The sequence below is a fragment of the Triplophysa rosa genome, linkage group LG2 (genome assembly GCF_024868665.1).
Source record: "Triplophysa rosa linkage group LG2, Trosa_1v2, whole genome shotgun sequence".
Taxonomy (NCBI): domain Eukaryota; kingdom Metazoa; phylum Chordata; class Actinopteri; order Cypriniformes; family Nemacheilidae; genus Triplophysa; species Triplophysa rosa.
In genome coordinates, this window is record NC_079891.1 from 7,883,188 (window position 1) to 7,943,460 (window position 60,273).

The following is a 60,273-nucleotide window of genomic DNA, read 5'->3' on the forward strand; positions in this document are numbered from 1 at the left end:
TCCATGAAGATATTTTATATTTTATTTTTGTGAGTGGATGGCCTGCTACAGTGCCTCAGATTAACAACTTCAAAGGCGATTTTCTCAATGTTTAGATTTTTTTGCAACCTCAGATTCCAGCTTTGTAAATAGTTGTTGTTCCGCCAGATAGTGTCCTATCCTAACAAACCATATATCAATAGAAAGCTTATTTCTTCAGCTTTCAGATGATGTAAAAATCTCAATTTCGAAAAATTGACCCTTAAGACTGGTTTTGTTGTCCAGGGTCACATTTTAATAAACCACGAAAAGCATTTTAAAACTGTTCATAAGCAGAAATGGTCTTGCATAACTTGTCAATCGTCAAAATGACAAGATGCAGAAAGCCCGATGGGTTTGAAATCGAATCGAATATGTACCTACCAAACCCACATCTCTGGTGCTCTCAAATGTGACGAATACAATGACAGCAACACATGCATACATTTTGAATTGAAACTCTCAATTGACAATAGATTGACAATCGTGACCTATTTATTTTGATACTACAGCATTTGGTTGACCATGCACGTCTCAAGCAAGTCACGCTGAAGCATGCGAGTATGTGAAAGGAAACCACAGTCAAGAGTGGTGTCAAATGTGCTGTTCTCCGGAAAAAGGAAAGACTGTAGAGCCACGTTCTTTCATTTCAAATGAGCAGAACTTTAATGTGCTTTGATGTACACTATGGAAGTTTAAACAAACTTTCCCATTCTTTATAATTACTGTTGTCCACCTCATACAATAAATAGTAAAGTCATAAAGATTTTATATATTAGAATTTGACGTTAAACCCACCATTTGCACACTCTTGAGAATACTCTCAAAAACATTCATCTGCTTTATAAATGCATGGTGGTCATAATTATGTTGCCAGCTTTTCTTTTACTGCATGCTCCAATTCATCCATTTTAAACATTAAACTTTTTCAATTTTCAATTTGTCTTTAAAAATAATTTCAAGTTTTTAAGAAAACATCATTATATAAAACTGTTTAAACTTTTGACTTGCATATTTGCATATTTGTCACCATGGTGCTTGGATTGCAAAACAGCCCTGGAATGACATGCTGCACTAAAGATATTTAGATCTCATTTTAACAATCATGTAACATGTATGCAGTGACTGTTAGAATTCAGTAACAGTCTGTCACTACAACAGGTCTTGTGTGATTTATCGTTCGAGTTTGTTATGCAGAATTAAACCAAACGTTAGAAAGTAACTTGATGATGCAACAGGACAGAGTCATTATCTTAGACCTTTGCACTATGTGTTTTACCATAGACTAAATGGATTCTACATGGTGTTACAGACGATAACATGCCACATTTCTGATTAATGTTACTAACCTACAGAAAGTGATGTGTAAAGAGATTTCTAAAACAAGGAACTTATTAAATGGTTTTTAAGTATATACTGTATATGAAAGTATATATCTGATGAGAGGTGTTGTCACTATTAAAGTAAAGGTAATTCAATTCGTTGACCTTTTTATCATCATTTACTCAACCTCTTGTCCTTTCAAGATATTTTGAAGAAAGTTGATAACCGAACCGCACTGGCCCCCATTCACTTCTATTGTATGGACACAAAACCAATGCAAGTGAATGGGGGCCAGTTAACCACATTCTTCAAAATATCTTCTTTTGTGTTCTGGGGAAGAAAGAAAGTAATAAAGGTTTGAAATGACAAGAGGGTGAGTAAAAGATGACATCATTTTCATTTTTGGCTGAACTATCACGTTAATACTATTTAATCTGTTACTAATGATAGTTTGATCTGGAATAAATACTGAAAGAAAATGTCTTAATGACTTCTGTTAATGTCAGCGCAATGAGCTGCAACCTCTCACTGTTAAATATTCATTGAGACTGCTATTTCTAGTAGCTCTCGGCCTACTTTCAGCAGACAAACACTCTAGCTCAGTGGTTCTCAAACTTTTTCATTGTAAGGCCGTACATCCTGTGTGTAGGGTGTATCGCTTTGTGCCCCCAAATAATGACTTGTGATCCAAAAAACACTAATAATTATAGAATGCTGGAACAGCAATTCTTTTGGTTGGTAATTCTTCAAACATTTGATTGCCCAAAATTATCATAAATTTCTATAATTCATAAACTGCCTCAAAACCGTGGCCCCTCTGGGTCCATCTTGGGTCCCCCTAGGGGTCCACGGCCCCCAGTTTGAGAACCACTGCTCTAGCTGCTTATAACTTGAAAAGACTTTATTAGTCCATGGCATATAAAACTTTGTTTAAAAAAATGTCTTGTCTGTTTAATTCAGTAGAACACTTTTACATGAAGTCAACATGACATCAGAACTTGCCTGAATATGTCTCTGATTCTACTTTTCATTTCAGCTGGCGTCACGACATCCTTAAACCATTTAAACCAGCAAAGATTAGTGGTCCACATTCACATTCAGGTCAGGGGGTGAAGGTTTAACTGATTAACCCCTACTGGCAGCTGCTGCAACTACACTCAAAGCGTATTTCTCTACTTTAACAGCCATTAAAAATGAGCAAAATAATTTTATTGCAGCGTAATAGAATATATAAAGAACATTTTATCAAAACATAATTTTACTGCATGCTATCAACCAGTATCAGTCAGCATCCAGTATGTGAAACATACCGTTATGGTTGACATATGGCATTTTGCAATTAGAGAATCGTTGATACACCTGTTGGCCCAGATAAATTACCAATAATCCACATTCCAGTATACTTGCCACCTGTTCACAAGTAATAAACACTTAATATTGTACTGTGTCAAATTAGGCTACATTTAATTTTCAAATAGCAATTTATATTGTTTATACAGTTTACACTTGTATAAACATTCCCCCAATATACTTTTTAAAAGACTTTTGATTACTTCAAATGTAATAAATGTCAGGTCAATGATAGTTTTATTTAAATGTCAAAGACATAGTTATCATTATCATCTGTTTTATAGATTTTAATATTGACTATAACTGGAAACTGGATGGATTAGGTGCTTTTGACTCAGCTGATGGTCTCTAGGTTCCAATGTGTGGTTTGAAGTTAAGATAAGATAGTGGTTCAAAGTGCACATCAGCAAGAGTGCAGACTATTGGTTTACTCTTATGCAATGTGCTGTTAATGGTTTGTCAGAACTATCTGGATGTGTCCTCAGCTATGGGCTCTTTTAGCTCCGTGGAACTTTCTTAAAACTCAACTTAATGAAATAAAAAATGTGAATGTTTATTTTTTATGTGACGTTGCAGTGTTTATTATAAATTATTTATATCTTTTCTAGATACAATTTATTCACAGTGAAGAACACAAGACATATTTTTCTTACTGTATTTTCTGTTTTACTCGGTAATGCTCAGAATCCTGAAATAAAGACAATCATGACTTCCAGTTCACAGAGTTTTGTCTTGCTAATGCTAATTTATAGCTAGCATTTATAAATCAAACATACAAATAATAACATTTTTGCATAAATGTGCACAAATTGAAACAGAGGTTGAGTGAAAGTAATACTATAAAATATTGTTCACAGTGAATGTTGACATTGATTTTTGTCACAGACAAAGCTGTCACCTTGTTAAACACAATTTTTGAAGAAATTATCAAGGCTTGAAAATTGACAAAACGTGGTGGAAATGACAACTTATATATTTGGAAACTATCGAAATGTAGTGTATTTTGTTTCTTTTACCATGTGTTATGTGTTTTATTATGGATTTTTGTATTTTAAGATTTAGTCCCGGTTTCACAGACACGGCTTAGCTTAAGCCAGGACTATGCCTTAGTTGAATTAAGATATTCATGTCACTTTTATGTCTTAGAAGAATACATTACTGGTGTGCATCTCAAGACAAAACAATGGCACTGATATATTTGAAGATATTTCTGGGCAAGTTATAGGGTTAAGACAGGTCACACATTCATTTTAGTCTTGGACTAGCCTTAAGCCTTGTCTGTGAAACCGGGCCTTAGAGTTTGCATCTACAGTATAGCTGTAAAAAACACTTACAATTTATTCTTGAGTTGAGCCAAAAACTCAATGTCATGTTGTCTTTTCAACTTCACACATCATAAAAATCATCTTATTCTGTTTCTAACAGATTGACAGTTCTGTGGAGACGTATAAATCGAAGTGAAATGTTTCTGACTGCACATATAATAAGCAGTGGTCATAATCCCTGCTTTATGGATTGCATTATCAATGCTACTGCTGAAGTTAGCTTCCAGGAAAACGTTTTAGCTTGCTACCGTCCTTCTGTTGGAAGAAGACACTAATCTTGCTTAGTCAGTGAGGTTAAACGCTTCCAAGTTTAATACAGGTGATGACTGCTTAAAAAAGAGAGTTCAAAGAGAATTCCATTTCGTTTTTCTTTTTCTATCAGCCTTGCTCTTTTAGTAACCCTACTGTTATCTGACATGGTAATTCCCTTTAAGATTAATGATTCATTTTAGCAAGGTGACTCAGCTTTGTGTAATATAATAATAACACTCAAACATCATTCAGCGACAGCAGTAATAGCCTACACATTAACAGTGTGACACAATTTTGATTTAATAAATAAGAAAATTGTAATGATTTGAGGTGCTTGTTTTACCGTTTAAAAAACAATGATGATAATAATAACATCAATAATGATACTCAAAATGTAATGATTTATGAGTTCCAATGTTGACAACATGCTTCTGAACAATATGTGACAATTTACTTACATCCAATGTTCCTACAAAATTTGCATTAAGAAGCATTTACAGCTTAAAGACTCTCACTTCTGCCAATACAAATCCACAATTTCTAAAGGGGGAGGAGTGACTTCATATGTTCCACACAATTGTGTCAACACATCGAACAAGCTGCACATTTATTTCAAAGCACTTCATTTGGTCTTTGACTTTTCTGTAAATGGTCCTGAGGTCTAGAATTGTCACGTTAATTGAAGGTGAATTACTGTATGTAGTAATCAAAACCATTTTTTCATTTAAATTTCAAAACCCAACTTTTCATTAAACCTTTTGATTCTTTTAATACAGGACATTGCTGTTGCCATTGTTTTATAAAAGCCACTTAAGGCTTACATGCAGTGATTTTACCACTGATCAATTCTGCTCCTGGAGGGCCACTGTCAAAGACATTGGGCCAGTTTTTTTTCCAAAGGCATTGACTAGATAAATCAAGTCATAATTATTATTTTTTCAGCGTAATCTATGATAATTACATAAGCAAGCAGGCTCAGGAAATGTAAATCAAGTTTATGTTCTCCAGAGATAAGGAGACATAGAGATGAGGTTAATGCATTTAAAGGGATAGTCAAGTCAAATCAACTTTATTTATATAGCGCTTTTTACAACTTTCATTGTTACAAAACAGCTGTACATGAAATATATTGACTATAAGTAAAACATTAAAGTTATACAAGTTAAAACTAAAAAAAGTGAACAAACACAGAATGCAGACACGCACACAGGTTCATACATAAAACACAACTCCACACGCACAGAGCACAATATACACACGCACTGACACACGCAAACACACGCACGCAAACACACACACGCACACACACACGCGAACACGCACGTACACACACACACACGCACGCACGCACGCACACACACACACACACACACACACACACAGATCTCAGAGAAGCACACATTTAAGATAAAAGAGAAAAACACGGGTCAAATATTATATGGACTATAAATTCCTATATGTAATAATAAATAAAGTAAGCAGAATGTTACATTTTAAAGTTATATTAATAAATACGAATTGCCCCCAGTCAGGCAAACAGTATGCAAACGGTGGCGAGGAGTTTTATTTATGTATTTTAATACATTTGTATTAAGTAAATTAAAGGGATAGTCCACCAAAAATGAAAATTCTGTCATGAATTACTGTCCGAGTTGTTCCAAACCTGTATAAACGTATTTGTTCTGTTAAATACGGAAGTCGCTAGGTGTCACCGCGCTGCAACGGAAGAAAACACATGCAAACCGAAAAAACACCAGCAAATTCAGAAAGCATCTTCATTAGTTTGGCAACACATGCCCTGAAAATTCTTGCAACACAAACAAATACAGAAACGCGCTGCAAATTCTCGCAACACAAACAAATACAGAAACGCGCTGCAGGTACCACAAACGACAACGGAAGTGTTTCCGGGGACTCAGAAAACTGATGCACCATGGTTGGGACGCGTGTTATTTCTGTGAGATTCCAATCCGAAGTGAAAAAACATGTTCAGTTCAAGGGCACTATGAACGGCATAAATTCGATTCAGATTGCTGTGTAAATGCAATGTAACTGCCAGATGAACTTTCACAGGCCATGTCTAATAGCTTATTTTTAGTTACCCCCTTCACTGCATCAAACATCTGAAACATTTAAGTAGTAGGAACATGCTGTTCTTAAGACTTCCATACATCATGCCTTTCACAGTAGACCAAAAACAGCTAATCTTTTCATGAGATAGAATGTCAAATCTATGTTTAGCAGAAGAGTATCGTTCCCAGATGGAGATTTGAGAATACAAGCTGTCACATGTAGCAGCAGGCTTTTGAGGTCCTTGGCCATCAAGAGTATAAGGGATTAATTGTGCTATAATCCTTTTTTATCCAATTCCAGTCCCAAAATAAACTCGCAATGCAATGAGTTTTAATCTAAGTACCAGGCTACTTGGACAAGCCCACTGAATGATGTCACAGGGATCTTATGTCATTTGAGCGTGTAAAGAAATTTCGAGTTTTACAGTTTTGAGTAAATTATGAAAGAATTTTCATTTTTGTGTAAACTGTCCCTTTAATGGCCCAATTCAAAACCACCGCACAAGTCTGTTTTAACATGCCCCTTAGTGTATATTTATACGATTTTTATAATTTGCCAAACATGATTTCTCAGAAATGCTATTCAACCTCTCCACAACAACTATTTGATCATTCTGTAGAACCTGAAAACAAACACACTGCCATTAAAGGCATGCCTGACTCTCATGTAATGAACTGCAGCTCATTAGCCTTGGATTATAATTTTTTATCTGGTTCACCAAACAAAGAGTTCATGCCTGAAACCACAAGCGTTGTATCCGCATTGGCATTAAAAGCATGGATGAGCGAAACCTAATTGCAAGAGCATCTGCGCTCCAGTTGCCTTTGTGCAACATGACTTTAAATGTCATGAAGGTTTTTAGTGTGGGAAACAATACCAGTGGAATCCATTAACTCAACCAGAGCTATTAAGTAAATGATCAGTGCTATAACTCTCCACTGACTCTATGAAAGCCATTAAGGGGGATCATTTACAATGGTTAATGACACCACAACATGGAGAAAGCATGCGCAAGACCGTTCATATGTTATCTGCCATCATGAAAAGCAACATTTCATCTAATTATCTTCTGTAGAAGCTTTATGTCCCTTTGATGTCATTTAAATAACATTTAATCAAGTAATTGCAAGTGTTTTGTGTGACTTGTTTTACTATTTATAACCGAAGGTCATAATCTGCTGCACATCTTCTATTTAGAATTCAATAATACTTTATTACCAAACAAATGGATATTACGTATCGTCACTGTCAGACTTAAACCTCGTATCTCAATTTTTCAAGATTTTATTCATAAATCATGCCACCCTTCATGTTTGCTTTGGGTTTTGCAAATATTTAACCAATAAAATTGAAAAGAGCTTTTGGTGTTTAATTATTTTCTTTTACTGTAAAGTGGCACTTTTGGAGATACAAGCTTTTAGTCCAACAATGGCAATATGTTAAATTCAGCAATGTAAAATTTGATTTGTTGTTTCAACTTAACAATTTAAGTTACCTGGCTGCCTCTAAAACAACATAAAAATATTAGTTATTACATGAATTTGATGCAAAATTGTTATGTTAACTAATATTTTTAAGTTGACTGAACTAAAAATTATAAGGCAGCCGGGTAACTTCATTTTTTAGGTAAAACAACAGATTATTTTTACAGTGAGGTAATTGCTAATAACTTTCATAATATTCGTTCGATTTTTATTTGTATTCATTTATTTAAAAACCAATTCATCTGGAGAATTTGCCATTTCTCAACCGCTCAAACGGAGAACCCATCATAATTTGTAACTATTTTACGAGATGGCTGATTGAATCTGTATGTCAATATGTTTCGGTACGATTTGCTGTTATGCTAGTGACAGTCGAGATTAGGACTCTGAAGTCTGAGTCACTGTCAATGTTCTGTGTATTTACAAGATTGTTCTGCCAATCCAATGAAAGTATGGCATTATCAATGATCAGTATATAACCTTTGAACATGTGTACATTTGTGTGGTGAAAGAGTTTGATCCATTCCTCATTACACCACCCTCCGTCTGGAAATGTAGCAATAGATATAAGGTCATACATTAGGTGTTCCTATTGCATCAGCGGAAAACCTTGAAACATTAAAACTCTTTTCACCGTTTCATTTGTTATTGCTCTCTATTTCCCATCTGTCAGTGACAACGTGATTGTTAAGCAAACAATTCCCAGTTTTCAAGGTAAATTATGGATCTGAGATGCCTTAGAGCACAGCTGTTTGTGCTGACCGAGGCAGTGTTAACTTTATGGGAGGACAAATTGTTGAAAGTGGATGAAACTCAGTGAGCAAATAATGACATAACACTTGACTGCAAACATTGGCAGCTGCAACGTGGTGTGATGGTTTAAAGAATCATCAGGCTTATCGCCATCATTTGTGTTGATTGCTAAGGGAATCGTCTATATTTGTTTTATAGAGTTAAGGTATTTTGTAAAGCCCTATTTCTAATAAATTTCAACACACATATCTCCTCAATATATCCAGCAGTTTTATGTCCTCTGTTTCTCTCTTGTGAAATGTAACTTCCAAGAAGACATTGATCATAACTTCTCACTGAGAGGACCAGGGCTGGACTGGGAAGAAAAATCGGCCCTGGCATTTTTTCGCCCACATCGGCCCATTAACATTTCTGTTGACGAAGGGGTGGTGCATGGTTAAATCTGTCAACGGGGGGTGGTGGGGTGGTGGAATGCATAAGTGTCTTTTGCATTCGCGTTGCATGCATTCGCATTTATAGTACGTCCGTCTGAGCGGCCAAAGCGTCCCTTCAGGCCCAAAACGATAGCGGCCCACCAGGAAAACGCCCGGAACGCCGGATGGCCAGGCCGACCCTGGAGAGGACTACAATTAGAATTCCATATCTCCATGTCTATCCTGTATACTGTACATAACCAAATTATTCTTATAAGTTATCAGGTCGTTTTTAGCATGCCTTGCCTAGCTGGAAAACAACCGGCTACTTGTACATTATCCCGCTTGTTACACGGCCACTTGCCACATGAGGAAAAACTGGACATGAAATGTGAATTTTAAATATTTTATTAGCTAATTTTTACGGAATGCAGGAGGAAAATAAGTTTACTTTCAGTTTTAAGGTAAGAAACGACGTTCAGGTGTCAACGAACAGGCAAATTGGTTTAATCATTTGTAAATATAATGTCACATATGTTATTTGAACATTGTTTCTTACTTTAAACCGAAACTAAACGGCTTTTCCTCGCGGAAGGTCTGCATTCTGTAAAAATGAGCTAATAAAATATTTCAAATTCACATTTTATGTCCAGATTTTTTCTCATGTGGCAAGTAACTGTGTAATAAGCGGGATAATGTACAAGCAGCCGGCTGTTATCGGTGAAATAAGCCCCTTCAGTTCAACCCGGTCTCATGAATTGTGTATAAATAACACGCTGTTGCATTATCGTGAAATACGTACGCTAAAGTTTGATTTTGCATGCATATGATACGCCAATGTTTGCGTGCACCTCGTTGGAGAGCAGCCATTTTGAAACGTGCATGAACAGGAAACACTGAAATAATTAAAATAATACTGTTAGGTTTAGGGTTTGGGTTAGGGTAGAGGCTATAATATGCACGCACGCTAACATTAGGTTTATTGTTTGGAGACAGGTTAATAAGACAAATTGCCGGTTAATATGCACGTGTGCTAAATTGGTGTATCATATGCACGCAAAAATAGGCATATTTATGCACGCAAAATCAGTGTCAATAGGTAAAAAAAACACTGCCGCTGCATTGGCCGTTTTTAGAAGAAAAAAAACTTAAAATAACATTTTTGTAAAGTCAAATTGCATTTTTTGCATGTCTTGCCACATTACCGCAAAGGTATGTGAAAATTCAGTCAAATAAAACTGTAAAATTGGTCAAATTACAGTTTTTTACAACACATGCTTAATAATAATTAAACCCTGCAACTATGGGATAGTGTATATATATATTTATATGTATGTGTTCTATATATGTATGTGATCAACCTTGTTTATAATTAAAGGGATAGTTCACCCAGAAATGAAAATTTGGTCTTCATTTACTCACCCTCAAGTTGTTCCAAACGTGTGGAAATGTCTTTGTTTGGTTGAACACAAAGAAATATATTTGGAAGAATGTTAGATTTCTGGGGCACCATTGACTACCATTTAAATGGTTGTAAAAGGTGCCCCAGAACTGTTTGTTTTACTAAATTCTTCAAAACATTTTCTTTTGTGTTCAACAGAACAAAAAAAAATACAACAATTCTAGGTAGTCAAGGGTGCTCTAGAAATCTCAATTCAATTAAATTAAATTCAATTTTATTTATATAGCGCTTTTCACAATGTGCATTGTTCCAAAGCGCAGCTTTACAGGAGCAAATAAGAAAAACACAGAAAGGTAAAACACAGCACAGTGCATGGTGTTTATAGACCAAGCAAGATCATTATAATAAATAATATCTAATAAATAAATGAATAAATAAATAAATAAATGCAGTCTCCCGGTGAGCAAGCCAACACTGCACTGCTCTGCTGGCGAGGAACCCAAACTCCAATGATGAATAATGGAGAAAAAAAAACCTCGGGAGAAACCAGGCTCAGCCGGAAGGGCCAGATCTCCTCTGACGTGTCATAGCTGCACTCAGTGACCCCGACCAAAGCCACCGAGCAACGTCCACGAAGAACAGGGAGAGCCCACGAGCCGCGACCCAGGAAGCCCCACCCGCCGAAACCGTGCAGGTCCAACCCGGTCCCATTCCGCGATCAACAACAGACAACAGAGGAACAACCAGGGAAAAGTAGTAATGGCATAATTAACTTTATTCCTCTGTTGTCCGACATCGACCACAAAACAAGACCAACCAGACCAGACCCACACAGTCCCAACAAATGAAACGCCCCGAACCACAACCAACAAGCCCCCCCACTCCCTACAAACACCCACCCAGCTACCTCCAATCAAAGTCACTGAGTGCAGCCATAACTTCAAACTGCTGTCATGTGATGTAAGTTTAGCATTAAATACCAAGTATTGTAAATTTAGCATTTATGTGACAGGTAGTCCGTCTTTGCTCTCGGTTGGGGATGGAATTGTCTGAGCTGGGCCGGCCAGATGGTCGCCTTTTTCTTGGGTGGTGATGGAATTGCCTTGGATGGAGCTGAGATGGTCAGTCAGTCCACAGGCTCTCACAGGAGGATGGTACGGGATTTTCCGATGTAGCTGGCGTAATCTCTAGTTGTGGATGGGCATATGACGTTCATCTGGGCCTGGCGGAATCTCTCCCTACCTCGGGATGGGCATCCCGAGGCGAGGGCAGAAAGAGAATAATTAGCGTAGCTGCTGTTCATTAGCTATGTGTTAGTGAATGCTTTGGCTGAAAAGATGTGTCTTTAATCTAGATTTAAATTGGGAGAGTGTGTCTGACCCTCGAATAGTATCGGGGAGGCTATTCCAGAGTTTAGGTGCTACGTATGAGAAAGCTCTACCCCCTTTGGTGGATTTAGTTATTATCAAAAGTCCAGAGTTTTGAGATCTTAGAGAGCGTGATGGCTTGTAATGTGGTAGAAGCTCTGTTATGTAGGTAGGGGCTAAACCGTTTAAGGCTTTATAAGTAATTAAAAGAACTTTAAAGTCAATACGATACTTAATGGGTAACCAGTGAAGGGTTGATAACATTGGGGTTATGTGATCGTATTTTCTGGACCTGGTTAGAACTCTGGCAGCTGCATTCTGAACTAACTGTAGTTTGTTTATTGATGCTGCAGGACAACCACTAAGCAGTGCATTACAGTAGTCAAGTCTTGGAAAATCTCAGTTGCTAACATTCTTCCAAATAAATGTATACAGATTTGGAACAACTTGATGTTGAGTAATTCATGACAGAATTTTCAATTTTGGGTGAACTATGCCTTTAAGTAACTATTTTTAAAAGTTTTAACTAACATAACAGACTTATAACTTATTATTAACTTATTATATAGCCACATTGCAATGAATTATCAAGCTAGTATATGTGTCATTAACTACATTGCACAATATTATCATATCTCTTTTACATTATACATATTATTTTGTGTTTTCTGTATCTCTTTGACCCTCAATGCAAATAGAAGTGCTCTTTATATTTAAAGCTTAACCCTTGTGTGGCGTTTAGGTCTGTGAGGCCTGACTAAAAAAAGATGCCATTGCTTTTTAGCCTCAGAAATAGGCCTACACGTTTATTAAAGATAAACATGTTTTTTCACCCATAATAGATTTTTAGTATATTAAGTTTAAGTTTTTTCATAAATGTGATTTAACATAACAACAGTTATTACCCATATGCTCCTTGTACATTGGATTAAGCAAACACCAGTGTCCAAATGGTTTCAGACATAACAAGTACAATGCGTTCCTCTCTTTATCACGTGTTCTTACAGCTCTGCATTGCACTTATCTTTAAATCTTTGAGTAAGCAAAGACATTTGTTTTCATTTTCACCTTGGAATCTAGAACAAATATGTGTCCTCTATGCACGGTATTATGATATGTTTCCCAGCTGGTTATGAGTCCCTAAACCCCATTCATGGATGCAAAAACTGTTTGAAGATTCTTTTTTTTCCAGTTGAAGAAAAGGTTCGAAAGAACATGAGGTTCAGTAAATAAATAAAGTAACATCTCTTAAAACGAAACAAACCAATGAACTTCATTATGTCACCTTAACTTTGACACATCAATCCTTACAATAATATAACTTTCTACTTAAAGAAAATTCATCTGACTTAACTTAATCACCTGATATTTTTAATTTTTTTCTTGTTCACACGGTTGCTAGGACATTAGTATGTGGTTGCCAATATGTTCTGGGTATTTGTTATAGCTTGGCTAAATTCAAAAGACCCCAATTATTTATCGTATTCTGGTCCCTAGACATACCTTGGGCCCCTTTTGCAGTGTAGGTCCATGATTTCTTGCCTGTTTTATCATCTATCAGGCTAAAACCGTAATGCCTTTAACACAGTAGTTTTCAAACTGGGGGGCGTGGCCCCTGGGGGAGCCCCGAGATGGATCCAGGGGGCCCCAGATTTTGTGGCATTTTATGAAATATAGAAATTGATCATAGATTTTATGCAATCAAACATCAGAAAAATAAGACCACCAGACAAAAGAATTGATGTTTCTGCATTGTATAACCGAATATGTTTTTGTTTAAATAAAAATGTTAAATTTAAGATTATAAGTCTTTATTTGGGGGGCCGCAAAGCGATGCACTCTACACAAAGGGGACCTTTCAACGAAAAAGTTTGAGAACCACTACTTTAACAAGCACCACAAATGGGCCACTTCTCTTTTGAACTGAAACCAGTCTGTTTTTTCAACAAGTTATCTGGTTTGATCTCCGCGAGACTGGTACACTGAAAAATGTTTGCCTAGCCAGAGAAAGCAAACATCACCGACTGTCATGTGTTGTGTGTTGTTCTAAGCAGGAGAAACGTTTTGATACAGTTGCTCTCTCTTGCAGACTCCAGCCTTCAAAGACCTTCCCCGTTCTTTGAACAGTTTGTTCTAACTGGCCAAAAGTCAATCATGAAACTTCAGAGCAGTGGGAAAAAGAAAGTCACGGAGGAAGAAACCCCATACTCTATATTCCACCCTTGCCTGCTTTTTCCCCTCCTTTCCATTTCCATCTTGGCTCTGAAATCGGCAACGTTTGCCAAATGCTGCTAATGTGTGTGAAGCATGAATGGTCACACTCTGTGCCGAGTCCTGCCGCGCACTTAATATAGATGTTCTACCCAAAAGCGACTCATTTGCCATTACAAAGTCTAGCGTGTTTCGCCTTTCTGTTCCTTCTGCATGCATGCTGAACGCTGGGTGACTCGGTGATGTCATATTGCTGCTCCACCCTGTGTCCTTTTGCTTGCATTTCTGGCAGGAGAAACCGGTTATACTGCAATCTTATATAATTCTGTGGTCACATCATTCAGCTTTGCACGGGACCATAGGCATGAACTAATGATGGCGTTCGACGCCCCGAGGATTTTGTTGGACCTTTCAGTCTGAAGAATGGAAACTAAGGCATTTGACAAAAAATGAAGCTCTTTTTGAGCTGTAAGCTCTTGTTGCAATCTCTTTACTTAAAGAAGAGTTCATATGTGATGATAGAAGAATACGCATACATATTTGTCTTCTATTGCAATGTAATGTTTTGGTCTCATTTAACAGTTGTTTATACATTGACACGTGGCTCTGTAGAGTGTGCTGTGTGCTGCAGAAAGATAATAAGCTTTATACTGCCATCTAGTGGTTTGATCTGTTTATTCATTGCATTGTGTTTGTGATAAAAAAAATCTGACAATTTATATAAAAATATCAAGATTGAAAAATAAAATTAATTATTTTAATAAATTATTATAGCACATTTTTACATGCTCCTTAAAGTAATACAGTTGCGATATCATTTTCATAAAATCTTTTTTTTATGTTTTAAATGGCATTCTTGGGTAAAAAAGAACTTTGCATTAAGTGTTAATCTTATTTGTGATTGAAAAACTTTACAATGTTCGACTGCTTCCTGCAATTGCCCCATAGCTGCATAATAATGCATGATTATAATGCATTACTGTTCAACTCATAGCTACAAAACAAGAATGACATCGTGAATTAGATACATTTAGTGTACAGTCTATTCGCTTGACCTTTTCTGCATTGCACATTATAAGGATATATGAGCAGGACAACAGTAATATGAAGGCCAGGACACTGTACACGCCATCTCTTGACGTCATGGCTTCCATCTGTGGCCTGCACTAAACCAATAACACACATGATTCACCCCGCAGGATTAGACATAAACACCTTTAAAGGTCATTTTATTCACTATAGCTGATGTGCCAGTGAGGCCTTGGGCAGAAGCTGACAATTTTATGCACCTTTTAGTCACTTCATGAATCTGTCAGCTAGTGCCTGCTTAACCATCTGCCACAGTTTCAGCAAAGGTGAAAACGCTACACTGTTAATTCATCTGTATGATTAGAAATTAGAAATGATTAGGGTTGTTGTGACGGTGGCCGTGACAACCGCTGCGGTGGTAAAGTGCCATGACGGTGGCGAACTGCCACCGGCGGTAGTGCACGTCACTCTGACAAATATAGGTGTAATAAATATGAGAGTTGCGATAACGTTTGCTATTTGTAGCCTTTCAGTTGTTGTTGGTTTTATTTAAAAGATTTTATATTAACAGAAATTATTGGCATACGTTTCCGTTGGTGCGTTCGAGCGCGGGCCTGCACGGCAAAACCCAGGTTATTCTGCGGGTTTTGCAATGGATCTTGTTGTGAAATGAACAGATACGTAAAATCAAAACTATATGACCCGCTTGCTTAGTGTCGGAGCGCGCGCAGGTTTTGCCGCGGTTGCGGAGAGACATCTCTTCATTTGCGCTCCTGTGCACATCTTCTGAACGCGCATTTAGTGCAGCTGTACACATTTTAATCTGGACAATGTCAACAAGTAAGTTTCACATCAACGAGTAGGAAAAAGTAAAGTTTTTATGGCAATCTGAATAGGAAAGCCAATGTAGGTTTAAACAGTTTGTTTCAAATGGAATTGTTAAGGACTGTAAGGGTTAATACGCCACTGACTGAAGTTACTGCAACAAGAGCTTTTTTATTTAGTATTTAGCTGTCTTATATCATTTAAGTTTTCATTATTTACTGAAAACTTACTTAACTTACTGAAAATTGTTTATTTAAATGTTATATATGCTGTAGTGTGCCGTTTCACCGATGGATTTGCGCGTTAAACATTGACGGATGTTTCATCCTCATTTATTTCAGATATCATATTTCAATTTCAAGTATTTAACAATTTCAAGTATTTAAATAAGGTCTATATTTCTCTTCCACTCGTCATGTGGTTGCTACACGCAAATATAATAATATAAATATTATTTATATAAATAATATATATTTCTCAACCACCGCACCACCGCGGTCGATTTGTCTATTACCACCGCGGTGGTAAAAAACTGCCACCGTCACAGCCCTAGAAATGATTTTTCCTTTTGAAACGATTTACAGATAGACTGTAGATAGACTGAAAAATATTCCAGGCTGAATAATCTGCCAGTGTTTAATAAAATTTATATTTACTAATCGTAACTAATATTTACTAATTTATGAATAACTAATATACTAATATTTACTAATAACTGACTGTTTGACCAAGTAATACAAGTGTGGAATATTAAACTGGGTCAATGGATATAAGATTTTTTTTTCCATGTGTAGAGAACTTTAAATAAATATTAAACAAACTATATGAATTAGGTTTGATATAAATATTATATTATATTATATTAATTATTATTTAAAAGTATAAATAAAATAGGCTAATATAAATTAAGTAAAATTCAATCATTAATCTTATAGTCATTTTACTTTCAAACATGAACATGAAAATCTTGAAGTCAAAATTTATTGTAATTTAATTCTGGAAATAAAAAATGGAATAAATAAAGCCAAACAATATCATGCCAATGATGTTAACACGTAAGCTGCATCAATTAATGACATGCTGTCATTAAACCAAAGTGACAAAACCAAACGCAGAAAAGTCACTGATATTGATTATAGTAGTATTAATAAATTTTATATATTATTATAAATTCTATATATGTATATATTGTGTTTTTAATAGCTACATTTGTAAGATACCATTTTTTATTGCTATTTTATTTTAGTATGAATTTTCCTAAATACATTTTGAGCTATGTGACTTTTATTTTGAAAGTCAGCCCAGACGTCTGCCATATATGCAAGGAAGTGTTCACGTCACTTCTCAGTCCATAATGTTGCTATTAGCTAACAGTAAAATTTGATTTTACACAATATGTATTTCAAAAACCAACGATTACTATTTCAGGGCTCAACGTTGTGGTTGGTAAACAGTACATGAGCCATTTCCGCACCGAAGGGGCCTGGAATCTGCGCTTAGATTCGTTGTCAGCCTTCTGAACAGGTAAACACAGTAAGCCACATCAGAGCTTCTTTAGTTTCTCAATTAAGAGTTCAAAGACAGATTAACGATTTTACACACAGCAGCAGAATGGATGAGAAATACAGCAGTAATGTCATCTCTGGTGGAAAACTGGGGCGAGTTGAGGCTCCAAATGCCAGGTAAGAAAATATAAAAGCCTATATGCCAATAAAATACCTTTATAAACGGCACCGTAGTACTAAATGTTAACCTTTATTTTCAAAGAATCCCTTGAGAACCATAGTAATACTGTGGGACTATGTTAAAAATGTGCTAATGATATTATGTTTACTGTAAGTTTTAGCCTAATCATCAGTCTTTCCAATAGATCATCCTCTGTTATCACTTGGTCTATGTGATTTTGCCAAGATGTGTTCTTGGATCAACATCGTTTGTTGGTCCAGAAACAACATTTCTGTCAACAATAAAAAATAATACTTTCCTGAACCCCACCCATAAAACAACCCCAAGCCAAAACCAAATCAGACAAAAATAACAAACCACCAGCCCAGTCCTAAGCCACCTAACCCTAACATAACAGGGTGGTTTCCGGGACAAGATATAAATTAAGCCAGGACTAGGCCCTAGTTAAATGAGGACATTTAGGTAGTTTTCACAAACACCCCTTTCAAAAAACGTTACTTGTGTGCATTCTGAGACAAAACATTGGCACTGATGATGATTGTAAGATGAGTCAGTTTAGACAGCGCTAACATTTATTTTAGTCTAGGACTAATCTTAAAGTGATAGTTCACCCGAAAACGAAAATTCTGTCATCATTTACTCAACCTTTTGTCATTTCAAACCTGTATAACTTTCTTTCCTTTCGCAGAACACAAAAGAAGATATTTTGAAGAATGTTGTTAACTAGCACCCATTCACTTGTGAAAGGGTGCCGGAGCGGTTCGGTTACCAACTTTCTTCAAAATATATTCTATTGTGTTCTGCAGAAGAAGTAAGTCATACAGGTTTGAAATGACAAGCATCTGAGTATTTTTGGGTGAACTATCCTTTTAAGCCCTGTACAGGAAACCACCCCTAAGTGTAAAACAAAATCTGCAATCTGATTGGTTGATAGAAGAAAGCTTGTGTTCGGGATGAACAAAATTTATCATAAACATGTCACGTTGATTACCCACAAAACTGATTACCTTATTCATATACCATGGCTCAAAGTCTTTAAAGAATACAATAATACAATCAATAATATGAAAATATAACTGATTCATTAATAATATAATATAATAATATAATATAATGTTATTGATTAAAACATGGTGTTACCATGCTTCTCTGTGGTACATATGAATAATAGTCACATTATACCCTGTCTTTAAGAGATGATGCGAGCCTCGACCGTTTCTTTACTTTAAAGAAGTGTTTTTCCCCTCAGGCTGACCCGGTACATAGTGCTACTCTACTTTACCAAGCTGCTAAAGGCCTTTGGGATATTTGAGTCCTATGATCTTCTTAAAGTTGTGCACATTGTGCAGTTTCTCTTTATACTGAAATTGGGGTAAGGATGAAATAACATCATATTACAGATACATTAATTGTGTGATGAGTGTTTAATTGTTGGTTCATCTTTTCTACTTAGGTGTGCGGTGATATTGGTTTTCTTTCAGAAGCCATTCTCATCAGGAAAAATGATACCTAAAAGACAGGTGCAGTATGAATAAATGCTAAAAATCTATTTAAAATGTATGCTTAAAAGTTAAATTCCCATTCTTTCCCATTTAAATCTGTTAACAGCTTAAAGTCAACCTGAAAACAATTGAAGCTCTTTATACTTACTTGACATACATTTCTGGCCATATTGTGAAAGTTTTATCAGTCCAAAGATAAAAAAATGCTTTTGTAATCTTTTATAAAAATCTAATAACCACCACTGCCGTTGAAACCATTTTCCACTTTTGGATGATGCAACGTTGGTTTGTTAACCCACAGCCATGAACTATTTTAATCTTCTGTTAAAAGTAATGTAGCTTTTCCAAAATCTCACCAATCTAACCACTTTCTATTGGTTTCCATTGGTCAAGGTGCTTGTTCAAGAACATGTTGAAAGTAAAATGAGCTGCAAATGCTCTAAATGCTTTAAATCATTAAATAAATCTCACCTCATGTTTGAACACAGCAGCCCACTCATCCGTTTTCTAATTTCAGTGGATAAAAATCCTCAAACACTCGGTCATGAGCTGCGTCATTTCCCTGTTGGGTTTCTTCGGGTTGACGCTCTGCGGGCCACTCAGGTATGTGTTCAGACTGAATCTTAATAATATAACTTCCATTATCCTTGCAAGAATGTTGTTAAGCTAAACTGACATTCTTTCTTTCAGGACACTATTGCTGTTCGAGCACAGTGACTTGGTGGTGATCTCGCTCCTCAGCGTTCTTTTCACTAGCTCTGGAGGGGGACCTTCTAAGGTCAGAACTTCACAGAAATGATAACCAGCATCATAGATTGAGCTAAATATATCATCTGACCCATTCTCCTTTTGCTTTTCTCTACAGACGAGGGGTGCTGCTTTCTTCATTATAGCTGTCATCTGCCTATTGCTGTTTGATAATGACGATCTCATGGCAAAGATGGCAGAGCACCGTATCCTTCTAGTAATTTATTTAGTGTTATTGTATTATTTCTTACCCGACAGTTACCTAAATACTCTGTCTTCTTGTTTCATTTTTTACAATGATATAGTCCTGCCCCAAACTTTAATCACTGGTTGAGTCAAAAGTTGACATGTTGGGACACTTAAACGCAAAGCAATGTTTGAAAGTGTGCCAGAGTGTTTACACTCTTTAAAGGAGTAGTTCAGCTACAAAATCGAAATTCTGCCATCATTAACACGCCCTCTTGTCATTTCAAACCTGCATGACTTTCTTTCTTCTGCAGAACACAAAAGAAGATATTTTGAAAAATGTTGGTAACAGAATAGCACAGCCCCCCCTTCACTTCTATTGTATGGACACAAAACCAATGCAAGTGAATGGGGGGGCTGTTAACAACATTCTTCAAAATATCTTCTGCGGAAGAAAGAAAATCATACAGGTTTGAAATGACTTCAAATTTTCATTTTGAAGATGAACTACTCCTTTAAGAAGTCAACCTACAAATAGCTGAAACTATTTTAACATGCAAATTGTACATGCTTCCTGTTAAACTTATTTTAAAGGTACTCAAATTTTTTTGAGTAACAAAATAAATTACTAAATAACTTGTATTAGTGCGTATTAAGAAAGTTAAAGGTCCAATGTATGAAATATGGCAGCATGTAGTGGTGAGGTTGTGAATTGCAACCAACGGCTCACTCCACCCCTCCTCCCTCCCTTTCGAAGCACTACGGAGGCTGACACAGGATAAGGTTGTCGTCACATTTTCGCTTCTTTGCCGAAAAAGATCATGTATTTACGAAACTCGCTCTGTAGAAATGTTTGTCTGTTTAGGGCTAGTGTAGAAACAACATGGCAAATGCAAGGGGACACGCGGTGTATGTAGATAGAACAGTGGTTCCCAAACTTTTCGAAAGCAAGGCACCCCTTTGTAGTGTTTTTTTCCCACGGCACCCCAACCCTGATTTAACTAAATGTACATGTGTACATACATACTGTATATAAAATTAAATCCAGATGAGCAAACAACAAATGAAGTATAAACAGCTGCATGATTTTATTACAAATGCAATACAACGGACATTATATGAGGTGGAACAAATCATTTAAATTAACCATCTGTCATTTTTCAACTCGATGACACATGTAAACAAATCTTATAGACTGATATGAACCATTTGCTGTATGTGGGAATCGTTGGAACAAAACACATTAGAATAAAGATTGATACTTAATAATAATAATAAACAACTCGCATTACATTTTTCTTTAGGTTCTTATTTGCTTTGTTCATACTTGACCTTACAACCTAAAAAGGAAACTAAAATACCTGTGCATGGAACTGTGTTATGGGTATTTTATGGGGATACATGTGCCTGCTTTTGGGAGCACAGCCTCTTGATACAGGGGTAGAATGTGGATCATGCTCCACTGACAGGCGCTGCCTTTTTTGTTTATCACGTACGCCAGGGACACTTTGATAATGAAAACAATAAATTCAATTGCAAGAATGATTTTCAAATAAACTGCTATTTTTCTTAACAATTTTCTAAGTTTCGTTTTTGCAAATAATAGTTTTGAATTCGCTGCTAGATTTTTCATTTGCGCTTTCCGAGTTTTCGTTTACGCTTCTCAATTTTTCGTTCGCCTTTCGCCACGAAACTTAGAAAATTGTTAAGAAAAATAGCAGTTTATTTGAAAATCATTCTTGCAATTGAGTTTATTGTTTTCATTATCAAAGTGTTTTTTTCTTTCTCATTGTATATTTTTTAAAGTTTGCGTTCATTTTTATTGACACAAAAGGAATCCCATAGTACTCAGTCCCTGTCCCAAATGAGCGCGCATCAGTACAATGGGCGGAGCTGAGCGATTCTCTCCTGGGAACAGTCCAAGTGGCGGTAAAAAAGATATTTAAACGTTACATATGTATGAATTTCATGAAATATATGTTTTTTCGCGTATTTTCACTTTCGTTTGGACATGCTCATATGTTGGTGTTTTGATATATTTTAAAATATATGATGTAAAAGATTATTATATGGTACTGGAAAAAAGCTGAGATTTGGCGGCACCCCTAGCCAGTTGTCACTGGGGTGCCGTGGCACCCACTTTGGGAACCACTGAGATAGAAATAGCTCATTCTAAGGTAATAAAAACATAAAGCTTCATTATGTAAGGTCCACCTCTGAAGACATAGTTATGTATAATATCTTGCATTTCTGTCAATAGATCCTTCCAAAAATTACACGCAATGTCAATTTTGATTTCAATTTAACAAAGAATTATATATGCTGTATTAAATATGTATGTTCCTTAACTTTGTTTGTAAAGCTGAAGGACACCATGACAGTGCTCTTACCCATGCGTTGTACACAGGAATTGCATTTCTAGGGGTGGCGGACCACAAGGTGCTCATTTTAACAGTTTTTATCTTTAAGCGACAGAAACCCTGTTTAAGTGATTGATTCACTGATTAAACGACTGATTATTTCTGATTTTTTGATCAGGGTGGAGTGGTTCTGCTGGTTCTGGCTCTGTGCCTGAAGGTGGCCTTCAACACAGCATCTAGAAAACTATCAGTGGAGATCGGGGGTGCGAAGCGCCTTTATGCTCTGTCTAACCTGGTGTCCTCTGTAGTTTTGCTGCCTTGGGTCATAGTGCTGTCTGCAACCACTGAGGTGAGAGCCAGCTGAACTGATGTTCAAATCAAGCTTTGTTACCTGGCATCCTTTATACTATATTTAAAACCCCATGAACTAGTTTCGTTATTCTGATGCATTCGTTCTGAGATATTTTCATGACGTGTTTTATAATGGAAATCTTCAGAGTAAGGTGGAATCCTGGTCTGGACTCATCTTGCCGTTCTTCATGATCATCTTCTCTGTGATGATACTTGACTTTTACGTGGAGTCCATCTGCACGACAAAGCTGGAAGCTCCGCGATGTGCCCGCTATGGCTCTACGTTCCTGTTCCTCTGTGGCCTGCTGCTGGCTAACTTCTGGACCCATCCGTTAACTGACCAGCTCAGAGTTATGAGTAAAACAGCCCAGCAGAGTAGCACTGAGCATGTGCTGTCGGGTGGAGTCCTGGTTAGCGCTTGCTTCTTCATCATGGGTAGGTTAAAGACACATTCTGTTTGTTTTTTTTCAAACATAAAGGAATGTTGCTGCAATGTCAAGCTGAAAAACAGGTTTTTAGTTACAGATGCTTGTTCTAGACTTCGAAATACCATGTTGCAGAGATACATTTGTCACCTATTTAATAATACTGGGGTTATCAAGTGTAAATTATTATTAAAGCCGTGATCTCAATATGGCACCCACCATTAGGCAGTTTACTCTTATGCAAAATATAACAATTATTTTAGACACAGAAGTACCAGTTCAGGTGTAAACCTTTCTTGTGGACGAAAATCAGTTTTATCTGAATTTTTTCAGCCAACTGCGTGTTATCAGCCCCATCATCAAAGGGACAGAAAGGTACACTGGTGGGTTACTCTCCTGAAGGAACACCTCTTTATAACTTCATGGGAGACGCCCTCCACCACACATCTCAATCTATGCCTCGCTTCATCAAAGACTCCCTTAAACAGATCCTGGAGGAGTATGACTCACGACAGATCTTCTACTTCCTCTGCCTTAACCTGGTGCGTTACACACATGATTTTGCTCATATTTGAGTAGAACCCCTGACCTACAATCTAACATGCTGATCTCGGCTCAGGCCTTCACATTCGTAGAGCTCTTCTATGGTGTTTGGACCAATAGTCTGGGGCTGATCTCGGATGGTTTCCACATGCTGTTTGACTGCTCCGCTCTGGTGCTGGGACTTTTTGCTGCCCTCATGACCAGATGGAAAGCAACCAGGATATATTCCTATGGGTCATTTACCTTTATGTTTATTTTGTGTTTGACAAGATAGCATCTTCATTACTGTTATAGGAAAAGATGGCATTGTTAGTGCTGTTAACAGTGTGTCTCTCGGATTTCAGGTATGGTCGTGTTGAAATCCTCTCTGGATTTATCAATGGCCTGTTTCTCATGGTCATAGCTTTTTTTGTGTTCATGGAGTCAGTCACCAGACTTATCGATCCACCAAACATCAACACAGATATGTTGACGGTACAGACCTCTAATATATACAGTTCATGCACATTGTGGTCAGTACTGATTGCTAAGTTGGTGTCTTGATGGACTGATTTGGTTTGTTTGTTTCTTTGCAGCCAGTGTCGGTCGGCGGACTCATCGTTAATCTGGTGGGTATCTGTGCCTTCAGTCACGCTCATTCTCATGGAGCCTCCAAAGGAAGCTGCTCTGGGCATGAGCACGGCCACTCGCACCACGGGCATGCAGAACACAGCCACGGAGGCCATGGACACAGTCATGGAGGACATGGACACTCACATAGCCACGGCCATTCCCATGGATCTTCTGGAGGAGGAATGAATGCTAATATGAGAGGTGGGTATGGGTATTGTGGGTGTTATGAGTAATATGTTTTACTATAGACACTACAAAAAAAAATTGTTTGCCCTAAAAGGAAATGTTGTGCTCCTCTACAACTCTGGACTTCCAATCTTATAATTTTGGTAGTTAGTGTACATTTTTATATTGATTAAAATATTTACCTTTATATTTGCAGGAGTGTTTCTTCACGTGCTTGCCGACACACTGGGCAGTGTTGGTGTGATTATATCCACAATTCTCATCAGGCAGTTCGGATGGCTGATCGCAGACCCCATTTGTTCTCTTTTCATTTCCACACTAATTTTTCTCAGTGTCATTCCTCTAATAAAGGATGCTTGTGAGGTACTTCTGCTGAGAACTCCACCTCAGCATGAAAAAGAGCTCAACTTTGCTCTTGAGAAGGTACTGTATGAAGACATGACGAATGTAGCCTGAAGTATTCCTTTCTGCAGGAATTTAGTAATGTGCTTCAGACACATAATTGAATGTTCTTTTGTTAATCACAGATTCAGAAAATAGAAGGTGTTTTGTCCTACCGTGACCCACACATTTGGAGACATTCCGCCAGTGTCATTGCTGGGACAATTCATCTTCAACTCATGTCTGATGTAGTAGAACAGCGTATTATTCAGCAGGTGAGAATGTTGTATTAGTTCACCCAAAAAAAGGACAAATCTGTCACGTTGTTTCAAACTTGTGTGACATTCATTCTTCTGATTCCCTTTAAAGGAATAGTTCACCTAAATATAAACCTCTCATAATCCCATTCTACATTTTTATGACTTTCTTTTTTTTTAAACACAGTCATAGTTATGTTAAATAACTGACTGGTTCTTCTTAGCTTTGTGATTTCTTAAGTCATCTTGCACTGATAATGTGCATTATTACACGGCTCGTTGGAATGCTTGATTCTGATTGGCCAGTCGCGACATTTGCAGGTTCGTTATTCCCAGATAACAACCTCACAAAACTAATAACACACAGTAACCCGGACGCAGCAAATCATTTTGACAGTTCTTTTTGATAAATTAAATATCAATATATCTTTTAATAACATATATGACATTATATTTACAAATGATTAAACCAAATTGCCTGTTCGTGACATTTGAACGTCGTTTCTTACCTTAAAGGACTCATTAAATGAGCACTTTCAACAAGTTGATATGATTTATTAGGGTCTTCATGAAATGTCTGGAACATATTTTGCTTAAAAACACTCAATGGCTGTGTAAACATAACCTTTTTTGCCTCGTCAAAAACAGCTATGCTCAAAGCAACCCGTTTTGGTGCATGTCTCTTTAATGATAATGAGTTACAGCGCACCCCACCCCCCTTCCGTCTGGCGAGTCAACACAACACACGTGTAGTACTGCCAGGCAATGGTTTAGCTAAATTATGTTTCCTGAACTCCTCTGCTGTTAGTTTCATTTTAAACGTCTCAAATCATTCGTCCGGAGACTAAAAAATACATCACAGCAAACAGCACTCAAGTTCTGTGTGGATGCTTGCCTAAAATCCACGGAATGCGCACCTGCAGATCTCAGCAGAATTACGTGGATTTTAGCGCTAGTCGTTGACAAGTTATAACGTTACACACACAACGTGAGAGCATAACTAGTATGCTGTGACAGATTTTTCAGCCTAAGGACGAATGATTTGAGACGTTTAAACCAAAACTAACCGCAGTGTTCGCCCCTGTTCATTAGCAAAACAAACAGCTTGCTGCAGCTGAACATATTAACGCACATAATGTATTAACATACATACAGCTAAACTCCATTATAAATATAGATTGTTTAACACTGGCTTTGAATGTTGTATTTAGCCCGTGACTGATTTAGCTCCCTTCGCTATCGTATGCTAACGTTATCCTCATACAGTATATACGGTACATGTACGTCAATTCAGACTGTTGATAAATATTACTTACATCGGCAGTTTTGTCTCGTTCAGTTGGTCTCGATCCCTCTTGAGGAACAACTTTGAAGCTAATCCTGCTTGTACTGTCCTAGGTTGATAAAGCACTCCGGCTTGAAGTGATTCGTGCAAACAAGCAGGTTTTTACTTATGGTTTCTGAAGGATTTCCACTAAAAATAAAATAAATTCACTCCTGTCTCTTCCGAGGTTAGGACTCTGTGCAGCGACTACATTGCATGTTGTCCACGAACTTTAGCCATGGCGTCACGTACACCGCTGTCGCTTGTGAAAACAACAATGGCGGCAGTGCCATGGGTGGAATTGTGTAGATTAAGGGGCTGTAATATTATAATAAGAGCCTGCGTCTACGTTGCATCAGGAGCGAAATCTGAACGGCTCGATTTCTCACATGCTTGCAGAGAAAGGCTTACCAAAACAAAGTTACTGGGATCTTGTTTTTCATGCTTTCTATGTTGCTAGATGCACCGGGTTATAGCACTTAAACGCAGAAAAAATTTGACTTTCATCCAATAGGTCCTTTAAAACCGAAAGTAAACAGAATGTCTGCATTTGGTAAAAATGAGCTAATAAAATATTTCAAATTCACATTTCATGCCGTGTAATTAGCAGGATAATGTACAGGCAGCCAGTTGTTATTGCGCAATAAGCCCCTTCAGGGTGATACAGGACCCTCCGCTTCGCAATGGGTCCTGATCACACTGTCGGGGCTTATTTCTGCAATAACAACCGGCTGCCTGTACATTATTCCTTACTTATTGATAAATTTACAGAAGTTTGTTTGAGTTGACTTGCATTGCTAGTTTTCTTTTTTTCTTTTTCAGGTGTCAGCTGTGTTTAAAGATGCTGGTGTTAATAACTTGACTATTCAGCTAGAAAAAGAGGCCTACTTTCAGCACATGTCTGGCCTTAGCACCGGATTCCACGAGGTTCTAACCATGACACAACAGATGGAGTCCATGAAATATTATAAAGATGGCACATGTATCATGTAAACTGTTGCATTAACAAATTTAAATATTGTGAAATAAAGGGTTTTAAGATGTAATTTTAATCTTTTCTCTTTTTTTAATAAAAATATTTTATAATGTTAATAACAGGCTCTGTGTTGTTTCTAATATTGACATATATTATATTTCCGAGTGAAATTGAATTTCGAATGAGAAAAATAGTGGGCATGGCTTTCGTCTTTCTCTGCGATTTGATTGGATGTATAAAAACAACCGTTGCATTTTTTAATGGAACTGGCATCAGACTGACAGTTGAAGGGGAGGAGTTATCTGATGCTCCGCCCAAGCCTTCTAACATGCGTCATTTAAGATGGATAGTCATTACAGGAAGGAAGTGCATTTTCAGATTTTAAAGGGGTCAAATAGCGCGAATATGTGTTTTTCTGTGTCTTTGGTGTGTTATAAGTTGCTCATGCATGTATTAGACACGTTAAATTGCAAAAATTAAAGTGTCGGAACAAAAGACGCATTCTATCTAAAAGCGAATGCTCACCCAGACCTGCCTGAAACGCCTTGTGTAACCACACCCCCACAAATCAACGTCAGTTCGTGGTATGATTTGATTAAGACCGCCCAAATGTATACGCAAGTAAGGTGGGTGTACCTGTCAGTACACTTGCTTTGGAACCTGATGTTCCAAATATGATAAGAGGCGTTACATTACCGTCACACGCTTGCAGTATTCGACCAATCACTACGCACTGGTTAACTGGCCAATCACAGCACACCTCACTTTTCAGAGCGATGAGCTTTGTAAAAAATCTGTGTTTCAGAGAGGCGGGCAAAGAGGAGATACAAACATGCACGGTATGTGGAAAATACAGCGTTTTAGAACCTTAAATCGTTTATACACATTGCATTACATCTAAAACAAACGATAATATTCGTTTTAATCCCCGTCATATCACCCCTTTAACTGAAGATTATGAGGGCACACACATTTTTGGAAGGGAATGACCCATATTTATAAACTATTTGCTGTAATATTTCATGAAAAAATAGGCATTGTAATTTTTAATTTCACTGGGATTTTAACCTAAGTAAATTATTAAGGTATAAGGTATTTTCTCTGTATTAGTCCAGGGTTAACAGAGCATATGTTATCTATCAGTATCATATTTCACCCCAGTAGCAAAAGAAAAAAATGGCAGGAGAAAAATGAAATATAAACATGAGAAAATAAAGATTTGTGGGTCTGCAGAGACCACATTTACCACAACATCAAAGAAAGCACGCTTGTTTTGCATTGACTTGACTAACACACTGCAAAGATTATAAAAACAATAACTTATATATTATAACTTAGCCTATTGCTAATCGATTTGTTTAGAGAAAATGCTAAATGCTCTACCTCATTGCTCTCATTTCTCATGTCGTCCAACTGCCCCACAGCGAAAGATGGCAGTAAGCATGCGGCACTATACAGCATTATAGAAGAAGAACGCGTTTAAATCGAATCCGCCCCCTGCCGTCACATGATCGTTAGTTGTCCTGGAAACGCATTGAAATCAGGCGCGGTTCGGCCAATCACATTGCAAATGATTTTCGAACGCAGCGAATCAAGTTCGAAAGAGCGACGATTTAAACCGAAGGGCAGAAACAGTGTTACATCGTGTTCGCTTGAGCGGAATCAAACAGTTTGTTCATCGATTTACAGCCACAAGCCTCTGAAAATAATGGCTCTCCGTGTTACTAGAGTAAGTTTTCTGTATTGCATTTTCAAATTGTTGAAAGCCATGCTTTTTTCTTATGTGCAGATAGTCAGTGCTCTAGTTCGACGTATTTGTTTGAGTTGTATATAAATGGTAAATGCATTCTTCTAATTCAAACGAAACGTGGTGGCTAAATTGTCTCGTTTAGTTCTCCACTTTTCTTTAAATTATACTTGTTTAGGTATTTTGTTTTCTATACACTTGCTCCTTTACTTTCGAGCAGTTATCTTTGCTCGAAAGACTGCCGTTCAAGTCTTTTAAGTGATCTATTTTAATGTCTTTCGTGTGATCAGAACACTCGCCTGGCCAGCAGCGAGAATCAGAACGCTCTGCCTGGGAAAGCAGTTGTAGCGAACAAGCCCGCACTGAGACCAAGGGCCGCGCTGGGGGAGATCGGCAACAACCCGCAGGCACGACAGGCTTTGAGGAAAAAGGTAACTTTTTTTTGTTTGTTTATTTCGGCGTTGCTCTTTTTTGCAAGTTTTACTCTACCCTAACGATTACCTTGTATTGCTCTGATCCAGGATGTGAAGGCTGCACCCGTTCCAGAGGTCGTAGCCGAGAAGTTGCCTGCGGTTCAACAGCCCAAAAAGGGATCTCCAAAAGTTCAGAAGGATGACGTTCAGGTGAGTCGGTTGCATGACGCCTAATAATGTATTTTTAAATTGAAAAGCACCTTTTTAGATACGGCAGAAAGTTTGTTAAAAGCCCAAGATGTTCCAGCTTGACCCACTAAGGTGGCCACCCCCCCCCTTAAAACCAGTCAGCCTTCTCGGGCTGGAGTTGGCCTTTTTTTTTCCTTCAGGTTACTTAAAAGCCAAAACAATGTGTATTGCACCATTCAAATGGTGTTGTTGGTAGGCTTTTCATTGCATGAAATTAACTTATAATAAAATAATTCCTAAAACAAGTTGGCTGGCATTTCTTTAATCACAGATTTTGTCTGAGCCCTCCTCTCCTGTTCCCATGGAGACCTCCGGCTGTGCTTCAGATGATCTGTGTCAGGCTTTCTCTGACGTTCTGCTTAATATTAAGGATGTGGATGCAGATGACTATGATAATCCCATGCTCTGCAGTGAATATGTCAAGGATATCTATCAGTATCTCTGCCAGCTTGAGGTTTGCCACACATGCTGTATTGAATGATTTCGATGAGCTGTGTCAGGCCGTATATAACTTGTTGTTCTTGCAGACTGCGCAAGCTGTTAAGCAAAGATATCTGGAAGGGGGCGAGGTTACAGGAAATATGCGTGCCATTCTTATTGACTGGCTCGTCCAAGTCCAGATTAAGTTTAGGCTTCTGCAGGAGACCATGTACATGACTGTCGCCATCATCGATCGCTTCCTGCAGGTAAGATGATGAATTTTCTATAGATATTGTATTCCTGTGGCTCATGAATTTTTCTAATGTGCAACTTCTCTTGTGGCTCTGATCAATCAGGATAATGTAGTTCCAAAGAAGCAACTGCAGCTTGTTGGTGTAACAGCCATGTTCATTGCTTCCAAGTATGAGGAGATGTACCCACCAGAGATTGCAGACTTTGCCTTTGTGACTGACCGTGCCTACACCACTTCTCAGATCCGTGAGATGGAGATGAAGATCCTGAGGGTTCTTGACTTCAATTTTGGAAGACCTCTGCCCCTGCAGTTCCTCAGGAGAGCTTCAAAGATTGGAGATGTAAAGAACTTAACTTTGTCTTCTGGGTGTTTAAGTCTTATTTGCTAGAATACTTTTTTTTTTTTTCTTTTAGGTGACAGCGGAGCATCACACATTGGCGAAGTACTTCCTGGAGCTTACCATGATTGACTATGACATGGTCCACTTTCCTCCTTCCCAAGTGGCTAGTGCAGCTTATGCCCTGACTCTGAAGGTGTTCAACTGTGGAGAATGGGTAAGTTGAGTTTGTTTTGTCCAATTTTGCTTTTGCATGTTGCTTAACAATTCTTCTTGACATGTTACAGACCCCTACTCTTCAGCATTACATGGGCTACACTGAAGATGCGTTGGTTCCTGTGATGAGACATATTGCAAAGAATGTTGTGCGGGTCAATGAGGGGCTTTCAAAGCATCTGGTGAGTGCCTTGGGCCTACTTGACTGCTCAAGTAGCTGTGTTGAGGTTTTGCACTTGCTGTGACATTAAAAGTGTTTGCTCTTTTCCTCAGGCTGTGAAGAACAAATACTCCAGTCAGAAGCAGATGAGAATTGCCTCAATTTCTCATCTTAAATCATCCTTTATCAAAGAGCTGGCCCAGCAAATCTCTTAGTGTGGGATTATTTTGAAGAGATTTAAGCACTATGTGCTGCGTTGTAAAAATTGTAACTTATGCAAGCTTTTACTGTTGCAAGTTTTAATGTTTCACAAATGTTTTAGTTTTTTTTTTTCTGCACTGCCATGGTCTTGAGCAAAAGTGATCTTTAATGTCTTTATGCAACCTTGTACATTTTTAACTTCAAATAAACCTTTTAAAGTTTTAAGTTCAAAGTTTGTCTTACTCTTAAGTACTTGTACTCTAACCATCACATTCACTACAGGTATTTGATGATAAAACACTGTGTAGTTGGGTAAGTGGACCATTTTAAGGTTTTCTAAAAGTTCGTGAAAAACATCAGTTTTTATTTACTGCTTTTAAGATGGTTTTGTTGCTGTGCTGTAGTGGAAAATTTATTCTGTGAACTGCTAACAATATTGCTTAGACATTCTAATTTGCAGAAAATGGAAACTGTCAAAATGACGACAGACATTTATTTATTTATTTTTTGGACCCCTAATACTGCAAAGAAATTAAGCGTCTATGAAGACTTTATCTTTTTTTTGTTAGCTGTAAGTTATGGCTTTAAATCAAAACAAACCAACTGCAGTCTGATATTAACTGGAATGTACACAGTTTTAATCTCAAACGGAGTTCTCTAATTTGGATCCAAACTCTTCATATATTCACTTAAGCAATACAACAGTAATTTTATGTATTGGGGAAAGTTCAAAAATAGTTTTGTGAATACCTCAATCTTTAGCACAGTTTTCATGTCTCTTGCATTGCTGTTTTGAAGACGTTGTCATTCCTGCCACAAATTCAGGCACTGACTGAAGTGAAATGGCCACTAGACATTAAGAAATGTTGATTAAAGTTCCAGTGGTCTCAAAGAAAAGTTCAACTTCAAGATATAAATTGTTATTTACCCTTTTGTCATTTCAAACCTGTATGCCTTCTGTAGGGCTCAAATTATATTTTAAATTGATAACAGAAAACCATTGACTTCGTTTGTGTCCATACAATAGAAGTCAATGGGGACCAAAAGTTTTTTTTTTTTTCAAAATATCTTGTTGCAGAGGAAAGAATTTCACAGGCTTAAAATGACAACATTGTAAGTTAATAACTATAGAATAATGACACTATTTTCATTTTAAAGTATCCCTTGATTTTTTTTTTTTGTGTATGCATGCTTTCCTTTCTACAGTTTTTACTCTGGGACCGCCCAATTTCCTTTCTCAGCAATGGCTTAAATGCCCTTTATTAGGTCTTTCCAACATCAATTTGGCCCACAGTATGTCCTGTCATTTTCTCAATTGCTTAAAAGACCAAAACATGCACATTCTACATGAGGTAGTTGTTTGGATGCTTCGGTTTTCTTTTTGCCAATGCTTTTCAGTACTTTTTTCCCATCAAGCGAAATGTCTACCTCGTCCGACAGAAGAAAATGTGAGGCAGATTTGAAGTTCCTGTAAATTGTAATTCCATATTCCTGCCTGTAGGTGGCACCCTTTCACTTTGTAATAACTTCAGAAGTAAACCACGCCTATTTTCACATTTGATGGTATTCGTAAGTTTATAACTGTTGCTTTGTAATATACATTTGTTAGTCTTGTTTTTTTAATGTATCTAGTTTTCTATTTTGTTTTGCAATTGAATAATCCGTGACCTTTTGGCAACCTCATTTACCCCTCCCACTCTTGTAGGTGTCTGGCAATATCATAAGTGATGTCTGCACTCTACTTGCAGTTTATACAGTTGGTCTATTTCGTCAATGGACAGTCTTCAATGACAAATTTCCATATGTATTAAATCGTTTTTTGAGACCCGAGTATATAGGCTAGAGCTGTTGTATGCAGGCCCCATATTCTTTGATCACCTTCAAAAAACATCACAGATATTTAATTCTGGTGGGTGGTGTTGTGATGGTTTCTTTGCCATCAAATAAAGTATTTAAAGAAGTCTCATTTATCCATTACTTAAACGGCACTAAATAAATCTCGCAACATTGCTGAAGATAGTCAAACATTGTGGAAAAAAACGTACTATTGTCATAATTCAGTCAATATTTACATAAGTCATATAAATATTGCATCTTTTTTACTATTTTTGACCAGAAAGAAACAAGCAAATAAATACATTTCTAATTAACACGTTATCAAATTTAGTTATCGCAGTGGGAATCTTTCATTAAATATCTTAGATAATCAAGCATAAAACTACATTTAAATTCCACGTAAATAAGATATTTGAGAGAAATACAATTTTTTATTAAATTAAAGACATTTTGTATGTAAATCACATATCCGCATGTGAAAAGTAGGTTATGTGTGAGACACAGCACTGCTGTTTCCCAAATTGACTATGAATGCTTCCTTGTTATGAAGGATAAAGCTTATCTCCTTTGCTCCGCCCGTGGTGGTTGTGCTCCTGCGGGACTGGTGATAATGAGTCTCAGTTTTTCTGGCAGGCTGAGCCAGTAAATGCAGGTCCAGGCTGAGAACTCATACTTGCAGGCTGAGGTCATGACTGGGCAGTGAGATCAGTTTACAAGACAGAGCCCTCGTAAAGAAAAGAGCCATAGAGCCGTAGTTCAACAATTTAGCTACAGCGCTGAAATTGATGTTTCATTGTGCACTGATGGCTTTGAACACATCGTGCACACAGTTTGTAGATACAGGCAATTCACATTGAGCACTCCACAACTTGGTGTATTTGGCCCTGTAATTAGTTCTCCATTGATGCTAAATAAACACTATGTACTATGGTTTGATCAAATCATGTTCCTTAGATTTCAAACAATCTCTACACTAGTAATAAATAAGCCGAATCCGAATGATGTGCTATACGCAAACCTTCATTTTGAGTTCCAGATATAAATAGATGACTCTATTCTCCATAACTCGAGATGAGATTGATTCCTCTATCTGCAAGTCTCTTCACTCAATCTCTTAACAGACCTCAGGACCCATTTGAATGAGGTGCTGACACAAGCATATGGAGTGGACTGAAAGACACTGATAGGAGCGCAGCAGGGCTGCAGTTTCTCTACGGGCCTGGAACCCCATGCATAAATAAACACAGAGGCATTCATTTTCAGAATTTATAGATTTTCAAATAAAAGCCCAATATGCTTCCTGAACTTTACAGACCTCTGCTGTTCTATGGCGTATGAAGGGAAGAAAGTGTTCTTTTTTGCGCTCACCTCAGTGTCTGCTTTCAGCCAGGTGTGAACAGACGTTAGGCCTGTGGTGTCAGTCCAATTAATTGAGCAGAACTTTCCTCAATACTGTAAAAATGGCACGGTTCTCCTCTTTGCTGAATGATTCGGAGGGATTTCAGTGAACATGTTTTAAACAATTAGTTAGTGTAGTTTATGACCCTATTCCAGCTTTATTATGAAGGCAACAAACTGCATATGATTGTTTTCCCAGAAAACAATGTGAGCTGGTGGTGTATTCAAAGCATTCAAAGCATTAGGAGACAATTCTAGAAACCCACCCTTAGCATTATGGCAACCAGTTTTGGCCATGGCAAGCACCACTTCTTTGAAAAGGTATTTAAATGATAATAAATGATAAAAAATAAAATTATTTAATGAAAATAATAAATATCTAAATATACAGTATACCACAGATAAAATGAGCCATACAAAAAGATTTAATACAATACCTTTAAAGAGTTTAGGATCACTTGACTAAAATGTATTCTGTGAACGTAAACATCATTTGATTTAAAGGAATAGCTCACCTTCAAAACGAAAATTCTGTCATCATTTACGCAACCTGTTGTCATTTTAAATCTGTGTGATTTTCTTCTGCAAAACACAAAAGAAGATATTTTGAAAAATGTTGGTAACCAAAAACTGTTGGTCCCAATTGACCTCTATTGCATGAACACAAGACCAATGCAAGTCAATTGGGGACCCATTCATTTTTGAAGGTGAACTATTCCTTTAAAGGCATGTGCTTATATATTTGTAGACAAAAACATAATTGTGAAAACATATTTCACTAAAAACTAAAATTGTATTTAATGTAACATTTTTGAAATGGATTATTTGAACTACGGATATGAAGCCAGTAAAAGCATAGATGGAAACTGCTTCAGTTCGGTTTCAAAAGCATCTCAGCTTGAAACCTGAAGAAACTAACAGATTCTGCAAATTACTTTGAAAAAATACTTTGAAGACAAAAATATAACATAGCATTCATTTGATTTTAGTTTTCTATAGTCACAACATAATTCCCACCATCATCTATTTGATTTTTTTTATTGTACAATCTAGAAAAAAAAATAACAATGAATAAGCAATACTTAACTTTGTTAAAGTAATATATATTACAAAGAGTATGCTTAACAATTATTATACCACCACACAACAATTATCATTTGTTGTACAACCATGGCTGTATGTTGACATAAAGGATTCAAAGGACCTTGCCACTTTTTTCCTCAATATTATAGTTCAAGTAAATCATGTTGCTAGAAAAATTATTTTGTGAAAATGTCAAAAATGTGACTTAATGTGCGTGCTTAGTTAGATGATGTCATTATATTTCATTACGGCTGCTGCTAATCATTATAGTCTTAATCTTCTAGCCCTTACTGAAACCTGGATCAAACAACAGGACAGTGTCTCACCGTCTGCCCTTTCCAATAATTACGCATCGGACTCTCGTACTCTCTTTAAAACCTTCTCTGCTCATCTTTGTCCACATGCCCCCACCCACCATCGTCAGCTTTAACAGCTGATGATTTTGCTTCATTCATATAAACAAAACTACTGCCATCAGCAGCCAGTTCTCCACACCGCCTCCTTACGAACTTGTCCTAACTTCTGACACGCACACTCCCTTCATTCTCTCTAATATAGCTGCCGTTTCTAAATCATCGGTACTCATCCTGCTAGATCTATCTGCTGTTTTTGACACAGTTAATCACAACATCCTCTTGTCAACCATCAGGGCAATTGGTGTCTCGGGAACGGCACTCCAATGGTTCAGTGGAGCGGTGTGGTCTCTGAGCCTCAACATCTCACTACTGGGGTACCCCAGGGCTCAGTGCTTGGACCACTGCTCTTTTCAATATATACTGTATGGCATCTCTAGGATCGGTCATTCGGAAACATGGCTTTTCCTATCACTGCTATTCAGATGACACACAACTCCACTTTTCCTTTCAGCCAGACGATCCAACAGTATCTGCTCGCATCTCTGCGTTCCTGAGTGAGTGATGTCACTCTGGATGGAGGACCATCACTTGCAACTGAACCTAGCAAAGACTGAACTGCTTGTGATCTCGATTGACCCAAAGATTCATCACAACCTCTCCATTCAACTAGGTTCATCAACCATTTCACCTTCCTGGACAGCCAGGAACCTTGGAGTGGTAATTGATGATCAGCTAAGCTTCACTGATCATGTTGTCAGCACGAACCGGTCATGAAGATTTATCCTGTACAACATTAGGAAAATTAGACCTTTGTTATCATGGTGGAATGGTGGAATGATCTGCCTGTTTCTATAGGAGTTGATTTAGCAACATTCCCAAAATGTTTAGTTTATCTGTTGTTTCTTTTTTACTTAAACTTATAAAACATCTACACAAAGCTGCCATTGTGAATGATGCAATCCTTTATTGACTCATTGATTTTCTGAAGGACACGACCTCACAAGATATATTCTTATGTGCCGTAAGCAAATACCTCCCACTTGTAAGACACCTCAAAATAGTCACTATAAAAAAAGAATAACTTTTCCTCTCAGTAGTATTTTGTTTCTACACATCCCCCATTGTCTTATTTACACAAATGTGCATTGTAACAAGATCTGTGAGCTTCTGTCACTTGCCATGATTTCATTAAAGCAGCAAATAATACAGCAATCTCGAACCATAATGTCAAAAATTTGAGGGATGGGTGTTCATTTAATTCGGTTAAACCCCAGTCCCTTACTTCCTTCCCAAAATGTCTTGTATCCCCCCTCATGCACAAAGCAAAGGCACTTATTGATTAGATTTAGTCAATAAAGGCCGTTTCCTCTGATCCTAATGCACTTGGGGAGAAGGTCCCTGTCTGATTGGCTGGCCAGGTTATAACTGAGCAGAAGGCAGAGCACATAAATTATGCAGAAGCCTTGTCTCCAATGATGTCACCCAAACCCGCAGAGCCAGATGCCATCCCATGAGATGTAATGTTCAGCTACCGGTGGTGTGGAGGTGCTGATCCCCCACAGGACCCCATGCATGAATGTATGATGGATAGATTGCTCAATACAGTGGCGCCATATGTCCAGTTAAGCCGTATGGATGATAGATTTTGAATGGTGTTTGCACAATTGTATATCATATTACGAATCACTGTAATGTTGCAAAGATAAGCTCCCTTCAAACTGTGTAAATGAGCAGATGTATTTTCAAATGTTTTTGTTGGTTGTGTTTGTAAAATTTAATTACATTTATATTGGACAGTAATTTGGGTATTTCCCAGTATATCAGAGCTTGAATTAGTTATCAAAAGTCTTTTTTGATAACACAACTGAACAGAACAGTTGATGTTATCATAATTAGTAGTATTTGTATTTTTAATTAGTCAAGAATAAGATACTATTGCTTTCTTCGAAAGCTCCACATCTAGGAGAGAAGACTAAAATGTTTCCAGATGTCACATTTTTTTCATTTAAGCTGAAAAAAGGTATAATTACACAAAAACATGTTGGGTCTTTCCCAAAGTAATTTTCTGTCATTTTACATGCGCGAGTGTTTGGGTTATCTAAAACGTTTGCTTGCACTGGCATTCTGGCAAATCATTTATCGCTGTATTTTTATTCTACTTTTTTACAACAGAAACAAATCATCAGAGATTTGTTTTAAGGACTTGGAAGCATGTGTCATAGAAAAGGACTCAGTGGACTCAGCTGCATATTAATATTGACATTTAAAGAACAAATGTTCAGCAACATTACCTATACTATTTAGAATAGCTGGGCAGCACTACCCCAACATTTGTTTACTAAACAGAGTTTATATATACAGTATATATCATATTTATATATTTATAATAATATATATTTATAATAATATTTTTCTGCAAGCAAAGATGGTTTGTTCTATACTCTAAACTGTCTACTGTACTCATCAGTGTTGAATGCAATTTGATTTATAATCTCATTTCGCTTGATTGCGTCTCTAATGGCAATTTTGTCTCTTCATGTAGCTTGAAAAATGTATACAATAATAACTATGTTTGAAATGTACTGTGGTTTGGTCACAATCTAATAACAGTGTTTCCAAACACATACATTTAGCAGGTACACCATTGGTTTATTCACAATGGTCTCCACTTTTATCCAAGTGCACCTGAGATGATTCACATTGCACAGTAACACAACTCCTCAATAAAGTGCCATGCGTTGCTCCATATTTGAGGTAGCTCAGTCTGATTTCTTTTGGCTGTCAACACTGTGAGTGCATAGACACTAAAGGAGCAACTTCACCGTAATCTACCTTTGATGAAAGACAGAGCCCAAAAGTATACTGTAAACGATCCTTTTACGGAATGTCTAGGTAGCAGAATGTGACAGAGACTTGGGGTCAGCCATCAAGCAGCCACCTTAAATACATAAAACCAAATAAGTTTAGTGTTTTTCATCTCTTTGTCAGCATTGGTTGCCTTGCATTTTAGCTGTGTTTGACAGGATTAGCATTTTACTACAATATAAGGATTAACCCTCGTCTGATTATGGCAGACGTTTTAATTAGAAAGATACGGAAGGTTAATTTCCCTCTCGGTAGAACCCCTCATAGAGAAGGTCACTCATAATTAAAATAATCAGCTGGGTTTGTTTCAACAGCCCTAAGAAAGTGAATTTTAAAAAGTACTGTATATAATGTTTTGTCAGTTAACCTTAATTGTGCACAGATCTAAAATATGATTTAATACAAAATTAGAAATTACAGGAAATAAATGGAATAAACTTTTTATTGTAAAATAAAATAAAAAAATATATAGACTTTTAGGTAGGACGTTATTTATGTACCCCTCTCACACTCTCGTACAATCAACTTGGAATCTAGAAGTACACGTCAAACGGACACTTCTGTATATTTTATGAGGCCACGCACAGAATCTGAGTTCAAATTCAAATGGTTAAAAATAAAAAACACCAGAGAACTGTGGGCCAGGCAGCAAATATATGTAATGTATTTGTGATATGTGATAAAGTAAGAAAGTATTTGTTTTGGATAAACTGTACTGTTTTCAAAATACCTATTTTTGCAGTTGCAGTTAACATGTCAGACGTCAAAGAACATACAGGTCACATGACAATGCAAACGAAGCCATTGTGTTATGTCCGGAATTTATGCCACACATACATATAACAAACTGATTTAAGGATCAAGAAAAGTATGCATTTTTTTCTAGAACAAATAAACTTACATTTTTGTTACAATCTGAAAAGAGCAACAGAATACAAATGTTTGTTGTGATGAACTGAGGAAACCACGTGAGGAGTAATTTTCTCCTCGACTATTGTATCTGACCCCTAAGAGTCCAAGAGAGGAGATAGGGAACACAAATTAAATGGGTCTCCAGCTCGAAGTGGGAGAGGAAAAGTAATTGGACGGAGATGAGTGTGGCACTAATCAAAGCGGTAAGGTTAAAGCGGTTATCCAAGAGCACAGGACAAAATAGAAGGATGAAAAAAATGCTACCAGAAAGAATAATGGATTTCTGGTAATCACAAAATATGAAACAGAAGTGATTTAAATTTCCATAAATGTGTTACAAATGGTGGAGCGAAAATTTCAACAACAGTAGATTCTGGTGTACTTGTTTCTTCATCATGAACAAGCAAGACATGCATCCACGTCACCAGAAAAGCCATGCTGGTTCACCAGCCTCACCATCTGTTTTGAACCTGGACCATACCTCTCTTTTTTGGAGGGTCACCAATTCACCAAAACGTTTGTGCCACCCCATAGTCATGCTATTGGTTGAGTCAAAGGTTGATCTGTCAGACCGCTCAAGTAAACAGAGCAATATTTTCATAACGCCGCACAGCCACAGAGTACGCTTTTGAAAAGTCAACCTTCAAATGCCTTACTTAAAGATGTCTCCCCATATTACTTGGAGACTAAGAGAAAATATTTTACCATAGAAAAGATGACGCTCTTACTTTTGTATAATGTAAAATATTTCGAAAATGTCAAAACATGAAAAAAAAATTCATGGCACTATTTGAACCTCGTAGAAAAACATCAATGAAGACAGAAAAATGTAAGATTAAAACAGACAAGACCTTGTAGTGTAATATTTTCAGCATTTATTCACAAGACATACAGTTCAAATAGATGGCATTAACATTTGTATTCTGTCCAAGCAACAATAGATCAGGGCAGGGCAAATATGTTGATATCAGCAGCTCTCTTTCTTCTCCTCAGCATCCCAGAAAACTCAGACCTCCCAGCATGGTCGATACACTCGGCCCACCATGCACCTCATGGTGTCCCTTCTGATGATGGCGATGCCTGGGCTCGGGTCCGAACTAATATCTCTGCGCTCTGTGCTGAGCATGTTCTCAAGGAGGCTGAGATGAGGCGCTCCTCTGTCCAGTGACTTGAGCATCCTCAGCAGATTGGAGTCGGCCACCACGATGATCTTGGAGCCGCCCGGTCCGGACCTTAGATCGTTCTCCTCGAAGCTCTCGCTTAAGCCTTGCTGGTCTGTTTCCATCTCATCAGCTTTGGTCATGGGGATCGCCGCGGATCTGAAGTGGCACTCGGACAAAAGTGCGACAGTCATGAGGATGGTTGCGAGGGAGAGCTTCATTCTTGACTTTGCGGATGCGGTTCAGCTGGTGTCCCTGGTCTTTCCTTGCAAGGTGGTTTGATGATGGTGTCCCATCCGTTCCCTTATATATGGTCGTCGTCTGAAAGGTGCTATGTTACCTTAGAGCTGTCATGACATGAGGTCATGGGTATGTGGCAAATAACATAAAACAACCCCCAAAAAATACACTGATGAGACCCCTAACAGAGCTCAAGTGTTTTGTTTGGTTGAAAGGTGATTAAAGATTCCCTGCCACGTGTTTTGTGTTCAACACTTTGACCACAGGGCTCCCCTGAGTGGGCATCTTAAGAGGAGATATAATTCCAGAATCTTCACACTTTGAAACAATATGAGAGGATTACGGACCTGTTGAAAAGTCAAAAAGAGGTTCATTCCCTAGGAGCCCAAAATGAAGAGCAATGCATTCAGCAGGAGGTTCTGTTATTTAGTTTGGATAAACATTGTCTATTCATGACAATGTAGCAGGTGCTTCCGTTTCTATCTCACAGCATGTAGACTAAGATGAATAGAGCTACCGCTGGTAAATGCTACTTGATAAAGTGAACATCAATACATTCATCATCCTCTGAATGAACTCATTAAAACTAAGCACTTTAGGGGAGTTTTTGCTGAAAACATTACTTACACAACTGCGATACAGGTAATGTTATACATTGGACTTCACATATGGGATGACATCTTTATTGTTGACTTGAGATATGTCTATCCCTATTTCAGTATTTTATTAAACTGGGGTCGGATTCTAAAACGGCCATATTATTTCTTAAATTCTAATTCTAAAGGAATCGTATGTATTCTCAAAAAAAACTTCTTAAGACAGTTCTTAAACTTTTTCTCAAGATTGATCTTAAATGAAGAAAAAAATGTCCCGTTGTGGTAACACTTTATAATAACTTTCATTAATAAATCATTAACAAACATTATATAAAGCTTAACAAATCATTATGTTCACACAGCTAGAAATATGAGATAATGTGCTTGTTAATGTTTACTAATGTAGTTTTACTAAGCATTATCTAATGATTAACAGATCATTATTTCATGTAAAATGAAATGCTTGCAAATGTCATAACATTTTTTATTCATATGATCATGCACTTTTAAAAAAATCTTTAAATGATTTTGAGATGGTTTACAATGATTAAAAACGTAATTTATAAATGATTAATAAACAGTTTATAATGCTTAACAGATCATTAGTTAATATTTACATATGTCATTTAACTTTCTATTCATATGATCATGCACACATACAAAAGATTTTAACCGAAATTATACAATGATTACAAGTTAATTTTATATGTACTGAAAAAACTTTTACATTTACAAATGTTGTTAAAAACTTGCTTGGTAATTATAAGTATATCACAAACTATTAATTTAACATATTAGTCATTAATTCATATTCACAGTCTGTAAAGGTCATACATTTGTTCTTTGTTTGTTGTGTAGACTACTGCTATTTTGAAGTTTTAGCAAATCATTTAGTAATTATTTGTTCATGTTTTTGCAGTACTCAATCTAAAGTGGAAATTATTAATCAATTGTTAATGCTTATAAACGTGATTGTAAATATGTGTCCCAAATGACCTGCATGTACCCTATTTAGATATCTTTAAAATCATTTATTAATTATTTGTTCATGTTTTTACAGTACCCAATCTAAAGTTGACTATTCTTCATTTTTGTGAATGTTTATAGGCCAGTCCGCCCCTGGTCATGGCTGTAGGCCGTCGGTGGGACGGTCGTTCTGAACTTTGACAGATTGTCCTACCAGTCAGTCCGCCCATGTTTACAAATCATTCAGTACCTTTATGGGCATTGGACTTTTACAACGTTTGTGTAAAGGGTGGTTAGTTACATTTAATGCTTGGTAAAGGTATAACACTCATTGTAATTTGGGTGCAAGGCATGTTTTGCCTCAACATTTACATTAGCATACAATTGTCTACTATTAAATAGAATACTCCTTGAATCGTACAGCAACCAGAGAAAATGAATCAACATTTGAAGAGAACAGTACAGAAAATAGTAATCATCAAACAGTAATCAAATCATAGTCATCAAATTGACCCCTTAACCAACACTTAAACCTACACATACAACCTGTCCCTAACCTTAGCCATATCATACTCAATAGCAGCAAAAGTGTTGCGTAATGACAAAAGTCATTGAATTCAATCATTGTATAACATCTGTTAAAATCTTTTTATAGGTTTTCAAGATGTGTATTATCATATGAATTAAAAGTTTAATAACATTTGTAAGCATTTTAATTTACATAAAATAATGATCTGTTAATCATAATGTTTATTAGTAAATATTAACAAACACATTATCTTACGTTTCTAGCTATTTGAATATGTAGTAACTAATGATAAGTTAAGCATTATATAATGTTTGTAAATGATTTATTAACGAAAGTTATTCTAAAGTGTTACCTTGCTGTTTATTAATGACTGATGACTTTGTAATAAACAGCCTTCTGAATACATACATGTATAGGCAAAAGAAAATTCTTATTCAGAAAAGATAGGGAAAGGATAAAGAAGCAGATAAACGTAAAAAAAAGATGACAAACGTCCTGCATCAATGCACGGAGAAGCAAAACAATGACACCATGATACAACTTTAATTTACTGGGAGAAAATGGAAAAATGTCTCAGAAGATGAGGTCTGCACTGGCTCTGTGTCTGAAGCTCATTTCTAATGTGCCATGAAGCATGCCACAATAGTATCCCAACAGTACATGTGATGTTGAAAATAAACCCACAAATGAGTGTTTTTAAATGTAGATTATTTGCTTTATAGTACTGGACATAATATAGGTCAGAGACATTATGGATCTCATTATAGATTTACTTAATCACAATATAAAACAATATTTCTAATTTTCTAAGAAATCAGATTTGGTTTTCACACAACAAAAAAGAACAATTCCTAGCAACCCCATAACAACACCCTAGCAACCCCGTAGAGGCACCCTGGCAACAACTCACCGCACCTTATCACTGAGTTTCGCATTGCCAAGCACCACTCACATTTTCCTCCGAAAACTTAGAAAGTAGTTTGAATAGTTCATTTGTCAGATGTATTTGTTGGTTATGGGTAGGCACAGGTAGTGACCCCTGTGTATCAAGACATGTTATGGTTACTGTTGTCACAACAGATCTTCACATGTTTAAAAGAGTGTGTGGTATGTGTGTGTGCCCCGCGCAGGTGTTTGTGGGTTGATCTTTGGTTGTTTGAGGACAGCTGCAGGCCATATGCTCATAACAGAGCTGTTTCTACAACTATAAATTGAGGATGGAACAGTTGAAGAATTTTAACCATGCAGAGTTTTTCGAAATCCATTTGGACTGTAACCCTGCCTCGGCTGAAACTATAATGGATGCAGGACACTAAAAAAAATATCTGGACTTGTGCAGAGCCCAGCGTGTTACAGATCGTTATAGAGATTTTAAGCAAAGGCTCTCGGTACATTTTCCATCAATGGATCATCACTGTGAATTAATATTACATTTTTACATATTCCACTCACTAATTATCCAATGACCAGTGAAGACTGAACCCTTTTTGTAGTTGTTGACCAGACAGTACGATGTAGAAATGATGGGATGAGAGAGACGGGTACAGGAGCTGGGAAAGGACCCCCAGGCAGGATTTGAACTCTGGTCGCCGCAGCAATTTCGCTTAAAATGTCAGCACACAGTCCACTGGACCACCAGCGCCAACAAGACGGAAGGCTTCTGATTGGTTGCTTGGGTATTGCTATGTAGTTGTAATATTGCCCATAACGTAAATGTTTTATTTAGATGTTACATAGTCTATTGAAGTCCCAATTCAAAGGCTGCACCCTTCGATGCTACATTTTAAGACTGATTGCATCATAGCAGTATACGACTGAAGAATGTGTCTTTCTTTTCCCAGGCTGAGAAGGATAGAACAAATGAATCCCTCACAGCCTCGGCTATGCCAAGAATCAATGTGCACCTGTAACGGTTGGATATTTTAAATAAACATTCAAAACTTAAGTTAAATAAGCCTTTTTTATTTGGATTTTGTGAGAAATATTGTCAGTGTCTCACAGAATGAAACAAAAATTATCATACATAAACACACCTACAAATAGTAAATTGTGAGAAATAAGTTTGAAATGGTCTCTAAATTTTTTCAGGGAATATGCCATTTGCAGAAAACAGTCCCTGTCAGTCTCACTGTATATATGATGATACTGCTGCATTATTGTGCTTTTTGTGTATATTCCTGTGGTTAATTTGATGTACTGTTGGGAAGTTTAATCTTCAATGTGTCATATTTTCTAAAATAAAATAACAATTTCTGGCTGCATATTTATTTTAAAAATTCAAAAATGCTTATTGCTTACACTCTTTAAAATAAAGGTGCCTAAAAGATTCTTCACAGCAATACCATAGAAGAACCATTTTTGGTTCCACAAAGAACCATTCAGTCAAAGGTTCTTTAAAGAATTTAAAGACCTTTTCATAATCTGAAGAACCTTTTTTCGACACAAAGAACACTAATTTTGTGAATTAGAAAGGTTATTAGGATGTTGAAGGTTCTTCATGGAACCATTTGGATCAAAAAGGTTCTGCTATGCCCAACAATGGACTAAAATAATCCAGCATGTTAATTTACAACCCAGCTGTTGGGTTCATCCTTTTTTGACCTAATAGTGGTTGAAAATAACCTAACATTTTTTAGAATGAGCGAACATTTAGCATTTTTAATAAATGAGCAGTAATCTTCTACCAATTTTTTCTCTCTACTTACAAGAAATGACTCTAACAGTGGGGGTCCGTGCCCTGGCACCCAGACCACTTGCAGTTCAAGGTGTTTGTGTGATAAAGAATCGCCCTTTACCCATCTCACCACACCTCAACATCCTGGCAAGAGAGGAGTGTTTGAGGTCGCAGACTCAACTTTGTGAAATGTGCACAGCAGCTGACTTTATGACAGGCTGCCAAGCAAAACACAAGACCCCGGCTCAGGGGCCCGAGGAAAGGCAACTTACCTTCGCTTGGAGAGCAGACAGTGCTTCTCACATAACCTCAGCCCACGCTCAGCCCACGGCAGCAGAACTTTGTTAAAACAACACGAAGAAGCAGGCCACGCCGTTGTCCGTGCTGAAGTGTTATTCCAGCTAGGTAAATAATAGAGCGCCCTTCGCCATGTGATGACCAGTACTTATTACATAACAAACAAAAATTCAATTATGTTCCCGAGGCCCCCCATCCAAATCTTGTCCTCTCCGGTCTTGTTCACATTCTGATCATATCCGAAGACACAATAAATAAGTCTGCCCTTTACGTATGAAACCAAGATGTTTGAGAAGTTCTTGTGTTTATTTGAGGTATACCATCTGACAGCTTACAGTTGTTGGCTTAGGGGACACATTTATTGATACAATTATAAGGACTGAATTCTTGCTATCCCGAAGCCATTAAAATGTGTAAGACTGTTGTTAATGAGGAGCATTGAACGATATTCTGCCAGTGAAGGTACCACAGCGGTTTGGTGACGTTAGGTCTTACAGTTGTAAAATACTTTTCCAGGCTTCAGGTTTTCCAGTTTGCTCAGTAATGTGTTTGTGTAACCTACATTGGTGGAATCTGGAGACTCTAAAAATCAAAAAGGAGGCTAAAGAGATATCTGAAATAGGGTGTCATTTTAAATCAATGCAAAAGCTTCTAGGCATTTTCTGGGTATGAACTGTCTGCATTCTCAAGCCTAAAGCACTGCATTATTTCAGCTCACTACTTTATTAGATAACTTAGAGAATTTGGTAGAAATAATTAGTTTTGTTGACACATATATATATATAGCCATAGAAAAATTAAGAGACCATTCTAAAAGTTCATTTAATCAGCATTTCTAGATGTATTGTGGAATGGTCCAGTCCAGTGTCTGTTAAATCTCAACAAATTCAAACTTCAGCAGTGACATTAAGTCATCCAACAGCAATGTGAAAGACTGACAGCACTAGAAGGCACCTGAAAACTTTATTAAAAATCAAGGTTATCACATAAAAAATATGTTTGAACTTAAATAGATGTACAAATATTACTGTCGTATTGCTTAAAAGTGAATATGAACAGTCTGAAAAAATACAGAGCATCTTTTCTGTTATTTTGACTTGATTCTTCAGTTTCAATTTCTGCAAATAAATGCAAGAAGAAACAATATATTATTTAAAATTTTGGAGAAATATTGTTAGTAGTTTACAAAATGAAACAAAAATGATAATTTTACCTAAACACATACCTATAAATAAATACATTTTGAAATTGTCTTCTGATTTTTTTCTGCAGCTGAATATAAAATTTTATCATTTTAAAAAGTTTAATAGGCCATTAAATGTGTCTCTTAGAATGTTTACATTCGTTTTATGGAGTTTGAAGCTATAACCACATATTTATATTCAATATTAAATAACAGCTCAATTTAGCATTGCAGCAAAAAAAGTCATGGGTTTGAATCTCAGTAGTCTCGTGAATTTATCGCCGCTTTGGCCAAGGCCCGCCCAAGAGGCCATATGACTGACAGGTAAAGCAACCAATTACCTTTCGTTTTGTTCTGCATCATGTTTAGAGTCGTGGAAATGTCCCCGCAGTAACACATCTCAAAAGTCTCAAAAGTTAACAGCAACAAAATGATTAAGTTCTTATATCAGACGGCTTCGACTACTAATTTTTATAGGTTTTTCTGGGAGTATATAAAAGATTTGTTATTTAAAGCTTTAAATGAGTGGTTTGAATCTAATTCTTTACTTCCAACTATGACACAGGGATTAATTACTCTCATTCCAAAGTCAAACAAAAGAATTATTGACAGTCTGAGACCGATATCCTACTTAATGTTGATTATAAAATTCTTACATCTGCAATTGCTAATAGGTTAAAATTTAGGTTGAGTCAAGTTATAAGTGAAACTCAATCTGGCTTTATTAAAGGAAGGTTAATGCACAACAATATTAGACTTGTCCTAGATTTAATTGATTATGGTCATTTAATTAAGGATGATGGGTTTCTTTTGTTTCCTGATTTCTATAAGGCATTCGATAAAGTACTTTTACATTTACATTTAGTCATTTAGCAGACGCTTATCCAAAGCGACTTACAAAGAGTTTAAGGAGCAATAAGCGATATGTCATACAGGAGCAATAATGCAATAGGTGCCAATACAAAGTTACTAGTTTCAACAAAAGCTAGACCACTACCTGTTGAGAGAAAGAGAGGGTTAGTTTTTTTTTTCAATTTGTCTGTCAGGTATTCACAAAAGAGATGGGTTTTAAGTAGTTTTTTGAATGTTGTGAGAGATGTGTTTGACCGGACCGAATTAGGAAGAATGTTCCACCAGGAAGGAGATCTTGATGGGGTGTAGGAGTGTAGGAGGGTGTGCAAGTATGTCAGTGCAGATCCAGTGATTGTCCTGTAGGCAAGCATTAGTGACTTGAATCTGATACGGGCTTCAACCGGTAGCCAGTGGAGGGAGATGAAAAGGGGCGTCACATGAGCCCTTTTGGGCTGTTGGAAGATGAGGCGTGCTGCTGCGTTCTGTACCAGCTGGAGCTGTTTGATAGCCTTTGCAGGAAGACCAGCAAGGAGAGCATTGCAGTAGTCCAACCTTGAGATTACCAGGGCCTGGACAAAGAGTTGTGCCGCATGCTCAGTGAGATAGGGTCTAACCTTTCTAATGTTGAATAAGGCATATCGGCATGACCGCGTTGTCTTTGCAATGTAATCATTGAAGGACAGCTGTTCATCAAATATGACTCCGAGGTTCCTGGCTGTTTTGGAAGGAGTGATTGTGGTATTGCCAAGTTGGATGGTGAGATCGTGCTGCACCGTGGGGTGTGCCGGAAACAAGAGTAGTTCTGTCTTGGCCGGGTTCAGCTGGAGGTGATGTTCTTTCATCCAAGCCGAGATGTCCTCTAGGCAGGCTGTAATGCAAGCTGCTACAGTGGTATCGTCTGGGTGAAACGAGATGTAGATCTGGGTGTCGTCAGCATAACAGTGATAGGAGAAGCCGTATGCCCGTATGATGGGTCCCAAGGATGTCGTGTAGATGGAAAAAAGCAGCGGTCCAAGCACCAATCCCTGAGGGACCCCAGTGATCATGTGGTGAGCAGTGGACAGCGAGCCCCTCCATGACACCCTGAAGGATCTGCCGGAGAGGTAGGATTTGAACCAGCGGAGAGGAGAGCCTGAGATTCCCAGAGATGACAGGGTTGCTAGCAGTATCTTGTGATTGGCAGTGTCAAAAGTAGAACATAAATACATTTTACATGCATTGAAGTTTTTTGGTTTTGGCCATAAATGTGTTAAGTTCATAGAGATGTTGTTAAAAGACAAATAGACCAGTATCATTACCATTTGGGACTTCTAAGAAGTTTAACATTAACAGAGGTATTAGACAAGGGGATCCGACAAGTCCGTATTTATTTATTTTAATAGCTGAACTAGCAATTTATGTGAAAAACAGTAAAGATGTTAGGCCTTTGAATGTTTTAGGGAGTCAGTTATTAATAAGTCAACTGGCAGATGATACCACCCTGTTTCTTAGTGATGCACAGCAGATTCCAGTTTCCATTAATCTGGTGTCTCAATTTTCAAAAGCTTCTGGTCTCCAATTGAATTTAAAAAAGTGTGAGCTGATGGCACTTCACTATCATACAGAATCTCATTTGTTCAATATTCCATTAAAAATGGAGGTAAAATATTTAGGAATTGTTATTACTAAAGACCCTAAAATTAGAGAAAAACTCATTTTATTGATAATTTGAAAAAGTCTAAATATTGTAAATATGTGGTTACAAAGGGATATCTCGATATTTGGCAAAATTGTCATTCAGAAGTCCGAAGCTCTTTCCAGGTTGATTTACCCAGCATTTTCCTTCAGTATACCTGATAGGTTGATAAAAGACATTAATCAAATTCAGTATAAATCTAATTGGAAAAACAAGCACCATTATAAAAAGAAAGTCAGATGTAGTGAAGCCGATCAGTGAGGGAGGGTTGAACATACTTCATTTCGATGTTATAAATGGCACTCTTAAGTTGAGGTGGCTCCAAGCTTTCCTTAGAAATAAACATTCTGTTTGGTACAGCCTTTCTTCTAAAATCTTTGATTCTTTTGGGGGCATTGATTTCCTTTTAAGGTGTGATTTTGAGCCATCAAAGTTAAAGTGTAAATCATCTTTTCATAGTCAGGTATTATTGTATTGGAAATTAATATACAAACACAACTTTTCGCCACACAGTTGTTCTTTGTGGAATAATAAGTGTGTCCTTATTAAGGGGAAATCTGTGTTTTTTCAAGACTTGGTGGACAAAGGTCCATTGTACATATTATGGATGGGGATGGAAATTTCCTTAATGGTGATTTTTGTGTAAAATATAATATTATTTGTACTCAGAAATTATATGTATCTTTGTTGAAAGCTGTTCCTGCTGGTTTGATTCAGTTGATTAAAGGTGCATTGTGTTATTTACCAAGGTTAGGTAATCTAATCATATCTGGTGTTCATTTTACATAGCAGAGCTGTAAAAATCATTAAAATCAAAAGAACATTAGTAAATACATAGACGTTCCCTTTTAAAGTATAGAAGAGATCTCTTTTTTTTGATTTTCCCGAAGATAAAGTGGTTCGAATTAGAACAAGATTTCTCTCTTTTCCACTTCTACCGAAGGTAAAAGAAGTTTTGTTTAAAATTTTAGAATGAAGTGAGCAGTGAACTGTTGCCTTGAAACTCATGCTGGCATCATTAATTTCATATTCGCTCCCGGCTGTTCTTGCTTGCCAGCATTGTGGTGTAAACAGAATAGCTCTATAATCTATGATCACCTGTGACCAGAATAGGCCTGGACTGATGGAAAAGGAGAATAAGATATAATGACCACTTAGGGTATCTGTAACAGCCACACATTTAGTGTGTTCCATACTCTGAATTTGTGCTCTGCATTTAACCCATCCAAGTGCGCACACACAGCAGTGAGTAGCACATACAGCCAGAGCGGCCATTGCTGCGGAGCCCGGGGAGCAGTTGGGGGGAACGGTGGCTTGTTCAAGCGTCTCACTGAAGGTGGAGGAGAGCGCTGATCATTCACTCCCCCCACCTACAATCCCTGCTGGTACTGAGGTTCGAATCGGCAACATTTGGGTTACAAGTCCGAGTCTCTAACCATTAGGCCAAGTCTGTCCCTTATAATAAAATAAAACTGAACTATGTGCATTTGCTGTTGGTATTCTTGTTTTTTATGATATTCTGCAATGATCAATAAATTAATTTAATACAATAATTTTTTAACAAATAACAAATTATGCTATACACGTGCTTAGGCTTAAATAAGACTATGTAGCCAAAATGCGTATCTACACTTTTAACATTTTTAATGATGTAGCCCGATTAATTAAGTGCTTTTTATCGTTACTATATGAGTGCCTTGGAGTATTTCATCTTTTTAGTTGGATTTTTACCGATGATTATGTGAAGAGAACACTGTAACATTCTTGGCTTCTCTCTGTTGTTTTACATGCTTAGATGTGTAGTTTGACCTCCTGCGGCACCTCGCAGACCAATCGGCGCGTGACATCACAGTACCGTACTGATTCGAGAGTATACGGCTCTTCCAAATAGCTCTCGCGGTGCTGTGTGTGATGTTAGGTAGAAGCCGATCGGTCTGCGCTGCGGCATGTTGTCCAAAAAGTCTAGCTGCAAGCAGACAGTGTTAATGGATTGAACAAAACAGCGATCATAGATGTAAAGAAACAAAGTTGCGTGTCAGATTCAGAACAAGCAACCTGCGACTAGTGATTTTTTAACGCTATTTGACAGAAAAAGAAACCCAAAGTCGCATATTATAAGCGGACTTGGTAACTATGGGAGAGTTCGACGGCTTTGAGGGAAGCCCCGCCCCACTTCTGCCGCAGAGGGTGAGCTGCTACTGGACTCTGCCATTGCAGACTGGGTTAATGAGGAGGAACATTGGCTGCTACAGTCCCCACTGGTCCCACCCAGCTCTTCCAAGTCCCCGCTGGTCCCGCCCAGCTCTTCCAAGTCCCTGCTGCCTCTTCAGCCTCTCTCTCCCGCCTCCTCTGTTGTCGTCAGCCAGTCCGTCTGCCCTGGGTCTGCTGGCATCCAGAGACCCCTCAGCTCACCATCTGCACACCAGTGCCGTTGGGTTGGATGAACTACAGGATCTTCAGCCGCCAGCTACCTCGGGGATGGAGTATCTCATGTCTTTGCCTCCAGTCTCCGAGACCCGGACTCAACCTCGGCCCTCCGACCCAGCTACACCTTGGCTCCTGCCTCCCTCATCTCCACCGTGGCCCGTCATCCCACCAGCTCCACCAGGCTCCCTCATCCCTCTGGCTCTGCCTTGGTTAGTCGTCGACCATCCGCCGCCTCGGGACTCCAATCCTCCAGCTACGCCTCCTCACTCCGTCCCTATGGCTGTGTCAGGCTCCTCCTTCCCTCCTTCCCTCCGGCTCCACCTCCATCCTCAGTCGCTCTGGCTCCGCCGGGCTCTTCAGGATCCCCGCCTCAGCCTCGGTCGCTTGAGCTGCCTGCTTGCCTTGGCCCTCCGTACCCTCGGTGTCACCCGGGCTCTCCGTCTGCTCGTCTCCACCCTGTGCTCCTCCCCCACCAGCTCCGTCCCCATCAGTCGGCCCCCTGGTGTCCCCTCTCCCAGCTCCACCATGGCTCCTCCTTCCGGCGACTCCACCGTGGGCCGCCATCCTGACTGGTCTCTGAACCATCACCTGGATCCTCCTGCTCCAGGCTCCCTGGATTTCCCACCTTCCTCACCACCCTGGCTCCATGGACTGTCTCCTTTTCCTTTTGCCTACCCCTCACCTGCCCCTCGTCCACCTCCAGAGCCCCCGCCCTCACCCTCAATTGGACTGTTTGTCTGTGCGAGGGTGCACCTTTCCGGGAGGGGGCGATATGTCATGGTTATGCTTTGTTTTGATTCAGTTTCTGTTCTCCTTAGTCATTTGTTTCCATAGTTACCTATTTGTTCGCAACTGTTTCTGTTGCTTGCATTCCCCTTGTATTTATACCCCATGTTATCCTTAGTTCATTGTCTGCTATTATTTGCATGTTATGTTTGGTTTTGTTTTCCTGCTTCTGTGATTACTTCCTGTGGATTTATTAAAAGAGACTTTTTGGAATTGTACGGTTTTTGTCGTGCGCTTAATATACACGGCCAAACCGTGACAGACTGTGTGTACACTCTAAAAAAACCTGGAAAAACATGGCACAATATACTGTATTAATATGAAGGAATTTTCCGTATTCATTTTTTACAGTTGTTTTACCTGTATTTTACATTTTGCACTGCATTAAATTACATTTTAGTATTAACAGAAATGTCCATAAAATAATGTGGAAAAACATCGTTATTGCTCTTCATATCTGACACTTAAGACAAGAAGCCAACAGGTCACTGAAGGGGGTCAGGGGTTATGTGAGGAGCCAAAGACTCAATCACTGTGTGACTCAACAGTCTGTGAATCGACGGAAGAATTTATTAAGGTTGAGTGCATTTGATCTGCCTCCAGATTCTGCCAGCGTGAATGACCACACATAGGACACACTGTGAATTCTGGGTGGGGAAATGTTGTTTTAAGCTCCTGGAGCAGCGAGTGTTAGAAATGGTGCTTTTTAAGAAGGTTTTGAACACACTCTTCAGCTAATGGACATGCTATTTTTAAACCAGGGAATAGTGATGTCTTTGTGCTTTGGGAGAACGATGTCGCAGTTTGGGGTGAAATGACTTTGAGGTCTTAACTTTCTGAGGCTTGGTCAGAGTGGTTCGGGTATAATGATATTTTGATACGTTTGAAGAACATGGCTTCAAGAATTTGGTAGGGCACCTGGTGATAGATACACAAATTTTACGAACATGTGACCTGAAAGGGGTAGGAAGTAATTGCATTACTGTAAGTTGCCAAAATGTGACTTTGCATTGCATCACACAGTGGCATCAGGAGCGATTTGTTTGGGACAATGTACTTCACATTGTATGAAAGCAACTTTCTTCACATTTTAACATTATATTACTGTTTCCTGCAGATGGTAACACAGCATTTTTATCAAATGCTTGTTAAAATGTTTTCATAAACCCCATACAACCACTTCATTGAATTAGTACAAGATTTACAATTACTGTGTGTAGTTTTTTGGAGGATCTATTGACAGAAATGCAATATAATATGCATATACTGTGTGTCTTCAGATGTGTATAAAGACCTTACATAATGAAGCATTATGTTTTAATTACCTTAGAATGAGCTATTTCTATCTACATACACTGTTTCTACAGTAGCCCTAAACGGAAAAACTGCTCGACAGAGCATGTTTCATAAATACGTTATCTGCTTCTGCAAAGAAGCGAAAATGTGACAACATCTTAGTCCTGTATGAGACTCCGTCTTGATTCAAAAGGGCACATGGATGGGTGGATTGAGCCATTGGATGAAATTCGCAACCGCAACACTAGATTCTGCTTAATTTCATACACTGGACCTTTAATAAAATCATATTATGAAATGTTTTGTGCAAGTGTATACAGTTCTACTGAGACTGCAATAATAATATATCTCTATACCTTTAAATAAGAAAGTCATAATTATAAAAAAAACAATACTCTTTTGTCTTTAGAGTTGATGTGATAATACTCAAAACAAGGTTTTAACATAAATATTAATATACATTTTTAAGAATAAAAAAGACATTTGTTGAGGTTCAAAGGCAACTTACTTTTCTGTAAGTATAGTTTTCTTCTGTACAAATATAAGAAATTAAGAATTTAGTGAAAACGTAAAAAATCATTAAGAACAAAAAATACATACATTTGGAACCATTTCTGTAAGATCATTTTGCAATCCAATATGAATATTTTAAGGTTCTAACATTCTACTTGGTTATTATTATTATTTGTGTCTTATACTATCTTAATGTTGTATAGACAGGTAAAGTCTATACAGCACTCAGTGACCACCAATACACTGGAACACCCACTCATTGATGCAGATATCTAATCTCCCACTAAGCAATAAGCAATCAGACCAAACGTCAGAATGGGTAATAGCCTACCATTAATACCAGACATGGTGGTTCAAGTATTTAAGAAACTGCTGATTTATTGGATTTTTTATACAGTACTGTCTTTAGACTGTACAAAACAACCAAAACATTTAATTATACAAAATACCTTGGCAAAAATACCTTGATGACAGAGGTGAGAAGACATAGCCAGACTGGTTCAAGTTGATGAGAAGGAGACAGTAGGCCCAATCCCAAATAACTTTGTGTGCAGAAATGCACAACAGCCAGCAGGTGACATCGCCTGGTTTGCAAAACTTTTTTGACTTGATTTTTAACTTCGGTATTTAACATAAACTGTATGAATTCTGGAGGCAACTGTTTCTAAAACGTTTTCTCAACCCTTTAAAGGACTAAAAAGTCAATATGTAGGACAGGATATGTACATTCTCATGAAGAAGTAGCCTACAGGAAAAATGGGATTGAGACGGAACATCATTCACCCCAAAATTCTTTCATCATTTACGTGTCATTTCAAAATATTTTGAAGAACGTTGTACACTGGACACAATTGAGACATTTGTCAAATTATATTTTGTAAATATAATTTGTAAAGATGCATACTGTTTTTAACGACACGATGGTGACCGATTTTTTATTTTGGGTCAACTATCCCTTTAACGCTTTTGTTTAGGCTACGTTACCGCGGCAACAACAGCGCTGAAACGTTCGTTGCAACTTTGCCTGAATGGAATTGAGACCTGTAAATAACGAGTGTTAAAACGCTAATACTCACCAGGATCTCTTTTTATTAAAAAAACTTTAACCCTGTACGTTGTTTATCAAACGCCGTCAGCGAAACATGAGTGCATTCACCCCGGAGATTATTGAGGAAAACAATACGGACAGAAGATGTTTATTGGGGAACTGGGTTGAGGAGGTAAGACAACACTAGATTCACTACACTACAGGCGTATTATATTTTTCAGGCACAGATCTTGAAGTTGTCATAAGAACCCTTTTATTTATGTGCATATCTCTCCACACTCCACCTGATCAAATGACATACAACGTTGTCTCGCATGCACATCAGAGGGCTACTGCATTGCTGGACGGATCAGGGCCTAAATCGTGTATTAATAAAAATGGACATGTGGGAATCCTCACCGTCGATGTGACTGCAACAGTGCAGGGGGTTACTACATTTAAAGATGCCTTCGATATGCCTAAGAGCCTTGGGATACGACAAAAAGGTAGGCTAAACAATTACTATAAAAGGTAGACTCTTTCCACTGTTAACTAGTATATTCTAAATATAATGTATGTGTTTATTTATATTACATTTTTTTCTATGTTAACTTTATACTTTAAAGACCTCTGTCTCTCTGCCCTTTTTTTAATCAATTTTCTTTCAGGAAAAAGGACTGAGCTTTTGGAAAAATACCTCGTCAAAAGAATAAGGTAACGAAATTATCCATTTCGATTTAAGTCTAACAATTTTTATTAAGTTCAACGACCTCATCGAGTGTAAAACTCAAATTACATTTTATTATCCTCCCACATTTCTCGTTTCAAGTGTGAGTGAAGGAAACAGTGGGAGAGAAATAATGTAATAATGTTTGCGCTATGGTCTGCTTCATTGTAGCTATATTAAATCATTTTAGTTATTATTTATCATGTCACTTTCTGTTTAAACTTTGAGGGCTTGCAGACTGTACTCTTGACAACAAGTCTCTAACCCCAGACTGCGATATACTTTTAAAGGAAAAGCATTGAGACTTAACAGAACAACATAATTCTGATTTGAGACAGTATATTTATAGACCTTGTGTGGGTCTAGATTGAATGTGATTGCATTTAATAATAACAACAGAACAAATCATATGGCATTTTTACAAGCCCACTTATTTAACATTCACAAAAAATTAGTTTGTTTGCTATTGAATAATAAAACAATAAACAAATACTTTCTGGCACTTTTGGACACTTTCTAGTTGTCAAAGGTTAGTGCCTAATGTGATGAACTTGAATTGTGGTAATTCTGCTAGGCTATTTGTGTGAACTGACTTCATACATCCAATAAAAATGATTTTGAGACCTGTTGTTAAAAGTAATTGCCAGCGTCCAAGAAAAGTGGTCACTTCTGAGAAATTATTCTGAGAATAATTTAGCTATTTATGTATAAGAACAGACTAAAGCTTTGAATGGTAAGCTGGTTGTTTTTAAAAGATTAATTTAGTAAGTCTAAAGTATCGTGCAGTGTAATGTTTGTTTGTTTAGATGGAACTAGCACAAGGCCTACCTGGTATATCAGGTATATTATGAGCCCTTCACAAATTAATTAGCCAGACAATGTTTTTATCATAATATTTTGGTCTGTTTTACAGTGAACAGATACATGCAGAGTTGAACCCAGAACCTCCTGTTCCTGAGTGGTGCTCTGTGAGCAAATCAGACTACAGGGTGGAGGGCTTCAAATCTTTCCATGCGCCACTGACCAAGGTCTGCTTCTGTTTTCACTTACCTCAACCAAGTAGAGCACTGTCATGGTCAAAGCATTTCAGTTTGACATCTAAATATTAGTGACGTAGCATCTTATGTGCATACAACAGTACATAAAAAATATTTAAATCTTTTTTTTGCCTATACAAGGATTTGGTTAGTTAATTTATAACAAGTTCATTGCTTGTTCATTTTAAATGGTTTGGCTGTGTGACAAATACATTTTTTTATATTAAATATTGCATGTAGGGTGTCAGCTACACTCTGAAAAATACTAGCTGTTGGGTTAAATTAACCCAGAAAATGTTTATATTTGACCCAGCAATGGGTTAATCAGCCCAGTATTTTGTATAAAAAAGCCTATTTATTACTACCCACTGGGTCTGGTTTGTCACTTTTTGGCCCGATGCTGGGTTGAAAATAACCCAGAATACTTGAAGAGTTTGTTTCCAAAATGAGATCCTTTTTTAATAATTTTCCTAAATCATGTTTTTTATTATGTTATCATGTTTTTATTGTGTTTTATTGTGTTAGTTAGCTATATTTATTTTTGTTATTATGGTTTAAATCAAAACAAACCAACTGCAGTTTGATTGATATTAAGGGGGTAAAAACATGATTTTTGAAAATTTTCATTTTGGAAATAAACTCTTCATTTAGAGTGTATGAGAAAATTATACAAATTCTTAAAGCATTAATAAAATGAAATTTTAAAATTTAAAATGCAAAAAAGGTTAAAAAGGGTATAATATGTCACATTATAGGACATGCCAACATTCAAAAATATTACAAAAGTGTTTGTGCCAGTGTGTGTTGAGGTTTAATTTCTATGCTTGTCTCATATAGGAGCATAATTACACAACAGACCCGGCCATCACATTTTGGAGTGATAAATATCAGAAAATTCAGGTCAGTTTGTTGTATTCTATTGCCAAGGATATCTGTTGGAATGAAAATACATCTGTGTGGTTTTAACAATTGTTTTTGTTCACAGGGTGTGACAGCAGTCACAACTGAGGATAGCCCTTTTAAAAGAAATGCCACCTTTAGCACACCAATAAGTGAACAACTGGACTGCCAGGATGATACCCATTTGTAAAAAATCTATTGCAAAATATTTGTTCATTTTGGTCTATTCATGAAGTAATAAATATTTTTTTCATCTACAAAAAAAAACTATAAGGTAATTATTTTGAACTACATTTACAAATGACTTATTTCGAGTGATAATCAGGATAGTGCTTTTAAACTGTAATGTTGTTTTACATAACAAATAGTGTTATAAATACATTTGCGAAAACTCAACGCTTCGAAACTCCACGCTTTTTAAAGCGCCACGAAACCTAAGCGCTTGCCTACCGGGTTTAAAATCCTCATCTATCCAACGTCAAAAGATGTGACGTGGCGATGTAGGGTATGCACGTGTCGTCACTTTTTCACGGACAAAACACTGGGCAAAATGAATGGTTACAATATCAGGAAACGCAATTCCGCGCAACATTTGAGTGTCTAAGAACACCTGATTCCTTTGTAATTCATAAGGTAGTCGTAAGGATCACCGTCGAGTCCAGCTGCTTGTACTTTCAGCTAATAATTGCATGTTTTAGTCAAACTCCGGTTTTTGCTCCTCCTATTGAATGCAGCCATTTTGCCTTTCACGCGGGAAAATGACGTCAATGCATACCCGCTATAGTACATCGATGACGCGTCGGTGTCTCATTATTATTCATGAGACTGTTTTCCTGACCTCATAATTATTCATGACAGCGCCTTGTGATTGGAGCGCCCGTTTCCCATGCCGGAACCTTCGCCGGTTTTAACGGTTGTTCTTCTCACAGCGTTCACGCCCGTTTTAATTGCATTTTTCAAAAACGACAGTGAGGTAGAATGTAGCTTTCGTGACGCTTTAATGACGAGCAATTGAAAAATGTATTCTCTCCTAATACAACAAATGTTGTGTTTGGACAAATTGCTAAACCGTTATTTGCATCCAGACATCAGTCATCTGCCTTTTTTCACCATGAGAAATTGAAGCTCTAACTATGTGCTTGTAAAATCGACCGATGCTCTGGGTTCCTTTGGATCAGATTGGCTTTCTTTCACACAGCTGTGCCGTCAAGAACCAGTGAGCTGCTCCTCTTTTATGCTTTAAACCGGGATTAACATGTAGTAACTATGGCAACAACAAGTAATTTTAGACCATTAATTCAGAGTTTCCCTCTTTGTTTTCGTGACAAGTGTTATCTCTGGGAAACTTGACAAAGTTTATGAACTGCTGCAATTGCAAAACAAATGTAGCCTAATCAAATCCAACTTGATCTCATGGGAATTCGTAACTATTTTACAAGGTGGCTTATTTCTATGAATTTGTACATTGTGACTCTTACAAAATGTAAGATTACTAGGAAGATAGCAATACTGCAGCTGGTGTGAAAGCAAATCGTAAAATGTACGAGATCATACGAATTAGCCAAAATTAGACGCACCGTA

At 37.4% G+C, this 60,273-nt stretch overlaps 4 protein-coding genes across 5 annotated transcripts; 3 read left to right on the forward strand and 1 right to left on the reverse strand.

Moving 5' to 3' along the window:
* Positions 1–17,133: 17,133 nt before the first annotated feature.
* On the forward strand, positions 17,134–27,497 carry slc30a5 (solute carrier family 30 member 5). Of its 2 annotated transcripts, none has more exons than XM_057322345.1 (17): positions 17,134–17,349; positions 17,433–17,507; positions 18,761–18,883; positions 18,965–19,031; positions 19,531–19,616; positions 19,704–19,791; positions 19,879–19,966; positions 22,309–22,385; positions 22,485–22,655; positions 22,804–23,092; positions 23,416–23,624; positions 23,702–23,859; positions 23,970–24,099; positions 24,201–24,438; positions 24,620–24,846; positions 24,951–25,079; positions 27,208–27,497. In XM_057322345.1, the coding sequence occupies exons 2-17, from the start codon at positions 17,437–17,439 to the stop codon at positions 27,376–27,378; spliced, it is 2,322 nt and encodes a 773-aa protein (XP_057178328.1). In that variant the 5' UTR covers positions 17,134–17,349; positions 17,433–17,436; the 3' UTR covers positions 27,379–27,497. The 2 variants fall into 2 exon arrangements, with proteins under 2 accessions (XP_057178328.1, XP_057178320.1); XM_057322337.1 differs by having other exon boundaries at positions 17,430–17,507; positions 27,208–27,496.
* A 906-nt stretch (positions 27,498–28,403) lies between these two features.
* Positions 28,404–31,581, forward strand: ccnb1 (cyclin B1). Its single transcript, XM_057322357.1, has 9 exons — positions 28,404–29,090; positions 29,399–29,539; positions 29,630–29,731; positions 30,042–30,224; positions 30,298–30,456; positions 30,547–30,783; positions 30,857–30,997; positions 31,068–31,178; positions 31,270–31,581. Exons 1-9 carry the CDS (start codon positions 28,869–28,871, stop codon positions 31,369–31,371), a joined length of 1,398 nt encoding a protein of 465 aa, XP_057178340.1. The 5' UTR covers positions 28,404–28,868; the 3' UTR covers positions 31,372–31,581.
* Positions 31,582–40,668: 9,087 nt separating this feature from the next.
* pmchl (pro-melanin-concentrating hormone, like) lies at positions 40,669–41,234 on the reverse strand. The gene has a single exon (XM_057324421.1). It carries the CDS (start codon positions 41,186–41,188, stop codon positions 40,814–40,816), a length of 375 nt encoding a protein of 124 aa, XP_057180404.1. The 5' UTR covers positions 41,189–41,234; the 3' UTR covers positions 40,669–40,813.
* Positions 41,235–56,026: 14,792 nt separating this feature from the next.
* Positions 56,027–58,939, forward strand: spag8 (sperm associated antigen 8). Its single transcript, XM_057328295.1, has 6 exons — positions 56,027–56,221; positions 56,375–56,534; positions 56,697–56,742; positions 57,669–57,783; positions 58,630–58,692; positions 58,778–58,939. Exons 1-6 carry the CDS (start codon positions 56,144–56,146, stop codon positions 58,880–58,882), a joined length of 567 nt encoding a protein of 188 aa, XP_057184278.1. The 5' UTR covers positions 56,027–56,143; the 3' UTR covers positions 58,883–58,939.
* Positions 58,940–60,273: the final 1,334 nt, after the last annotated feature.

What these genes read in the sequence shown, in the direction of transcription:
- slc30a5 (XM_057322345.1), top strand. Translation starts at nt 17,437, where the DNA reads ATGGATGAGAAATACAGCAGTAATGTCATCTCTGGTGGAAAACTGGGG. An exon ending in GTTGAGGCTCCAAATGCCAG is followed by an intron (nt 17,508 to 18,760) that starts GTAAGAAAATAT and finishes TTTTCCCCTCAG; the next exon opens with GCTGACCCGGTACATAGTGC. An exon ending in TCAACACAGATATGTTGACG is followed by an intron (nt 24,100 to 24,200) that starts GTACAGACCTCT and finishes GTTTCTTTGCAG; the next exon opens with CCAGTGTCGGTCGGCGGACT.
- ccnb1 (XM_057322357.1), top strand. Translation starts at nt 28,869, where the DNA reads ATGATCGTTAGTTGTCCTGGAAACGCATTGAAATCAGGCGCGGTTCGG. An exon ending in TGGCTCTCCGTGTTACTAGA is followed by an intron (nt 29,091 to 29,398) that starts GTAAGTTTTCTG and finishes TCGTGTGATCAG; the next exon opens with AACACTCGCCTGGCCAGCAG. An exon ending in AGTATCTCTGCCAGCTTGAG is followed by an intron (nt 30,225 to 30,297) that starts GTTTGCCACACA and finishes TTGTTCTTGCAG; the next exon opens with ACTGCGCAAGCTGTTAAGCA.
- pmchl (XM_057324421.1), bottom strand. Translation starts at nt 41,188, where the DNA reads ATGAAGCTCTCCCTCGCAACCATCCTCATGACTGTCGCACTTTTGTCC.
- spag8 (XM_057328295.1), top strand. Translation starts at nt 56,144, where the DNA reads ATGAGTGCATTCACCCCGGAGATTATTGAGGAAAACAATACGGACAGA. An exon ending in TACCTCGTCAAAAGAATAAG is followed by an intron (nt 56,743 to 57,668) that starts GTAACGAAATTA and finishes TCTGTTTTACAG; the next exon opens with TGAACAGATACATGCAGAGT. An exon ending in TCCATGCGCCACTGACCAAG is followed by an intron (nt 57,784 to 58,629) that starts GTCTGCTTCTGT and finishes TGTCTCATATAG; the next exon opens with GAGCATAATTACACAACAGA.